This window comes from Macrotis lagotis, chromosome X (assembly GCF_037893015.1).
Source record: "Macrotis lagotis isolate mMagLag1 chromosome X, bilby.v1.9.chrom.fasta, whole genome shotgun sequence".
Classification (NCBI taxonomy): domain Eukaryota; kingdom Metazoa; phylum Chordata; class Mammalia; order Peramelemorphia; family Peramelidae; genus Macrotis; species Macrotis lagotis.
In genome coordinates, this window is record NC_133666.1 from 423,136,131 (window position 1) to 423,208,219 (window position 72,089).

At 37.4% G+C, this 72,089-nt stretch overlaps 1 protein-coding gene and 1 pseudogene across 1 annotated transcript; one reads left to right on the top strand and one right to left on the bottom strand.

Moving 5' to 3' along the window:
* The first annotated feature begins 3,954 nt into the window (after positions 1–3,954).
* On the top strand, positions 3,955–59,158 carry BPNT2 (3'(2'), 5'-bisphosphate nucleotidase 2). The gene is made up of 5 exons (XM_074208002.1): positions 3,955–4,450; positions 38,727–38,889; positions 40,888–40,983; positions 51,621–51,782; positions 54,705–59,158. The coding sequence occupies exons 1-5, from the start codon at positions 4,064–4,066 to the stop codon at positions 54,974–54,976; spliced, it is 1,080 nt and encodes a 359-aa protein (XP_074064103.1). The 5' UTR covers positions 3,955–4,063; the 3' UTR covers positions 54,977–59,158.
* A 7,183-nt stretch (positions 59,159–66,341) lies between these two features.
* LOC141499213 (tubulin alpha-1B chain pseudogene) lies at positions 66,342–70,446 on the bottom strand (annotated as a pseudogene).
* Between the last annotated feature and the right edge of the window lie 1,643 nt (positions 70,447–72,089).

Consider the following 72,089-nt stretch of genomic DNA (forward strand, 5'->3'; position numbering starts at 1 on the left):
TCTTATCTGGCTTTCCCATGAAGATCTGAGTGTCTAATATAGGCACTGTGAGACATAGACAAGGATAAAATAAAGTCTTTGTCTTTCTTGGTTATCTGGTTGAAAAGTTATTCTTTACTGTTCAATTTAGTTCAAATTAATAAAACTAATTGTTTTTCATGTCTTTACTTATGACCCATAATTTTCAAGATTTTAACTATTAATTTATTGTTAAACAAATACTTCAGTAATTATATTTAGATACAGATCATATGAAAATTCCAAATTGTCCCAGATGGTATCAGTTCACTGATGTTTTCTAAGTGTGCATTATTTATGGAAACAGGAAAACAGCACACATTATTAAGTGCTTACTATGTGCCAGAACACAGTAAAAACAATTTTAATTAAAAATATTAAATTTCTCCAGTACAGTACCTTTTGCAAATCTATATTTAGTATTTGTTAGATTGGATTTTAATACATTTTAGTCTTTTATTCTTCAATTCTCCTTTAATAAATTCAGCCACTCTCTGAAGTTGTTTTTAAAATCTTTTATTTTCTTCACACTTATTTCCTCTTAATTTTTAAATTTTTTTCCCATTAGAATACAATAAGTATGTATTATTACCGTTTTAGCTGTGCTGCTTTATTAGCCCTCCTTTCTGTGCTGAAGCTAATATGACTCTATCTCCTTTTTCATTATTGATGGAGTACAGTATTCTGTTTACTTTTATAAAGCCCAGACAGACTTTCCACTAATGGCTTAACATATCTTTTTATGATTACTATTCAACAAGCCTTTTAATCTAGTTTATGCTATATTGTAATTTGGGATGGTTCAGTAGCATAGAATGCTTCATATTTCAAACTGTCTTCATTGTTTTATAGCCTCTTGAATCATGTAACCATCCTTCTTAAATGACCTTTTCATTGAGAGCTCCTTAAAAATCAGTCACGCTTGGTTGCAAAGTTTCTTCCCCACAAGTTGACATGAAGGACAGTGGCAATTTCCAGAGATCTGATGTTGTCAGCACTTAGAGAACTGCTCCCTTGTACCTGATTTCTGTTTGTATTTCACCATCAGTCATATTATTTTGTTGTTTTTTTTTTTAGATTTTTTTTTTTGCAAGGCAAACGGGGTTAAGTGGCTTGCCTAAGGCCACACGGCTAGGTAATTATTAAGTGTCCAAGACCGGATTTGAACCCAGGTACTCCTGACTCCAGGGCCGGTGCTTTATCCACTACTCCACCAAGCCGCCCTCAGTCATATTATTTTGTAGCCAGCCAAAAGAGGTACACTGAGTATCAAGGAAATCAGCAAGTGCATGCATATTATTATCTCCATAATAGTGTGTACATTTTGGAGATGTCTATGGCTCAAGAAGAAAGAGGGGCGGGTCAGTTCAGGCTTGGCTTACACTTTCCAGTCTTGTTTACCATTCAATGTGCCAGTTCCACTTTGTTCCCTATTCTCCAAACAATTTCAGCAAATATTTATTAAGCACTATATGTCCAATATGGTTTTTAACACTGATTCTACTCAGAGTTTTCCAGTACCCTCAGGGGTTTGGGGAGTCTCTACTATCAGCTCAAGCCCCCTCCAATTGTTTGGTAACCTCTCAATATATCTAGAAGAGGTTCAGTATCCTTTCAATATATCTAGAAATTTACTGATTAGAATTCTTTCATAAGGACTATGCCTTAAACCCAAATTATGTAACACTCATTGATTGGCCAATAATAGGAATCAGTCCAAGTCTCACTTGGTCATTTTTGAGTCAGCTGGTCAGATTCAGTGTAAATTGTAATTGATTTGATTGGAAACTTTGAGGGTCTCCCCCTCCTACATTGATTTTTTTTTCTTATTAGATAAAAGACTTCATTTATTACTTAGCCTTAATCACTGAGGTTTTGCCTCAGTCAAACTGAGACTTGATAAAGACCTTAGTTTTAAAAAAAGTTTAAAGTCAAGGTCTCCCACTGCATCAGGGGCCATTCCCAGTCATCCTGATCTATATTTTGCCACTGGTCCCAGATGGCTCCAAAGAAGAGATTGAGGCTGATTTCACAGCCCTGTCTCATTTAAATCCAATTCACTTTCAATTCATGGTACCACCATCCTAAAGTTATGGTCCTCTTCAAGAACTTAACACAAACAACAAAAACAACAAAAGCAAAGAGAGTTGAGGCCATGCACCTTTTTCCATTTAGCCAACAGTTTAACCTTGATGACTAAGATGTCTGCTTTAAAGATAATAGCAATAACAAACATACAAATTTCCCCCTCAACAGTCTAGAATACAATCCTCTTCCCCCCAACAAACATACACAGACACACACACACACACACACACACACACACACACACACACACACACACACACACATCACATATACTACTTTAGAGTATGGGGAGGGGATTAAATTCACAGTTCAGTTCCTGCATATCATTTTCTTCATAAGTACAAGTTCAAAACCCAACCCAGACTTTCAGTTTCCCAAGGAAGGAAAGGTGATCCTCAGGCCATCCACCCTTTATCACATGGTTTTAGTAGAGTTTACCCTCAGACAAGATGCAAGAAAAATCTCTTGAGTTGCTGAGTCATGCCATTTAAAAATGCTATTTTTTTTCTGATTCTTCATCCAATGGAAAAGTTTGGTCCCAACCAAATGGGTTGGTACAGAATTTGTGCAAGCATGATCCAGTTTTCCAGTCTTCCAAAAGCAGGACCTCTGAGTCTTCTATGGGGATGACTTTTCAGTTATCCTGGGCATGGGTCAAACCTTTTTTGTTGACTGACCTCTATAATTTGACTTTAGGCAAATCTTTTAACATATCAGAACCTTAAAGGGACAAAAACAAAGAGTTTCTCAGGATGGGCAGGGAGAAATCCCCTTTTAATTTGTAATATTGGCTATGTCTCCCAAATCAATGAAACCAGAGCCATTTGAGCTTTGTGGCATATGGAAAAGTACTAACAATCTAGTGTTTATAATCAAGTGTTTATAATCTGAAAGTGAAAGAATTGAGTAACCATCCGAGGATGAAAAAGGTAAAGTTTACCTATAAACAGTACCCTTGACTCATTAAAGATAAAGTCAGATAAATTTTGCAGTCTGTGTTATGGGAATGTTCAGATTTTTAAAAAGTGATATTCTGTGTGTAATCATGAATAGAACTTGCCTCCTATGGCTAATAGGATTAGTCTAATGCAACTGGAGATTTACTGTATTCTTTTGTTGCCTTTGAAAGGTTTATATAGGATTTGAAATAATTGGTTGTATTTCCTAGCCTGTCTGACCCATCCCAGAAGCTAATACATGAGATTCATGACAAGTAAGTCAGATTTCAATCAGATTCGAGGCCAGAAAAATTTCTCTCCAGACCTTTTTAAACTAATGAGGGCGGGGGGTGGGGTGGGGTGCAAATGCAGACTTCTCCCTCGACCTCCGGGCTCCACAAGAGGAGCTCGGCGACCCTTATTTATTTATTCCAATTTCCCCTTTCTCAAACGTGTTCTAACAGGAACATCGCAATTTGGGTCACGAATCAATTACGGAGGGGGCGCAGGGGGTGCATTTGTGCAAAACTACAGCATGACGGCTGCAAAAACCCTGGGACTCCTTGGGTCAACGCCGGCGCCCCCAGCCGGGCTCCAGCCCCCCTCCCCCGCTGCAGCGCCCCCTCGCGGCCCCCGGGCCGGAGTGGCCACGCCCCCTCCGAGCCCCAGCGCGGCCCCGCCCGCCGCGCCCCGCCCGCGCGTAACCCGGATACACACCCCCCTCCCCTTTCACCTCTCCCTGCCGTGGGCCGGCGTGGACGGGCAGAGCCCGCGGGCGCGGGCGGCGGGCCCCGAGCCGGCTGCAGCCCCTCCCCCTCCCGGCGTGCCCGCGCCTGGGATGGGCCCCGGAGGCCGCGGAGGCCGCAGAGGCGTCGGCCGCGGGTGACTCTGCGTCCGGCTCGCAGCCGCGTCCGCCGAGCTCCGGTCCGCTCCGGCCCCGGGGGGCAGCGCCGCGGGCGCGATGGAGCGGCGCTGAGCCGGGCGCGCCCCGAGCCTCGCGGGCCGGCTCCCCGCCAGCCATGGCCCCCATGGGCATCCGCCTCTCCCCGCTCGGCGTGGCCGTGTTCTGCCTGCTGGGGCTGGGCGTGCTCTACCACCTCTACTCCGGCTTCCTGGCCGGCCGCTTCGCCCTCTTCGTCCTGGGCGGCGAGCGGGGAGGCGGCCCCGGCGCGCCGGGCGCGGCGGCCGGCGGGGCCACGGTGGACCTGCGCGAGCTCCTGGCCGTGTCGGTGCTGGCCGCCGCGCGGGGCGGGGAGGAGGTGAAGAGGGTCCGCGAGAGCAACGCGCGCAACGAGAAGGCCAAGGGCAAGACCCGGGAGGGGGCCGAGGAGAAGATGAGCAGCGGGGACGTGCTGTCCAACCGCAAAATGTTCTACCTGCTGAAAACCGCCTTCCCCAACGTGCAGGTGAGCCCGGGGCGGGGGCCGGGGCCGGGGCCGGGGCCGGGGCCGGGGCCGGGGCCGGGCCGGGCGGGGGTCGGGGTCGGGGTCGGGGCCGGGGCCGGGCGGGGGTCGGGGCCGGGGCCGGGGCCGGGGCCGGGGCCGGGGCCGGGGCCGGGGCCGCGCCGGCCTGCCTTGCATTGGTTTCAAAGGTGAGTCCGGAATCCATCGGCTCGCTTGCGTCGTGCCCGGAGCCGGGCAGGATACCGGGGGACGCACAGCAGCCCCGCCGGAGGAGCCCTGGCATTGGGAGAGGCCGCTGAGCTTCCTGGCAGCCTGAGCCTGGCACCCTTTGCTGAATAGTTTTAGCCTCCCCCGAGACCTATCGGCCAGTGCTTGGACCCCTCACCCTGTTTGTGGTAGAACGCAGTACAAAGTTTGTGGAGTGGAGTCAGTGCCCTCGGGCTCATGCGTGAGCCCGGTTCTGATCTCATGGTTCTTCATCTCCTCCTCCCCTCACCCTTGCGGCACTTGATAGTGTTCCCTTATTGACTCTCCACTTGATTCTTAGGAGACTTTGAGAGGAGCTGTACTATTGATCCAGAATGCAGATATCACCCCTCCCCCGTCCCCAGATTAATTGGGAGAAGGGGTGGAGACCCAGATAGGTAGATTGTCATGAACTCCATTTATGGAATGCTTTAGAATGACAAAGTCATTTACTTGCATGGTATCATTTGAGGATGGTGCAAGTTTTATGATCCTCATTTTATATATGAGGACCACCAGCCTCAGAACATTGGGAGGAGGAATCCAAAACATTCTTCTTCCCTCCTCTAATGCTGTTTTCAGTCGTTAAATTTAACCTCTTAGTGCTGTAGGACCAATCGTGTTTAGTAAATGTTGCCACTTTACACAAACTTTGTTTTTACTTTTCCTTAGCCCGGACTCGAGGTAATTGTAGCACTTTTCTTTTGGAGGTTGATGACCTGAACTTTACTGTAGCACTTTCTTTTAGAGGGTGATGACCTGAACTTTATTAGCAACCGTTCACATTTACATAATATTTTGAGAATTACTGTTTTGCACACCACAGCCTAATGAGGCTAAAGTTGTGCAGATGTTTTGCCCATTTTACAGATGAGCTTAGGCCTCTGAGAGGTTATATGACTTTTACTCACCCAGCTCTAATTGCCTGAGACAAAATTTACATTATGTTCTGCCAAGTATGCAGAACTAAACTAGGTTTAGAACCAATGAAAATTATTTACATTAGAATTTAATAACTGGATGGAAAATGGACTGTAAATGAAACCTCAGATTGTTAAATGTCTCGTCCAAGAGCCCTGGATTTGGAGAAAGAAGGTTTGGATTAAAATTCAAGGCTTGGTGATTTGGAGGCAAAAATCACTTAACTGGGACTCATTTTTGTCATTTGTAAAGTGGTCAATTAGAATGATCTCAAAAGTGACTTCCACTCCTAGTCCCTGTGGCTTAGAATCCAAAAATCTCGGTTCAGTGGTTTATTCTTAGATGCTCACCATGAGCAAATAATTTAAACTCTCAGACTTCAGTTTTCTTATCTGTAAAATGAAAATGATTTTAAATAGGAATCATACTTGTCCTACCCACTTTGTGGGGACCATTGTGAACTACTTTGGAGCTCATGTTCCTCCTTCCCCTGCAAAAAAAGTATATATCACTAGCTATTATTACCATGTTTATCACCAATGTCTAAGAGCTATAGAAGGCAGATAGCTCAGAGGATAATTAATGGCACTATAATAAATTCTATGAGATGGAAAAGGTTTATGTTAGCATAATTTTGCAGATAGATACATGATTAGAGAGATTATGTGATTCATCCAAAGTCACAAAATTATTAGGCACAAAACAAGGATTTATACTAAGGAATTCTTGAAGCCTTCTCCTTAGTTTTTTTTTTTAAACAATGAATTTTTTCTTCCCTTGACTTTCCGCTGTGGCACTTTACCTCACAGGATGATGACAACACAAGTGATGAAGCATCTAGGTGGTACAGGGGATAGAATATTGGGTCTGGAGAGAGGAAGACCCAAGCTCAATCTTGACCTCAGGTACTTTCTACTGTGTGACCCTGAGCAAGTCATTTAACCTCTGTTTTCCTTAGTTTTCTCAACTGTAAATGTCAGTTTAAAAAGCATATTCTTTCCAATGTTGTTCTGAAGGTTAAATGAGAAAATAATTCTGAAGTGCTTAGCACTGTGTCTAGCATAAAGTAACCACTATATAAACACTACTGATTTTTGATATTGTATAAAAGCCCAAAAAGCATTCTCCAGACTTTAAACTATGTGACTGGCAGCTATTTTAGTCATCTGTGACTTGAACCAAGTATTGCCAGCATTATAAATGTCTTCCTTAAAGGAACTTCGTTAAATTAACAAAAAGAAAAATCTCTATTTTAGTCAAGTTTGTGGTTAGCAAGATCACTAATTTTGTGTTTAGATAAAGTGTTTTTTTATAAGACCAAAGTGTTGGTAATGTGTTTTTCCCTTTTCTTTTTTATGTACCAACATCAAAACACTCCTTTAAAACTGCTGTTCTGCAGTTTTTGTTTGTAATGCATTTGGAATTTTTGTAAAATTTACAAAGGCCAAAGTAATGGGCCAGTCTCCTTCAGCATGTCCATATTTTCATATCTTAAAGTAGAGCCGAGCAGCATGGTAGTTAGACTCCAGACCTGGAGTCAAATAGACTTGAAGGTCTTTGACCTTGAATAATAATAATTAATAATAGTAATAATAATAATAATAGCAGCTAAACAAATCACATAATCGCTAGCTGCCTCAGTTTCCTCAATTCTAAAAATGGAAAAATATGTAGTAGCCATCTCTCAGCATTGGTGTGAGGATCAAAGGAGATAATATTTGTAAAGTGCTTGGCATAGTGCCTGGAATATGTTAGGTCCTTAATCTTCCTTCCCCTCCTTTTTTTCAAAGGATACTAATGAAAATAAGTACAATTCTAAAATTGAGAAAAATATAAAAATTTTAGAAACTTAAAAATGACTGAATTTCAAGAATAACAGAAGTGATTTTTAAGGTAATGGGACTGTTACAAAAATATTTTAAAAAAGAATAAGATTTTTTAAAAAATATTACTTTACTTCCATCACCATTTTGTTCTTTGGGTGATTTCCACAGGCTGCTACATTTGTTTCTCCCTTACTAGGGAATGCTAAGGAGGGACTAGTTGCCAAGGATAATGATCTGCATTTATTCAAGCACAAACACTGAGCTTTTAAAATTGTAGAAATTGGACTCTCCCAGTTTGAGCACAAAATAACTTTTTTGTTCTCTTATGAATATGTGAATGTGTGCAACTAAAATGTTTACATTGGATGGGGGTTGGAACACTAGAGAAGGTAATGTTCTTTTACACAGTTATAATAGTGTTTGTGTCTTGTTGAGATATCTCCCTTCTTTTCTGCATTTTTTAGAATAGAGGCCAAATGTTTCAGCCCTCAAAGAAGAAATAGAAATTCTCCTTCTCTTTCCCCTCCCACCTCCCCAACAAAATCTCAGCCTTAGGGTTTGTGGCACTCTACTTAGAACTTTGTGGAATGCCCCCCACCCCCATCCCCATCTCCCCTGAAGGAAATCAGGACTGGGAGGTTTCACATTCTTTCCTTTGATCCTTTTCCTTCCTGATGTAGGAATTTGTCACTGCAACATTCCCTACTCCCACCCCAAAGGACCCCTCACCCCCAATACCTCATTAGAGATTGAGACTTAGTTTAAGCCATCTGAACTTCATTCCTCCCACTCCAGAAAATTTCCTTCACAACTTATCAGTCCTGTTTTAGCTCCCAGTACCTGGAGACAGGGTACAACCAGAGCTAGGCTATGGTCAGGAGACTTAGTTTCAAATGATACCACAGACATTTACTGATGTGATCTTCTCAGCATCACTGGTAAAATTGAGGTTTAAATAATAAGATTCCTTATTTAAAAATGAACTTTGCAAACCTTAAAGGATCATGCAAATACCTATTATTATTATTGTTGTTGTCATTTCTTATCAGAAAATGATTTATTTACAAACATGTATTAAACATAAATGCTCCAGGCACTAGGGAGCGCACGCCTGCACACGTGCGCACGCGCGCGCACACACACACACACACACACACACACACACACACTTAGTGTTACAAAGTGTACAAAGATGAATAAATACAAAATCTATACAAAGGACTTAGCAACTTATAATACTTGGTGACCGGGGTAGGAGAAAATCAGATAGACTTCTTATAGAGAGATGGCACTGTAATTGCATCTTGAAGGAATTTGGAATTTCTAACAGGTGGCTATGAGGAGGCAGCATGTTCCCTAGCATTAGGACTAACCTGTCCAAAATATGACAAAGTAGGTCAGTGATGGAGATAGAATCAACCAATGAGGGCCTTGGGTCTTAGCTCCTTTTTCTCCTTTTCTTCTTTTCTGACTTTCTACCTTTTTTCCTGCCTCTTGACTAGTGGTGTCAAACTCCAAAACAAACAGAGGCTACAAAACTGCTAAAGATTTCTGTGGGTCTCATATGTACTTAGAAAACCCTACATTAATATCATCTTTGTTTAATTATATTTTTTATTTATTTTACTAAATGCTTCCTGGTTATATTTTAGTCAGGTTTGTGTTGCACTTAAGTGTTATAGGCCCTCATGCATCCTGCTGGCCATGCCTCTGATAGCTCTGCTCTAGATCAAAAATACTTTTTTTATCTTAATAGTATTTTAATTTTTTTATTTCAAATATATGTAAAGATAGTTTTCAACGTCATTTTTGTGAAATTTTGAGCTCTAAATTTTTCTCCCTTTTCAAGATAGCAAAAAAGTGTGATATAGATTATACATGTATAATCATGTAAAAATATTTCCATATTAGCCATGTTGAGAAAGAAGAATCAGAATAAAAAGAAAAAAATTAAAAACAAAAGTAAAATAGATTATTTTGATTTGCGTTTAGACCCCATAGTTCTTTCTCTTGGTGTGTATGATATTTTCCATCACAATAGGCCAAAGATTTTTTTTTATTTGTTGATAACTGCATTACAATAATTTGATTTTTTCTTTGTTATCCTATATATTTTGTGGATTTAAAAACTTCTGAGATGGAATTTATAGGTTTTATCTGATTGCCAAAGGGGGGACCATGACATAAAAACAGTTAAGAATCTTTGCTCTAGATCATCATCAGGGAAACTACAGAGCTCCATGGTCCTCTGCTAATAGTAGTCATGTAGTTGGAGTCTTCAAGTAAAGTTTGAAACTTTGGAACCATACTTAAAACTTGAACAGAGCCTTTTCCCTCAGCTTTCTCTGGGTATGATATCAGTACCTTGGATGGGCCATAATAACTTATTTTGAGGTTCATGCCACCTATTTTTAACTAGTGTCTTTCTGCTTTTCATAACTCTTTAAGCTTGACATGGTTCTTTAATAACCTTGCAAGGGAGATAGTATATGTGTTTTAGAAGTGAGGAAACTATGGCACTAAGAGGGCTAAATGACTTTCTCATGAACACATTAGTGAGTGTCTTGAGTTATCATTAGAAATCAGGTGTCCTAGGGGCAGCTAGGTGGCGTAGTGGATAAAGCACTGGCCCTGGAGTCAGGAGTACCTGGGTTCAAATCTGGTCTCAGACACTTAATAATTACCTAGCTGTGTGGCCTTGGGCAAGCCACTTAACCCCATTTGCCTTGCAAAAAAAAGGCCAAAAAAAAAAAAAAAGAAATCAGGTGTCCTGACTCCCAAGTCTAGAACTAGAGTTTACTTTACTACTGTTCTGTCCCTGTTATGGATTTCAGGGGTTTCAGAGTAGATTTCTGCTCTCCTGCTTTACTCTTTTCTCTTCTTGTCTCTGAATCTAGAAATGTTTTGTTTTTATAAGGGAAAGAATTAGCATTTCAAATCCTTTCTTTGTCAGTTTTCCCTGATTCTTTCTAGGTAGGATGGTAAATTGTGAACTGAATGATAATATTGTTAGATACCTCTGTAAGAGCCAAGGCTAATGACTTGACAGCCTGGAGCAAAGTGTCTGTTGGAAAATTGCAGGATTCTGTTCATAGACCTGCCCCATTCAATTATTTGTTTGTATTTTTTTAAATCAATGACCTTAGAAACATTCTAGGCATGTTCTAAAATTTATAGATAAGACAGTGCTCAGAGGGATCACAGCTCAATAAATGACTTGATTCAGAATGGTCTTAGTGGACAGAAATGGAATGAATATCAAATTTTGCTCTTAGGTTGGAAAAAAAAATTGAATGAGCACCAGATGAATGGAACTTCTTGTTGAAATGGGAAAAAAGCTATGGGGTACTCCAAGCTTGCTATTTACCAACAGTGTGATGGAGCTAGTAAAAATAATAGTAATTTGAATGCAATGTTAAGCTATATTAATAAAAGTTAATATTTCATATGAGAAGAAATAATGTTTTCACACAATATACTCTCTACTAGTTAGACAGTTTCATGGGACCATAGCATTTCAGGGTAAAGCAATTCTAAAGGTCATCTAATCTACCCTCTCATTTTGTAGATGAGAAAATTGAAGCCTAGAGAAGTTTTGACTCAGGGTGCTAAGCCTTTGTGGGGATCCTGGGTACAACCAGTTGAGACAGAACACAGGTGAACCCTTCCCCTCTTCCTCCCCAACAAATGCAGTTTTGTTGGCAGTGGTGTATGCCCTGAACTTTGTGGGGAAAGAAAGTTCCTACATATTAGCAGATATAATAACCATCATTATCTTGATTAGATGATGAATATGGATGGAATAAACCTCAACGAAGACAAATACTGAGTGGTGTAGGTCTCTGTAATGGTAGTTCTATCCTATTTGGACATCAGCTCCTCACCCTGATGTTTGATATCGTCTTCCTGGTGCCTAGGTCCAGGAATCCTTCTGAGTCACCAAAGATATGGAGCAAGCTCAAGAGAAAATCATGAAACCATGTTGACTGGATTCACTACAGATTTATATTATAAATTTTAACTAGGCCTCATTCTACTATGGCCATCCTTTTATACTCTAATTGATTTATTATCCCATTCAGATGTCTCTCCCCATTATTTCCTACTTCATCTCTCCTCAGTCTGGATTTCAACCTCATCATTTTGACTGATACAGCACCTTCCAAAGAAATTCCCAATGATCTCTTAATTGATAAATCTAATGACCTTTTTTCAGTCATCATCCTTCATGACTTCTCTGTAGCCTTTGACACTGTAGATCTTGTCTCTTCTTTCTAGGTTTGCAGTACAGTACTTTCTTTTGATTTTTTTTTTCCCCATCTGACAGCTTACCAGTCTCCTTTAATGCACCCTCTAGTGGTGGATTTCCCCTTGTTTTTTGTTCTGGTCCCTCTTCTCCCTCTATATTATTTCCCTTGTGATCTCAGGTGTCCATAGATTTAATCATCATCTCTATAGTAATGATTCTTAAATCTACCTAAATAGCCCTAATCTCCCTGCTGACCTCCAGTGCCACATCTCCAACTGCTTATTTTAATATCTTGGACTAGATATTCAATAGACATCTTAAACTCATTGTTTCCAAAACAAAATCATTAACTGCACCCTCCTCTCAACCATCCTAACTTACTTATTACTACTGAGGGTACTGTAATCCTTCTAGATATAAACATACCTTGAATGTGTTCTCTTCTTTCCTGTACCAGTGCTACCATCCCATGATACAGGCCACTCATCACCTCACACCTTCTGCTTGGTCTTACCTTAAATCTGTCCCTACCTGAATTCAGCCTCCATGGAGCTGTGAAATTGATCTGATCATGTTCGTTCCCTTCCTTCCTAATTCTCAATACATTGCTAGTGCTCCTATGTCTTCTCAGATTAAATACAAAATCCTGTTTGCATTTTAAAACCCTTCACAGTAATAGGGAAATTAGGAAGACAACAAAAACATTATTTTTGTTAGAAGATTGGATACCAACCTTCATCCATTATCCTAGGAAAGCCTTTTTGACCTTAACATATCAGCTGTGGCAAAGGACTTTTCAGCTTTTGCAAAAGGAATTTTGGAATGGGTTTTCTCTTTTCTCTCTCTCTTTTTTAAGGCTTTTTGAAAGGCAAATGGGGTTAAGTGGCTTGCCCAATACCACACAGCTAGGTAATTATTAAGTGTCTGAGGCTGGATTTGAATTCAGGTACTCCTGACTCCAGCACTGGTGCTCTATACACTGCACCACCTAGCCGCCCCATGGAATAGGTTTTGAGAACAAAGAAATATTACTCCTTAATAAATCTAGAGAAACTAAGGAGATTTTTAATTTATTTCCTCATCCCATAAATATGGATGTCACCCAAGGCTCTACCTTTTTTTTTTTTTACTGAATTCTTTTCTTTTGTCAGTCTCATATTTTCCTAATTACCTTGGTGTAGATTATTTCTTACATCAAAATTTCCCACTCTGACTTGTATTCTGAGTTCTCATCCTACATTTTCAATTGCCTGCCTGAAGCCACTCCCAAACAACAGGGCTAAATTGAAATCATCTTCCCACAAACATCTGCCTCCCTTTTTTAACTTCCTTGTTTTTCCTGTGGCACCATTATTCTCCTTGCATGTCATCTTGGGGTCATCCTTAACTCTTCATTTTCCCATTTGCAATCAGTGTCCAAATCTTTTTGATTCTGCTCTCAAGCATTTCTTACATTATCTCTCTTTTCTTTCCCCTTGCACTGCTACCACTCTGGTTCAGGCCCTCATTTTCTCTTGACTGGATTATCTAATAATCAACTAATTTGTCTCCCTGTTTCTACTTGTTCCTCTTCCAAATTCATCCTTCTCATTGCTACCAGAATTGTAGCCCTAAAGTAAAGGTCTGGTCATGTCACTTTTTTTTTTTTTTAGGTTTTTTGCAAGGCAAATGGGGTTAGGTGGCTTGCCCAAGGCCACACAGCTAGGCAATTAAGTGTCTGAGGCTGGATTTGAACTCATGTCACTTGGTATTTTACAATGTAATTTCAAATCATCTTCTAGCTTTGTTGAATATGTGGATGCTTAATGTACTCTTTATTAGATTGCTTGGTTCTTCATTCTAAGCTGCTGTTTTCCATCTCTGTCTTTGCCTGTCTCTTAAATATAGTGTAATGATCTACCCATATTTATGCCTATTAAAATCCTTACCTTTTAAATGCCCCAATTCAGGTGCTTTGTCCTTCAGAATTTTCCTCCTATCTTTTATGTTGTGATAGATAGGTGGCACAGTTGATCATGCCAGCCCTGGAGTCAATAAAATTCATCTTCCTGAGTTCAAATTTGACCTCAGACACTTACTCACTAACTCAGGGCAAGTCACTTAACCCTGTTTGCCTCACTTTACTCATCTGTAAAATGAACTGGAGAAGGAAATGACAAACCACTTCATTGCCAAGAAACCCCCAATGTGATCACAAAGATTTGGACATGACTGAATAACAACAATAAACAAATGTTTCTTTTACAGTGAGTAAGCATTTCCTTTTTGAATTCCTCACATTCTAGTTTTACTACTTTTGTTTTGAGTGATATAGTGAATAATGTACAGCATTGAAGTAACATGGTATTAATGAATAGGGTGCTGACTTGGAGTCAGGAAGGTCTGAGTTTAAGTCTCGGCTCATACACTAGAGAATAGGGTTGTGAATTCCTGATTAATGAGAATGCAAGACAGGATGGTCAATAGTATAAAATGGTATAGTGAGATCAGGAAGACTGAGGGTTGAGAAAAGGCCTGTGAATTGGCCTTTTGTGGTCGCTATATAGAGGTTTTCATTTTGTGTGATGAGGCAAGAAATTAGATTGTAAGAGACTGAGACATCAGTAAGAGGAAAGGAAATAAAACTTTTTTCTACCAGTTTGATTAGGAGAGGGGGAAGATAGACATAGGATGATGCCCGAAAGGTCAGTTGACTTTTTGTTTTGTTTTTAAGGATAGGGAAGATCTGGGCATGGTGGTGGACAACAAGGAAGGAGCAAATAGCTAGGATCATTGGACCAGATTATGATATTTATGGGGTCAGTGTGCTGTAGGACATGGAAAGGGATGAGGACAAAGTTAAGGAAAAGGGACTGGTTTTAGTAAGATTTGACCCCCCCCCCCTCCACAGGAGTAAAAGAGAGAATAGGAGAATAGAGATTTAGAACGGGGTGGGGGGTGAGCTTAGGGTGGATATAGTCTTAGTTTCTCAGTAAATGTAAGAGGATAGGGAAGATGGTGTATGTGAGATTTAAAGAGAGAAGAAAAGACTTGGACTTGGTCTCTTTGGGAAATTCAACAGGGAATTAGTTCCCAAGGAATAAAAGAATTGCCATGATGCCATATGAGTGACTCTTTAGGTACTATCAATTTGTAGGGATCCAATAACCAGATTGAGTAATTTTATCTATCTTTGTTCATCAGTACATAACTAAGAGTGGAGAAGGTAGATTATGGGAGTAATCCAAGGCTGGGGTTTGGAAAGGCATGAGCCTCAATACTAATGAAAAGGAGCCATGATCTTGAGACGCTGTAATATTGAACTGGGTAATTAATAGGGTCAAGACTGGAAAGGACTTGATTGATTGGAAGAGTAAGAGTGGCAAGATAGGAAGTCTTGGTGAGGTTAAATAAGAACTTTTACAAGTATTGAAGCAAAGGGAAAGGTATAAAAATAATAATGGTTAATAATAATTATTATAATATTTATATATTGCTTATTATAATCCAGGCAATGTACTAAGTACTTTATCATTATTATCTCATTTGATCCTCAAAACAACCTTGTGAGGTAGATATTATTATCATCATCCCCACTTTACTGATGAAGAAACTGAGGCAAACAGTGGTTAAATGACTTGCCCAAGGTCATACAGCTAATAAGATCTGAGACTAGATTTGAATTCAGGTTTTCCTGATCTGATCTCTTTTCTTTTGCCACCTAGAATAATAGGTTATGGTCAGATGGAGAGATTTAAGAATATCAATAAATAAATATTGAAACTTAGCAATATGAATCTGAAGGTAGGGAAGTATAGGGGGAAAATATCTAGTATTATCTATCTTGAGATGGTCCTTTTTGAGAATGATAGATGAACTACAACAATATCTTGAGAGAAAGAAAGTTTATCCTTTTTTTTTGATAAAAGAATATTGATTTTTAAAAAATTTTCCCAACATATGGCAAGGTTAAACACAAACTAGCAGACAGGTTAACTTGGTTAGATGCTATGAAGATGTCTGGTTCTCCATCACCTTACCTTTCTCTTATTCTGTTTCTCATCCTAATTGATGAATTGGGGAGCAAGGGGATACGCAGTAATGGGTAAGGTCAATATTCTCCAGAAGGACCTGATTAAGGGATGGATGGCTAAAGAAGTGCGTAGTATTTTTGGCTGTACTAAAATGCATCCTGGAGCCTGGAACAGGAAGAAAAAGCTTATGGAACAAAGCCTGGGAAGCAGGTTGAGGTTATTATTACCCTTTTTCAAAAGAGGCAGCCAAAATCATACAAGGCAATTCTCCTAAGGCAGAAGTTGGGTTTGAACTTGGGGTTTGTATTTCTTGCCTTTCAGCTCATCTCCCAAGAGGCAGATTTTGTTCCAAAAGATTTTTTTAAAAAGGCTTCTCTTTTTGCTGCTGACCTTGTATCCAAACTTACTCCAGCTGTCCAATTATGGAATGTCCTCAATATACATTCTAAAATTCATCAAGTTTTTCCACATTCTTTTTAATTTCATCATAACCACTTTTGCTCCTTTAAAAATCTGGTTTTCTTTGCTCTCTGGTCATTACTCTTAAGAATATGTAGTTTCCCAAGTGTCCTGATAGAGTTTGCATTGTTTTCAGTGACACTTGGGTAACCATCTTTATGGTTTCAAGGATGGTGTTCGATGGCTGAGAAAGTAACTGGTGGGAGACAGTACCATTTTCAACATGCTGCATACTGTGTCATTTTCAACATGATGAATACAGGACCGTGCTTTTGGCGAACATCAGCTGAATCTTCTGTTGGGAGAAGATGATGATAATGTAAAAACAAGGATGTATGACACGTGAGCAGTTAACATTACCCAAATGGGATTTTGTCCTCTTCTCTGACGAAATCTGCTGACACAATTTATGTCCTAGGAGAGTTGTCAAGAGAAAAAAACAAATGAATAAAGTCCAAAAGCAGAAGAATCACTCTAAGCTATCCCTGTGGGGGTCAGCATTGCTAACCCAACCAATTCAATATTAGTAGAGAATCGTACTGTAGATAGAGAGTAATGTATGCCAAAAAATTTAAATTTATAGTAATTAAGGTTATTGCAAACTAGGCACCTTTTTAGTGAGTGATTCAGTATAATTTGAAAATAATGACCATGAGTTTAATCACTTTTCTCTATGCTTATGTGGGACTGAAGAATTCTTGCCATGTGGCATGAACTTGTTCTTTGATTTGTAATTATAACTGATTGCATATGCTGATGCTGGTCATGGTTTCCTCTATGGGTCATGGGCCTCTGGGAGGCCTTTGTTTGATAAGAGTTTAAATCTCATTCCTGAGATCATATAGGTTGACCAGGCTGAAGATTTTTTTTTCCATCCCCAGCTGTGCTGCCCTGTTGGAGGTTTTGTTTCTGACCATTCATAAAGTGTTTTTGTCCTTTCTGGTCCTTTAATCCCATTTGGACTCTACATTCAAAAGCTGAGGTATTCTGTAGTCTGTGGTGTTGATACACACTCTGATCTTTTCATGGTAGGAATCATTAGTCGGGATGAGCATCATTTTGCTGCTGGTACCTTGACTGTTTAGAACCTCCTTGCTGAGAATTCTGTTTCCCTTAATATATTTGGGGTATCCCTACCCAAGATAAGGCTGATAGAAATAGTTTAGAAACCAGACTGGCTGGCTGTCCTTTTAGCCAAACCAAAGTTTATGGACTAAAAAAGACTTTTATGCACCTTGTCATGAGTTTCAGTTCCATTCAGTGATCATTTATTGAGTACTTTATGCTTGCTACTATGCTAACTGGTAGGGATATGGTGATACAAATGAAATAGTCTGACTTCAGAGAGTTTATAGAAAATGAGAAGGGACAATAAAAATGTCAAGTAATGCAAAATACATGCAGAACAGATACAAAGTAATTTTGATTGGAGAAGACATTTAATAACTATCAGGCTCATGTAGGACATGGCACTGAAGGAAACTCACAATTTGAAGTGAATTTTCAGAAAATACACTGGAGTATTTCATATTATATGGGTCAGCTAGGTGGCACAGTAAATCAGGAAGAAGTAAGTTTAAATCTGGTCTCAGATATTTAATAACTGTGTGACCCTGAACAAATCACTTATCCTTCATTTCCCTTAGATCTGTAAAATGGCAATTAATCAGCAGCAAATGAGATAATAATAGTATAGTGCTTGGTAAGTATCAAGCACTGTATAAATCTTCATTCTATATCACACATACATCTTGTATACTGGTATACATTGGAAATATTACAGGTTTGGTTTCAGACCATCATGTGGATATTTTAGTTTGCCATTTTATGTTTACCCAATACTGTAGTCTATTATGTACCAAAGTATTAGGTCTAAAAAGTAGACATAACTGAATTGAAAAAATACTTTATTATTGCTTTTTTCTGAGCCTTCACTGAATGTTAAACTTTTTGCTGGTTAGAGCATCTTGCCTCTATGTTAATGAATGCTGACTGAGCAGGGTGGTGCCTTACTTTTGGCCCATTTCACCTTTTGATTTGCCTTCCTCACTCAGCCTAATCATTTCTAGCTTTTGATTTAAAATGAGAGATATGCAATTCTTCCTTTCTCTTGAACAATTAGAGGCCATTGTAGAGTTACTAACTGGCCTGATTCCAATATTGTTGTGTCTCAGGGATTAGGGAGGCCCAAGGAGAGGGAGAGAGATAGGAACAGCTGGTCGGTGAGCATTCAAAACTTTTTTATGTAAACTTTATCCATTAAATTTGTTGTCTTATATGGGGAACAAAACAATTACAGCAGTAACATCAAAGATCACTGATCCCACGATAACAGATATAATAATATTGGAAAAAATTTGAAATAAAGTGAGTTACCAAACTGTGACATAAGAAAAAAATGTCATTGATAGACTCATTTGATTCAGGGTTGCCAAAACCTTCAATTTTTAATAAATAACAATATCTGCTAAGTGTAATTGTATTTATAATAATTATTTATATTTATTTATTTATAATAATTAACTGGAGAAAAAACTACATCAGTATCTTTGCCAAGAAAACCCAAAGAGTTATACTCAACTGAAATGACTGAACAACAAGACTTCCTATTTAAATGTACTGCTGATCAATATTATTGACTAAAGGGATCCAATGCTCTCTTGAAAAGCCACTTTCTGTCTCTCTACTCTAAAATGCTACAGTTTCTATGAATGACCCTATCTGGCATCTGGCTAAGTCACAGTTGAGGTTTAGCAAGGATTTTGCATGCCAGTCGATAGGCCCATGGACTACCTCTGTTTCTGCCAAGGACTTCTGTAACTAGGTTACATAAGGAAAACAGACAGTGAAAATGGGGTGGTATATCTTTTGGAGAACTGTTTTTGATATTCTTTGTTGAAGAGAGTTTGTGTGGGAAGAAGGAAGATTTAGGCAAGTTTTGTGAGTATGTTGGTTAACTGAGACTCCTCAGTTGCTACCCAAATCACTTTTTCATGTTTGTATGTTTCTTTGTATTGTTATTTAGCAGTGGTACTTGGGAAGTGGTAGTATTTATGTCCTAGGACTGTGGTATGTTTTTGTGCCCATGCCATTTGCCCAGAAGCTGAGACCCCCCAATCCTTTTGGGAAAGGAGTTGAATAAAGAAATAATCAGAATAAATAGGTGCTGTGCTCCTGAGAATACCATTGATCCTTCCAGCTATCATAGATTAGCTTGATATTAATGGAAAGAATACTGGACTTGGAAATGGAATTAAAGGAAAGAGTATGCAGAATATCTATAGAACACTGGGCTTTTCCACTTAAGCTCTCTGAGCCTTTACTTCCTCATAATTAGCATGAGGATTATAATATTCCTAGTACCTATTTCACAGAATTTTTAATATTGACAATACCTTGTAACTCATGGCCTGACCTTTTTTCTCCCTACCCCAGATCTAGAGTTACCTTAGTTTGATTTTGGGGGCTAAATTGCAAGATCATTTTCTCAACTTAGCTTATTCTCATGGAAATCTCAAATAGCTTATATGTAGGTTCCCCAAATATCAATAATAGAACACCATATTAAGGTGACAGATTCATAGTAATTATAGGGCAGTCCTTTTTTCTCTCCTTAGAAAATGTAGACCAGGGACAGCTAGGTGATGCAGTAGATAGAGCACCGGCCAGCCCTAGAGTCAGGAGTACCTGAGTACCTGGCCTTGGGCAAGCCACTTAACCCCATTTGCCTTGCAAAAACCTTAAAAAAAAAAAAAAGAAAAGAAAATGTAGACCACATAAAGGAATCACATCTCCAAAACATGTAAAAATGCATAAAGTGTTCATTCCATCAATTCTCCCTGGAAGGTAATAGAATTTGGGGTGATTGAATTGAGTCACCCTTCTTAAATTTAAATGTTTTTCTTTCCCACTGAGTCTTGCAGAGTTCTTTTAAGAGTACAAGTCCACCTTGTGGCTTAGGCTTTCTCCCTTTACATCCACCCCAAGGTAAACATACTTTGGGGATTGCTGAGCAAGTGTACCCTTCCCATATGAACCTATGCTAGCCAAATAACCCAAAAATTGCAAAAGGAGGTAAAAAGACCCAGATTTCTTCTCTCTCTCTCTCTCTCTCTCTCTCTCTCTCTCTCACACACACACACACACACACACAAAACCTCTCCCCCTGCCAAAAATAAATAAATAATTTCAGAGACCCTGTTGGGCTTCCTTCAAGCACTTAATATTGAGGAATTTGCCATTAGAAGGCCAACTCTTGAATTTCTCTTGAGACATTGCCCCCAGAAATCTTAGTTTTCTGGATGGACTTTATTCAGAAGCTGGTTTCTTCTAGGGACTTTCAAAAATTCTCCCTATTCTTTGGACAACTGATTGTGAGCACTGGTCCTGGAATCAGGAGGTCATGAGCTCAGATATGACATCAGACATCTGGCCAAACTACTTAACCCTAATTGCCTTAAAAAATTTCTCCCTCTTCTACAAAGGAAATTTGGAATTTGGGAATATAGTACTGCTATGGTCTCAGTGATGAGAACTATCCATCCACAAGTAGAAACTACTTGTTTCTGCTACAAGTTACTATGAAATGTTCCTAGAAAGTAAGATTAATGCATTGGGTAGCCATGTGTTTGTTCCCTTCTTCCTTCAGTTTCTGATCTGTTATCTGAAGACAAAAAAAATTCAAGAATGAGAAAGCTAATCTGTCTGCTCTTTTTTTCTTCTTTTTTTTTTTGTTTTTTTGCTAGGCAAATGGAGTTAAGTGGCTTGCCCAAGGCCACACAGCTAGGTAAAGATTCCAGGGCCAGTGCTTTATTCACTGTGCCACCTAGCTGCCCCCCCCTTTTTTTTCTTCTTACAGAGCATTGGAGAGGGACAAGCTTCTGTGATAAAGTTCAGTCCTCTTGAACATGCTTTATCTTTTATGAAATCTGCCTGTGTATACTCTCTCTGTAAGTCAGAGGTGTCAGACCCACAGGGTTCAACACTTCTAAGTACTCTCAAGTAATTAAAATGTAACTGGGAAATATTTATCAAAATAAATAAAAATACAATAGAACATTACACTGTTAAAATGTATTTTTCTAAGTTAATATGTGTCCATCATCTGTGGTTTAGTGGCACCCATTTCCATTTAAGTCTGACACCACTGCTCTAAGGTATCAGATGTCTCCAAACAGAGCTCCATACCTTGTCATCAGGTTAATCTAAGAGTCACCAGATCAAATCTTTATTTCATTTTTAGAAATGTTACTTTTTAATCATGAGATACCCTGACAAAACACATACATAATAGCCTGGATATATAAAGTTATGAGACCCAGAATCTGCAACTTACTGATCCAAGACCCTGAACTTAATCAACAATTCTAACAGTTTTGACTGTATTACTCTAGCCTTGCCCTGGCCTCTTGGAGGAAAGGGCTCTACTGTACATGTTGGCAGTCATTGAAAGCCTTGAGAGAATTCAGTATGTATTTCTCTTTAGTAGCTTCCTGCCAGATTTCCCCCACTATCCCTGCTGCCTTTGCCTGTCCCTGAGCTCCTGCCCTGAACTGATGGATGGTACTTACTGCACCTCTCAACCATATTAGCACAGTTTTTGTTTCTCCCTCAGGGTTACTACTTGGTGTTTATAAAGATACACAGATGTGAGCCTCTAAAATTTAGTTCTAAAATTACCTAAAGTAAGGGAGGGGAAAATATTTCTTTAGAAAGCAATAAAAATAGGTCATTAGAATAGACTCTCTGAAAGTACTTTGCAGATTCTGAAGGAAGATTTAGACCAGGAAAAGACATTGGAAATCATCTTTTTCAACTGTCTCATTTGACAAGTAAAGAAACTGAGGCCTAGAGAGGTTTAAATATTTTACCTAAGATCACACAGGATAATAAGTAATAAAACTAGTTCTAAAGGTAGATCTGACTAAATCTAATGCCTGCAAAATCCTGCCATATTTTGTTACCCTGGTCCTCAGTTTTCCCACATGGATGCACAATTGCTAGATGTCTGAGGTTTAATCTGAATTCAGATCTTGCTGATTCCAGGCCTGGCACTCTCCACGGTACCTATTATTCATTTAGCAGAATCTGTGACATCCAGGTTCTTTTAGGAGCCCATTTTCTATGGGTACTATAGGCCAGTTTGTGCAGAAACATTTATGGAAGTGTGCTCTAGAGCTCTCAAGGTGCTGGTGGGTAAGGAAGAGTCATATGGAAAGAATATCATGAATGTAGTAGCTAAGTTAGAGAGAAAACAGTGACCAAGACATAGTATTTCCAGTCATCCCTGAATTGGTCAGGATACAGGACCAGTCAGAGCAAGAAAATATTCATTGAACATATACTGTGTGCAAAACCCTCTTTTTTTCATAGAGTTTAAAATAGAAAAAAGATGTTGGAGGAGATGTGGGAAAACTGTGGGAGTTGTGATCTGATCCAGCCATTCTGCATAGCAATTTAAAACTATGCTCAAAGGGTTATAAAACTGTGCATATCCTTTGATCCAGCAAAACCATTGCTAGGCCCATATCCCAGTTAGCCAAAAAATGGAAAAGGACTTATTTGTACAAAAATATTTACAGCAATTCTTTTTGTGGTTGTTAAGAACTGGAAACCAAAATGATATCTACTAATTGGAGAATGGTGAAACAAAGTAATGGTATATGATTATAATGCTTATAATTATAATGATTATAATAAGCATAGAAAACCTGGAAAGACTTACATGAACTGATGCATAGAGAATTGAATGGAACCAGGAGAACGTTGTACACAATTCCAGTAATATTGTTCTGTGAAGAATTGTGTGTGACTTAGCTATTTTCTGCAATACAATGATGCAAGACAATCTCAAGAGACTAATGATGGAGCGTACTATCCATACCCAAAGAAAGAACTGATTTTCACTGAATACAGATTGAAGCATTTTATTTTTCACTTTCATTTTTTTCTTTTGAGTCTTTGTACAGAATGACTAATATGGAAATGTTTTACATTATTGCAAAAAATAGAATATAAGTTTATTAAGGAAAGGTACTATCTCATGTTTTTTTCCCCATTAAATTGCAAATACTAGACACCTTGGCTATCCTTAAAGAATGACTAGAGGGGCGACTAGGTGGTGCAGTGGATAAAGCACCGGCCCTGGAGTCAGGAGTACCTGGGTTCAAATCCAGTCTCAGACACTTAATAATTACCTAGCTGTGTGGCCTTGGGCAAGCCACTTAACCCCATTTGCCTTGCAAAAACAAACAAAAAAAAAAGAATGACTAGAAAAAGTGGATGAGAGAAATGAGGTACTAATTAAATGGGTCATTTGGAATAAGTTAGAGATTTTTTAAGATGGGAAAACAAATGTGCTTAACAACTGGAAGGAGTCAGTGGAGAGGAAGAGATTAAAGATAGTTGGAAGTGGTGAGGAGGAAAGTAGGATTTTTTTTCCCTTCAAAGGAAATTGACAAAGAACCTTAGATGAAAAATTAACTTGGGTTTCTTTTCTTTAATGGAGAATGTTCATCTTCCTTGTTTTTAACTTAATCATGAAAAATAGGATTCTTTATTCCCTAAATACAACCAAAAGACAATGGATTTAAAATCAGAGCACTCTGGACAAGGGAAGAATTAATGTCTAAACAAGAGAGAGAGAATATTGTGACATAAAACAGATGATTTTGTTATTAAATTAAAAAGTTTATGCACAACTAAAGCCAATATAACCAAGATCAGAAGAAAGCAGAAGCTTGAGGAAAAAAAATTTACAACATGTGTCTCTGATAAGAGTCTCAAATATATAGAGAACTAAATCAAATTTATAAGAATAAGCATCATTCCCCAATTTATAAATAGGCAAAGAATGTGAACAAGCAGTTTTCAGACAAAGAAATCAAAGCTCTTTATAGTCATAGAATCAAAATCCTGAAATTTTACTACTTGCAAAACCTTGAGAAAGTGATTTCATTTATCTAGACCTCTATTTTTCTGACTGACTCTGATCTTTTTAATTCCTTCAAATTCTAAATCTATTATCCAACTTAAAAACATAAATCTTGTGTTTTGTATTATGGCCAGTTAAAGTGAGAAATAGAGAGAAGGAAGAGCATAGAGGAAGGAAGAAATAGAAGAGGGAAAATAGTAGTAGAAAGATTTAGATTGGAAACATTGAAATATTCTACTGAAATAAAATGCTAACTAAATGAATGTTACAACAAAAATATATAATGTAGTTCAAATATAGCTTATATTTCCCCACTTTCTGTGACACCTTTCTTTTGCCCCCCACCTCTCCTCCCACCACAGAATAAAAGAAAATGTTGATTTTTGTAAGGCTTGAACATGAAACTTCAATTGACTTTTGTCTTTACCATCCCTAACTTTCTGTCATTAAAGTGGCAAGGATCAAGTGCAAGAATATTCCAATAGATCTTTAAACTCATCGATTTGAATACTCCCTCCTACAACACATATCATAATCCATATATGCTATCTAGTTATTTAACATCCTAAGTTAACCTTGGGGAATCCTCCCCAGGTGCTACAGGCCTTCCTTGCTTTCCCTTTACCCAATAAATATCATTGGAGGACATAGGCTTAACACTGGATATCCCCTTGTTCTTGCCTTTTAAAATAATATTAACAGCTAACTTTTTTTTGGTAATTTTTTGCAAGACAATGGGGTTGACTTGCCCAAGGCCACACAGCTAGGTAATTATTAAGTGGCGGATTTGAACTCAGCTACTCCTGACTCCAGGGCCCGTGTTCTATCCACTGCGCCACCTAGCTGCCCTAACAACTAACATTTTTAAAGCATTTTCTATCTGCCCTGTACTGTGAAGACACATTGCAAATATGTCATTTAATCCTTGCACAACCCACATTTTATAGTTGAGGAAACTGAGGTAGACCGAGATGAAATAACTTATCCCAGGGCCCACAAGTAGGAGAGGAGTCTGAGGTTGGATTTGAACTGGTCTTCCTAAATCATGGCCAGGCCTCTATCCTTTGTACCACCTAGCTACAAGCAGCCATCTTTTTTCTTCTTTTTTTTTTATTAATTCCATTTTTCAGTGACATCCTTTGTGTTGCTTTGCCTTCATAATTAATTACTTTTCTGTAGTCTGCTAACTCCATCTTTTGCCTCTTAGTTGTTTTTTTGTTGATTCCCAATAGCAGTTTTTCTGTAAACTTAACATTCCATGACTAGAAGCCATATACCATTATTGCTGGAAGAATAATATTAGTATTAGAGGAGAGAGAGAGAGAGAGAGAGAGAGAGAGAGAGAGAGAGAGAGAGAGAGAAAGGAAGGGCAAGAGCGAGCTTGGGGGTTATTAAAATAACTTTGCTCATTTCCCAGAGGCAAGCCAGCACACTGTTCTCCTTCTAGTCAGTTCTGTATTCAACTCCTTATGTATTTGTTGATTGAGATAGCATTAGCATTAGTGATCAGAATAAGGGATCCTTGTAGCTGGGACTGAGAACTTAGAACCCTGGGCTCAATATGTTCTAGGGAAGGAAAGGAAGGAATGTGGTGGTTTAGCAAGGGATTGGCAGAACACAAATGGAATGTATTTAAGATTAGTGAAATTATAATTAATACATAATGTTTTAAGTTTTCAAATGAATGGACATTTATTAAGTGCTTTTCCATGTTTCAGGCAGTATACCAAATATTTAAGGTATAAATATAGGCAAAAACAAATACTACTTTCTATCTCACTCAACCTGTTTCCCTAAAGCTTGCTCTTTTATGGTAACTTGTTTGTTCCTTATCCCTACCGCTCACATGTAGGTGTGTGTGTGTATATATATGTTAGTCATGGGCTGAGTTAACTGAGGGAACTCAGGCCTTGGACTCTTGACAGCTGAAGATATTCATATTCTTTTTTAATATTTTGATGACTTTAGATCAAAATTTTTTCCTCAAAATAATGTCTAGCATTTAAAAACTACATACTTAAAACATGAACTTTTGCTTTTAATGTTTTGCTTTTTTTTTCAAATTTAAGGACATTTCTTTTTTTCAAATTGTTTTTGTGAAAGTAGGCTTTAAAAAAAGAGAGACTTTGTTCTTTTCTTAATTTCTGAACCTAAAAATTACTGGTTTGTTTTGGGCATAAAGCAATACCATAGTACTAGAGAATTAGATATACAATACTATAATCAGTTTAGAAATATAAAATTAACATATCCACTGACATTTGAACATTTTTAAAACTTGTTCTTGATTATATTGATAATTATTATACTTAGGTTTGTTGGGCTTTGCATAATCAGGTAACTCACTCAATTTCTATTTTTTTTTATCTACTCACTATCAATTTTTGCCCATCATCTACTGTTACAAAAGGTCCTTGCCTAACTCTCAGTGGATTGCTGAATCCTGTATGGGAAATATAAGTTCAGGAAGTTATGAAGTTATTATTTCTTGTTTTGTTTTTGCAAGGCAATGGGGTTAAGTGGCTTGCCGAAGGTCACACAGCTAGGTAATTATTAAGTGTCTGGATTTGAACTCAGGTACTCCTGACTCCAGTTAGTGCTTTATCCACTATGCCATCCAACCACCCCAAAATTAATTTTTAATGAAATTTAATTATCATTTTTCATTTTTCCAAGTATTATATTAAAGTTTTGACAGCTTTTTAATGGAAAAGAAAACAACTTTTCATTAGAAAATCATTTTCAGTTACTTGTGTGTTTATAAGAAATTTGTCTCCCCCCGAACTGGATGTCTAGAAATTTTATGCCCTAGTTATTGTCCCTAATAACATTTACCAAAGATGGATTGATTTCAGTTCCTCTGTCTGTCTTTTCTGCTTATTTGAAATAAATGTCAGTGAAATACCTTTTAACTTCTAAGTGGTGAGCCCTGGGCAGTAAAGATAATTTCTCTTTATAGGACTTTCTAGTGTGATCATCTGATAGCTTTTGCATCGATCTTTTACTGTGATCATTTTTAACCAAAGTAAACTGAAAAAGCAGATATTGATTTTTTTTTAGCTGTCTACTTTCTTCTCTTGCCACATGGAGATATCCATCCATATGTTCCCTAAAGGAATTTATCAGATTTTTGTATTCTTTCCTACTTCTTGCATTTTGAATGACTTTAGACTGTAAGTACTGAATATTCATAGGGTGAATGAACAGCAGATTATTAGACCATCTTAGTGTACATATTTAAAAACAAGCATATCCTGCCCTTGCTGAATTGGAAATATGCTTATCCTCACTACTTCCTTATTAATCTCTTTGTTATTTTTTTTTGTTTTGTTTTGGGGTGGATATTTTTTTGATCAAAGCAGATTGTTACTTTTCTAATAGATGGTCTTCTGGTGCCAGAGGTGGAGTCACAAATATTATCAGGTACTCTACCTTTTTATAATTAACCTTCTCAGAAATACTCAGGCAGGCCCTGAAAAAACAGTTTTTTGCCAGATCCTTACTCCCCTAGCAAAACTTTGAGAACCCAGTATTATCTCATACCATGACATCCAGGATATTAATCTAGTGTTGTTTATAGTGTATTAAGGCAAGCAAAATGAACACATCTTTAATTGATAGAAATGTAAGATAGTATTCCCAAAGTTCACTTGTTGGTAATTTTGTTTGATGCTTGAGACATCGTTTGTTCCAGGAGCATTGTTTTGTAGTTAGTGACATTCCCTGGCTATTTCCAGACAGTGCTACTTGCACCCTGGACATCATCCTTATCTTCTAGCACAGAACCTCTGCTCTACTCTTAAAATCGTGGACTCTGGAAGATGAGTTTTACCTTTTTTTGCCTGGAACCAGGTCACTTGCCAGCCTTTGCCAAAGCATGCTTTTTCTTGAATGCCTCTTTTTTTTTTTTGTAAGGCAAACGGGGTTAAGTGGCTTCCCAAGGCCACACAGCTAGGTAAGTATTAAGTGTCTGAGACCAGATTTGAACCCAGGTACTCCTGACTCCAGGGCCATTGCTTTATCCACCTAGCCACCCCTAGCATGCTTTTTCTTGAGTGTCTTCCTCTTCCTAGTTTCCCTTCCATTCCATTGGGATATAGCCTTAACATAGATGTTGGTTTTTCTTGCCTGTATTTGTATCCCCAACACTTTAGTATAGTAGTTGATACTTTGTTGTTCACTTGTTCAATCATTTTAAGTCCTGTTCTTCATGATCCCATTTTGGAGTTTTCTTGGTAAACCTACTGAAGTGGTTTGCCATTTTCTTTTCCATCTCATTTTACAGATAAGAAAACTGAGGCAAACAGGGTTAAGGGACTTACCCAGGCTCACATAGTTAAGTTTCTGTGACTGGATTTGAATTTAGATCTTCCTAACTCTAGTCCTGGTGACATATGTGGCACTTAGACACCCCAATGGCACCTAGCAAGTGTTTAATAGTCCCCCCCCCCATTCATCTGCTAGTCAACCATAGGTTTGACATGATGGGAGATTCAAAAGAATCATATAATATATAATTCCTTCCCTTTGGAAACTTTCATTCTAGTTGGAGAAAAAAAATTAATGTATTAAAAAATCAGAAGATTTAATCCATAAACTCTGTGTTATTGATGACAATTTCGGTGAGCACTTCCATGATAAATTGATTAGATGTTCCAGAGTGCTTATTTAAATCAGAGTCTTAGAGATCCAAGGGATCTCAGTTATCTCACTGACTCCGAATAAATGGTTTGTATATTAGTGACAGGGCATCTACTACTTAAGATAATTCATTCCAAGAATTACATGAACTGATGCCAAGCAGAACCAAGAGAACATTGTACTCATTAACAACAATATTGTGAGTTGACCAACTATGATGGATGCAGCTCTTCTCAGCAGTTCAGAGATCTAGGACAACACTGGGAGATCTATTATGGACAGCACTATCCACATCCTGAGGAAAACCAAACCAAACTAAAAAAAAACCCCACATAATCTGAATGGATACTATGTTCACTTTTTTTTTTTTTTTAGGTTTTTGCTAGGCAATGGGGTTAAGTGGCTTGCCTAAGGCCACATAGCTAGGTCCTATGTTCACTTTTTAAAAACTTCTCTTATGTTTTTCTTTCACATCCCATGGTTTTTCTTTACCCTTAGTCCTAATTCCTTATACAAAATGACAAATATGTAAACTTGTTAAACACAAATGAACATGTACAATTTTTACTAGACTACCACCCTCCCCTTCTACCCCTTAGCAGCAGAAAAATGTGTAACATGAATATGCATGTAGATGAATGTTAAAAAATTGGAAAAATTGGATTTAATTGGAAAAAATAAAACATCAATAAAAAAAGATAGTTCGTTCCATTTTAGTCAGCTTTTAATTGTTCAAAAATTCTAGTCTCTATCCCTTTACATTGAGCCAAAATTTGCCTTTCAGCAACCTCTGCCCATTTTTTAACCTTGTGCTTGAGTTTCCAAATATCGGGAGTCCCATAGTCAAAGAAGATAGAATGAATTTTATTCGTCTTTAATCTTAGCTTCCTTTGATTCTTTGACCTTTGATTCTCATCCTTGGTTGCTCTTTTTTTTTTAAGGTTTTTTTTTGTTTTTTTTTCAAGGCAGTGGGGTTAAGTGGCTTGCCCAAGGCCACACAGCTAGGTAATTAAGTGTCTGAGGCTGGATTTGAACTCAGGTACTCGTGACTCCAGAGCTGGTGCTCTATCCACTGAGCCACCTAGCTGCCCCCTTGGTTTCTTTATGTATAAAACTAAACTATTGGCATGGTAGCCTAAATGCTCAGGACTTGAAAGAATGAATTAGCTTTTGAAAAGGTTATTTAATGGAGTATGGGAATTAGGGGTACTAATGATGTATTTCCATATGACTTTCATCCAGAGGTCTAATAATTTTGACCACCTTCACAGCAACTGTAAAGAGCTGAGCAAGAAGACATGTTTACTATAGTCATTTTTGCATATACAAGCTGTGATTCCTATCTTTAGTCTGATGTGACTCAGCAGTGACACTGCTCAGAAAGGATATGTTGAGCTTAGTATCAAATGAGAAGAGTTGTGGATTCAGAATCATAGGAACTAGATTCACATCTTGGTCTACTAGTTATTTCCCTTGTGAGTTGTCAAGTCAAATTCCTTCTCTGCTCTGGAATTCAGTTTCCTCATATTTGAAATGAGAGTGTTCAATCAAATGATCTATAAGGTCCTTTCTCTTTATAAGTTCTGTTTTTTCCTTTTTTCCCTGATTGTTAGGTTACAATAGGTTACTTCTTTCTGCAACTTTCATACTTGGTAGAAGAATGCAATGTTTTATAGTATTGAAAAGCGGAGGGACTTCCCTGAATGTGAATACTTTAAAAAAGATGAATCAAAGTAGTTGTAGATGACTCGAGAATTTATTCATCATTGCACTGTAGGTCAAAATAAATGGGAGTCCCTTTAGCAACCAAATATTTGGTTGGTTTAATAAAACATCTTTGAACTTTGTGTCATACCCCTTCCACCAGTGCAGCACCCTCATTGATGAGGGCACACCATGCTGGGTGGTCTTGTACCAGTGTCTCCCAAGTTGTACAATCAATTCTAAAGTTCTTCAATGAAACCTTCAGGGTGTCTTGGTATTGCTTCTTCTGACCCCCTTGTGAGCACTTGCCCTATGTGAATTCTTCATAAAATAGTTTTTTTTGGCAAGCACATGTCCAGCCAATCATAGTTGGACTCTCTATAGTAATGTTGTAAGGCTAGGTAGTTTAACTGGGGAAAGGGACTTGGTGTCTGGTATCTTCTCCTGCCAGGTGATCTTCAGAATCTTCCTAAGAAGATTCAGTTTCCTGACATGGCAGTGGTAGACTGTCCAGTTTTCACAGGCTTATAAGCAAATAAGGTCAGCACAATGGGCTCTAAAGACTCTCAGTTTGGCAGTTAGTCTAAGGTCTCTTCTCTCCCATACTTTCTTTCAGAGCCTACCAGAATTAGCCATCACTAACTCTACCCAGACCTTCCATGCATCTTTGGGAAGGTTTTTGAGTAAGTGCCCTATTGTTCTCCCTCCCTCCCCCTTGCACACTTCTTACTATCAAATGAGAACACTAAGGCAGACAAGTGACTTGCCCCACGTCACACACTAGTAAGTATCTGAGGTAGAAGTTGAACTTGTTTTCCTGACTCCCAAGTCCAGTTCTTATCCTCTTGGTCACCTAGCTGCTGGTCATTTAAACAACCTATGCTAACTTCTGGAGATAACAAGAAAATTGGGGGAAAAACATCTCTCCCTAAGAATATAAGCTTCTTATTTTTTATTCCCATCACCTACAGCTGTGTCTAGCACAGAGCTACTTTATAGCCTTCTAAGGGAATAACCTGCCACTTCCACTCTTATGATACAGTAGATTTATTAGATATTGATAGGGCTACATCTTCCAATTTGTAGCTGATAACCTTGTCCCACTCCTCTAAAATACCTACTGTGATAATAGATCAGACACACTAAAAAGAGGACTTAAACATAAATGTGTGTCATCAGCATTCCTGACCACAATTATATTCAATCTATGGCTGATTTCTAGGAATTTTATATTCTTAACCGTCATTTCCCTTTTTTTAAATGGATGTGTTGTTTTATGTAATTTTTAAAGTATTGAAACACTGACATCTTTACAATCTTTCTGTTCAAAGCCCTTATTCATCAATAGCTTGTCTTTGATCTTTTTCATGGAAAGTATAACATCCTTCATTACTTTTTCACAATAATAACAAAAGATTATCTAGATTTTTTCCCTCTATGATTATAGCATTTGATCTTATTTTGTTTTTTCTAAAGATAATTTGGGAAAGGATTGTGAAATTCACCATTGTTTCAATTGCCAAGTAAAGAGTGACCAAAAAGAAGAATTAGCATTTAGTAGTGTTATATTTTTGATTTTGAAGTCTTGATTTAGGGAGATCCTTCAGCATATTATTACAGTAGTCTAGACTTGAGGTGATGAAGGCCTGCCCCAGGTTGTAGCAGTATCTGGAGAGTTGAAGGGACCATATTTAAGGTGGTGGTAGGGAAGGGAGAAGTAAATAAGTATATTTATTATGTATGAATTTATGCTGAGTCTATACTACACACATATGCTAAGTACTTTACAAATATGTCATTTGATTCTCAAAACAACCCTATGACAAAAGGAGCTACTAAAACTACTTTATAGTTGAAGAAACTGAGGCAAACCAAGGTTAAGAGATATTATGGTAGAAATGACAGAACTTGGGAAGAGACTGGATATGGGGCATAAGAGTGTAAGGAATGGAGAAAGAAAGCTAAGTTGGGAGTCTGGGTGATGTCATTGATAGCTGGCAGAAAGAGGGAAGGGCATTGGGACATTCAGTTGTTTTTTTTTTTTTGACAGAAGGAGCCATCTTTATTTAGGGTGCCCAGCGCCCCTTACCGCCCGGCCAGGGCTGCTCCTTCAGTCGTGCTATAGATACTCTCCCAGCCCGGCCTGGGGGTCGGCCTCCACGTGGCGCAGGGTGGTCAGGTGGTCGCCCAGGCGCTTGAGCAGCTTCACCTCCTCGTCCAGGTAGTGGCTCTCCAGGTCCCCTTGGTCGGAGCCTAGGGCGAGCAGCTTCAGGAGGGCCTGGTTCAGGCCCTTCTCCAGGTCCAGGCCGTTCTCCGTGGCCCCCAGGCTGCGGCCCCACTCATCGCGGGCAGGCTTCTGCACGGCGCTGGTTCTGGAGCCGCATGAGGCGTTTGTCCTCCGCGGCCTCCCGGAACAAATGTGACAGCGGGGCAGGGCGACGAGAAAGCCAGGGACAGGTAGCAGTCGGCAGGTGCAGGTTTTGGCAGATCTGGGAGGTGGAGCTCATGGTGGCTGGTCCCGCGCGGGGAGGGGGGGGGGGGGGGGGCTCAGAGGCAAGGGGAGCTGGGACCCCGTTCCGTCCAAACACTGTTGAAGCAAGAACCAGAGCAGGGCGAAGCTCAATTTTTATGATGTCTGTGGAAGACCCTATTTGGAATGTGGCTGGAAGCAGAGAGACTCCAACTGAAGAAATAGATCTGAGAATCTTTTTTTTTTTTTTTTTTTTTTTGCAAGGCAAACGGGGCTAAGTGGCTTGCCCAAGGCCACACAGCCAGGTAATTATTAAGTGTCTGAGACCGGATTTGAACCCAGGTACTCCTGACTCCAGGGCCGGTGCTTATCCACTGTGCCACCTCGCCGCCCCTTAGATCTGAGAATCTTAAGCCCAGTGTTGGGTTCTTGGTAACTGATGAGATCATCAAGTGAAATGGTATAGCTGGAGATAACAGCCTCACTATTTGTTTGGTTTTTGTGAGGCCATGGGATTATGTGACTTGCCCAAGGTCACATAGCTAACTAACAATATTAAGTGTCTGAGGCCAAATTTGAACTCAAGTCCTTCTTACCTTTATCTACCATGCCACTTAGATGCCCCAAGCCTCACTTTAAAATGGACACAGGTCAAACCCATCTCTGATGGTCTCATTTTTCTTGCTCTGGTTCCATCATTTACTCTGTCATTTAGCTTCTTTGCCACTCAGTTTCCTCATTTGTTAAATGGACTGACTACATGGTGCTTGAGTTCCCTTCCATGTCTATATTTGTGATCCTGATAATTATTATAACAGATGGATTTAAAGAGTTTTAGATGCCTTATCTCATTTGACATGAACAGTCCTATAAGGTAATTACTATTTTACAGATACCAAGTCTATGAAGTTATATAGCTTTCTTAGGGTAACTAATATAGTGGGAAGAACCAGGACTAGACCTTGTCTCTCAGCTAGTTATTTTTCTGGAATTACAAATTACCTCAGTTTTAAGATTTCTGTAAAGATTCAACATTTAAAAGTTTTCAATGGAAAAGCATTGAAAATTTAGTTTCTTGTTAAATTTCTTTTTTGGTGGAATACTGGATAGAGCACTAGTCTTAGTTCATACCCCTTTTTGATCCTTCCATTCTTAGAAATGAAACAGATGCTTTTAGAATCTATGATTTCTAATTAAACCATCTAATAACATGTCTTGTATTATAAGATAAACTCCATCAATAAAGGACTGCTTTTTTTCTTGTTTATTAATTTGTTTTGTCTTCAGGTTAAGGGAATTGTCTTGCCTGTAGTAGACTCTTAATAGATGTGTCTTGAATCTAATTGTAATCATAAAAATTATAAATTATAAATTGACAATGGCATTTTAACTTCATTAACTCCAATATGTCAAAGAAAAAAAGTTTTAACTCTGTGCTCTGCATTGTAAGCACTCAATCTAATAACCCAAACATTTCTAACTTGGAATGAGTGTTATGATTAAACTGGTACAGTTCCCCATGCCCTCAATTATGACTTTTAACAAAAGGAATTGAGATAATACTTATGGGGATACTGAACAAAGAAAAGATCATAGTATGTCAAAATTTGGGTTAGTATTCCAAAACACTTGTGACTACTCAGTTCTTTCCCTGACTGTTCTCTTCAAAGATTGCTGGGAGTCCTCCCAGCTATCAATTCTGGAATGGAGAAGTGTTGATGGTAACCCTCTTTTCTGGATTTGTAGAGGAGACTATCCTTAGATAATTTAATAATGCAGTCTCTTCAAGGGGTGAATGAAAGCCGTAGACATAACCAGACTGAAGTGAGCTTTATTCTATGTTTGGGTAACGTTTGGTTACAATTTCAGGGTCTGTTGAAATGAAATAATGGAAACTATTATCCAAATGGAAGAATGCAAGAGGATAAAGGGAAAAGGGCATTTTGCTGGTGATTGGGGTTTGGTTTGGTGAAGATTTCAATGGTGAGGATTTCAGTGATGAAAGTGGATCAGACAGAGGGAACTTGTGTGGCAGGGGGAAGGATATATTGAAGAAGGGAAATTCTGTGACAATTGAAAACAACTGAAATAGGTGATCCAGCCTTGGGAAAGGTTAGCTGGCCCCTTTTGCTTCTGCTAAATCTGTTGTTATCTGAAGATCTGAAAAGAACTCTGAAGATCTTGAGATATGTAGTTTTGGAATACTGGTAGCACATGCTGTTTTGGTGATTTTTATTATGGAGGCAACAATTTGGGACTGGCTGACTTAGCAGAGTGAGGTTCATCAAATATGTGCCAGCCCTGGCCTAGGCACTGAGGATACAGCAAAAATGAAAGTCTGTGCTCTCACTCAAGGAATTTAGATTATATTGGAGGAGACAACTTAACATAAGTACTATCTACAAAATAAATATAAAAAATGTTGGGGAGTGCTTGGGGATGAGTGGACAGGGAGACAGTAGGGACTGGAATAGATGAGGAAAAGCAACATACTTTGCTATGATAAAGGTTTTCACCTCAACTTTTGTAAACTAGTGATGATGATGATGATAATGAACCCCCCCCCCCAATCAGTAACAGTCTTTCTCCTTAGACTTCATTTAACAGTTTATTTCTCTAATGTATTTATTGCAAACAGCCAGTCTAGTAAATAAGTAAATAGAAGGTCAGCTTTGAGTTAGGAGGCCCTGGGTTTAGTTGACTCAGAGGCACAACTTGCTGTGTGATCTTAGGCAAGTCACTTAATCCTTTATTGCCTCCAGGCAGCTACTATCCAAGGCCAGGACCTATGATTCCTGAATTTGTATCAAACAAAAAAAATACTTAAGCCATTGATATGTAATGGTTATCTGCATCTTTATGATACACTTTTTTTTTCTGAGCAAAAAGAAAAGTTTATTTTGACTTTTCTTGAGAAAAGGGCATACTCTAAGTTTCACAAAGGTGTTGAAGATCAAGCTGCTGCCCCAAATTGACAGTCAAGCAAGATTATTATGATCTATTTTGATTCCCTCCTCCTCCCTATCATCCCTCTCTGTCAACTCATTGGTTAGTCTTCAGAGTTACATTCTACTTGTGAAAATCTACCCCAGCAACAAAGAAAAGAATGAAAGGTTTTCATAAAATATTACCTAACCATCCAGATGGTGAGGATAACCTTCAGGATTATAACCATCTTATTGAAGTAATGCAACTTGTCTTGGAATGCAAGGTCTAGGAACAGTCTACTTATCATCAAACAAGAGGAGTCTTATGAGCATCTTTGGAATGCAAGATTTTTCTCATGGGAATAGTCTACATCCTAGTAGTCAGTAAAAGTAGTCTTATCAAAAAGTTAGAGTGAGCTACCTGTTTGGAAGGCAAAGGGCTTTCTTCTAGAAATAGTTTAAGAATAATAGTTTGGGGATGGCTAGGTAACACAGTGGATAGAGCACTGCCCTGGAATCAGGAGTTCCTGAGTTCAAATCCAGCCTCAGACACTTAATTACCTAGCCGTGTGGCCTTGGGCAAGCCACTTAGCCCCATTGCCTTGCAAAAACTTAAAAAAAAAAAAAGAATAGTTTGTTCTGTCTTAAATATGCCTTAACTCTGAGAGGACTTCACTAGGAATATTAACCCTGAAATGGTTTTATTTGGAATATTACACAAACACACACACACAGACATAGACACACATGATCAAATATGTATATGTATGTCTATACATATGAATGTATATGGATATATGTAAGTGCATATGCATTTATGATATACTTTTAAGAGATTAAGCTTCTTGTGGAGAAGGGACTGTGATTCTGTTTGCTCTGGTGGGGCAGCAGGGTGTCAGAGAGCTGGGCCCTATTCCTGGGCTCATATTCCTGAGTTCAAATCCAGCCTGAGATATTTATTAACTGTGGGACCCTGATCAACTCTCTTAACTCTGTTTCCCTTGATTTCCTCATCTGTAAAATGAACTGGAGAAGGAAATAGAAAACTATTCTAGGAACTTTGCCAAGAAAATCCCAAATTAGGTCACTTAAAGTCAGAAACTACCAAAAAGACTGAACAACACAAGTTTGTTCCAGTGCCTTCTCTGCACATAGCAAATTCTTAACAAATATGTAATGAATGACCTATTATTATAGACCTTTTTTCTTTCTTTTTCTTTTTTTTTTAAAGTATTCCTTCCCTTGTTTTTCAGTCATTCCAATCCTACAGTTTATTTAGTGGGATACCAAATGTTTACTGAATTCCTCCTAGGTGCCAAACAACTGGTTTAGGTGATCAGTTTGCTGCTCTACTATTGACTACTATAAGTTACTGTCTCCAAGCTTAGGGATATATTTTAATGTTTTCCCTCTCCCCAGCTCTTTTGTATGATATCATCACTTCTGTAAGAGAATATTTTTTGAAACTGTTAAAATGTAGCTGTGACCTCTGTCTCATTTCTGCCATGTTGGTCAGTGGCGACTAGTCTCAGGTGGGTCCCCTAACTCTGCCCCGATTTCTGTTTTTACAGGGGCATGCATGACATTTGGCCATAGAACCAAAAACTGTGAGCCTGCTCTCGACTAACTCTAAAAGGTCATTGTTAGAAATGAGAGGACAAACAGGCCTGTCATATTCAGAATACTGGTCTCTTACTGAGGGTGACTCATGCCCTTTTCTACCGCCTTTCTCTTTTCGTTTTTTTTTTTTTTAATATTTTTCAAGGCAATGGGGTTAAGTGGCTTGCCCAAGGCCACATGGCTAGGTAATTATTAAGTGTCTGAGGTTGGATTTGAACCCAGGTACTTCTGACTCCAAGGCCGGTGCTGTGTATTCACTGCACCACCTAACTACCCCTGCCTTTCTTTTTTTGCAAGGAAATGCTTTGATAGAATAAGTGACTAGATTAACTGTATAGCTTTACCTCATTTCTATGCAGAGAGGTATAGTATGAGTACACTCTATTAGATGTAACAAACGTGTCTTATGTAAATCTGTTCTGTATAAATTAATTCATATTTTAAATATAAGGAAACTTGCTGTTGAAGGAATTTTTTAGGAAAAAAGATTATTATCCAAATTTTATAGATGGGAAGACAGAGAGAGATTCATGGAAGGTTGAATGACTTACCTGAAGGCAACTTAGTGATTTATTTCAAGTGGCTTTTGAACTTGGGTATCTGTGAATTCTCAAACAGCACTGTCCACTGGTTCCATATTTCCTCTCTTATCAGAGATATATTTCTCACATTTTACTCTTAATTCCTTCCAAGATACGGTAACTTAATGTCTTTTTCAGACATTAGTATTTATCTTCCAATTTACTTTTCTCATTTTTCATTTCTAATGTACAAAAGTGTTCATTTTTGTTCATTTAGCCAAAAGTCAAATATTTTCTCAAACTTTTGATCAGTTCCTTTGTATCAGCTTTGCCTTAATCTGGCAAGTCAATTTTCTGGATCATAAAGTTTTCTCTTTTACTTAGGTGACACTTTGATGTTCTGTGGAGATTGTCTTTGTAAAAAGTCATACGAAGTTGAAATTCGATGGTCTTTTTCCATTTTGTAGTAAGACAAGTAGACTTGAACATATCCTATTCCACATAGCTCTTTTTCACTTTGGGCAAGTGGTATAACCTTAATGAACCTGGTTCCACCCCTTTAAAATAATGTCTATTCCTGCCCCATTTCATAAGATTGTTATATTCATGTATCTCGAAGTGCTTTAAAAAACCATGAAACACCCCACACAAATTTATATTATTTTCTTAATGCAAATTATGATGCCTGAAATGTTTCTCCCCATTTTGTTCTTGATTGTATTTCTTAAGTTTTTTGTTTTTTACCCCAGATTAATACTGAGGAACATGTGGATGCAGCTGACCAGGAAGTTATCTTGTGGGATCACAATATCCCTGAAGATATCTTGAGGGAGATAACCAAACCTAAAGAGGTCCCAGCAGAAAGTGTTACTGTTTGGATTGATCCACTTGATGCTACACAAGAATATACAGGTAATTTTGAATTATCTAATGATTACAGAATGGAGAGTTAAAAACATAACTCACATTTGGTGATCTAGTCTAAGAGGAAACTTTTTTTGCAATGAAATTCACAGAATGACTTACTGAATCAGTATAACAAGAGGGAATTATAATAGATAACTCAAAATTTTGTGATCTTCACGCCTTATATCTGCAGTTTTTAAGAATAATACTGGTTGCAAGAAAAAGATAACTTTAATTTTCTCTGATTAAGTTATATTGATATTTATTTTATCTAATTATACTATGGTACAGAAAGGGAGCAGCCAAATGGTTTAGTGGATAGAGTGTTGGGCCTAGAGTCAGGAAAAATCCAAGGTCAGATTTGGCCTGTTGGCCTCAGTTGCCTTATTTTTTAAATAAGCTGGAGAGAGGCAGTCTAGTCCAGTGTTTTTTTGAAGAAAGTCCTTAAATGGTTCATGAAGAGTCTACAACAAGAAGGAGCAGGAGTAAATTTCAAATGAAACCATTTTAAAGTGAGAATTGCCCTTAGGATAAACTAATTCATCCACTTTACTTTATAGATAAAGAAATGGCAGCTCTAATTGAATAAGTCTGTGCTCACATATGTAATTAGTGAGAGTCAAGACTGGAATCTAGCCAACATCTTGCTAGAATCTTCTCACTCCTGCTTCCCTTTTCTTTCTTTTTGGAGCCAATCCGAATTAAGTGACCTGCCCAGGGTCACATAGTTAAATGAATGTCTGAGGCTGGATTTGAACTCATGTCCTCCTTTATTCTGCTTTATCCACTGAACCACCTAGCTGCCCCTACTTCCTTTTTCAAAATTACATTGCCTTCTGAGGTGGTTTAATCTTTAAATAGTTTTAGATTTATAAATTTCAGTAAATAAATAAAAGGATTTTACTCTAAACTTTCAGGGTGAAAGTCCATTAATGTTATTGCTAGGATTTCTAATACAATATTGAATAATTTAATAAATTGTACTTTTTTTAATAAAATATACTCCCTAATAGCTATATTCCCTTTGTTGGGCACATTCTATGCTGTTGTCATAATATTTACTAAGTAATTTTTGTTTCTTTGTAGGATAATCTTAATTACAGAACAAAACTAATTAAATCTTCAGATGACCAGGATAATTTTTTTTTGTACTCTGAATTTTCAGAGGAAAGAGGCAAATATGAGGAAAGCAAATTATTAGGGATTGACCTAAAATTGGATTCATTCTAGTCTCATGGAACTTTTATAAGTCCAGTATAGCAAAGGCAATACGATCTGAGATTCAAAATGATGACCCTGATGCCCCAGCTCTGCTTCTATTTGGGTGAGCTTGGGTGCAAATCATATCTCTTCTTCTGGCCTCAGGTTCCTCATCTGTAAAATGAAAGGTTTGATCTCTTAGAGGGCACAACATTCTGAGTTATGAAAAAGATAAAATTATTTTTTAACATGTTTATTTAGTGCTATATTTATTGATAGCTATTGTTTTAATATATCTTGGGCCAAAAATATACTGATTATGTACATCTTAAGATTCTAAACAAATTGTTTTTTGGTTTGACAAGAAAATTCAATTCCATTCCCTTACATATCCTATGAATCCCAAAATTATTTCATATACATCTATGACCTTGGAGATTCACAGAATTATTCATGTAGAATCTTTGAAAAACTTGACCTTCCAGTTGCTTTGAAAAGTAAGGTAGTTGAATTACAAAAAGAACATATTCATTTGGATAAAGTACATTGGAAGTAGACATTATGTAACAAAAAAATCTTCCACAGGAGTGAATTAATGAAAAAATAGAATTTACAGTATATTTGCAAAGAGCTTATCCTGAGCTAAAGCTGTATCTATTTTGGAGCAGACTTACCCCATGGAACCATTTCATATCACTTTAAAAAAATAACACAAATAGGAATCTTTTGTTATAAAAGCTGACCTGGATTCTGGCTTTTTATTTTGTGACTTTAACCCTGGCATTTTTTTTTCTATTCCCATAGAGGATCTTCGGAAATATGTCACAACAATGGTGTGTGTGGCTGTCAATGGTAAACCAGTACTGGGAGTAATACATAAGCCATTCTCTGCATATACAGGTATTCTTTTGTCTTGCTGCATTTTCTTATTCTCTTATATCAATGAAGCTGCTAATTGTAATGGTAAGTTCATACCAAACTGTCACCAAGGGCTCTGTAAATATTGATCATCCAACTTGGTTTATTGCTTGAAAGATCTTGTTTTCCAGATTGGACTGAGGCTACTGAGAGACATGAGTAAAAGCAGGAGCCTGGGCAGGGATGTATATTAAATCCAATGTAGAACTTGTTAATTTAAAGCCAAATCAGACTTGCATTTTGCTTGTTTCTGTGCCTCTTCTTTCTTCCTTTCTTCCAAATAATTTAAAATTACCCATAATTGCTAATGAGTTAGATATAATGTACAAACAGAATGCTACACCTTGAGTTTCATCACACTATGCCCTACACTATGTATTTTCCCCTTTTCTCTTCTTTTCATTATTTTAAGCTGTACAGGTAATGTCATTGGTATAGAGGGTACTACCAGTAAAGAAAAAGGCCCTTTATCAATGCAGATTTTACCTATTTAAATCACAGATTCTTCTAGTTTTTATACAGCCTTATTAAGGTACCAGGGCTTAATTTTGCCCAGACTCACACAGCCTATAATACGTACCAAAGTCAAGACTAAATCTAGAATTTCCAAACTAGAAGGCTACTGTATTATGCTGCCTTTCTTGCATATTATTATATTTATACTTTTCTTTATCTAGATCAAGATAGATATAAAGAGATAGATTTTTGTTGTTGTTCCCCCATTTCAGTCATGATCAATTCTTTATTGAAGATTCCGGAGTGGTTTGCCATTTTATAGATGAGGAACTAAAACAATAGGATAAAGTGTTTTGGCCAGGGTCACACAGCCACTAGGTGTCTGAGACTGGATTTGATCACAGTAAGATTAGTCTTCCTGATTTTGTTTATCCATTGTGTCCTAGAGTGATAGAAAGATATAAATATTTCTGTATATTACAGACCTGTAGGAACCTAGCTATATTCTTCCATCAGAATATCAGCCTTCCTTTTAGGTGGTAATACAAGTATTTTTTTCAGCATCTTCTACCAGTAATGCTTTTTTTTTTGGAATGAAATAAACATTTATAAAGCTCTTACTATATGCAAGTCACTGTGTTATAATATTCTTTCATTTGCACTCTTTTAAAAAATATTTATTCTGATTTTGCACAAATAATGTTTTTTTACATTAATAAAATATTCTTGTTTAAGAGTAAATAAAATACCCCCTACCCCCATAAATATAGACTTGCTTGAGTGATAAAGTAAAGGGGAGAGAAAAAATTAAAATTAAAAAAAAATAATAGTAATAATTGTAGGTATGGCCAGGTGTTGCAATGGACGGAGCACCAGCTTTGGAGCCATGAACACCCAAGCCCACATCCGGCCCCGTAGACCCAACAATCACCCAGCCATGTGACATGCAAGCCACCCAAACCCCACTGCCCTGCAAAAACCAAAAAAAGAAAAAAGAAAAAAAATCCAAAATAAAATAAAATAGTAATAATAGTAGGGGTGGCTGGGTGGTAGACAGGGCATTGGCCCTTGAGCCAGGAGCACCTGGGTCCAAATCTGGCCTCAGACAACCAACGATCACCCTGCTATGCGTCTCCAGGCGGGCCACCCAGCCCCATTTGACCCTGTACCCCCCCCCCCCTGCCAAATAATAATAGTAAAAATAATAATAATAATAAATGTGCTTCAACACCAACAACTCTGTCACGGGTGGATCACATTCTTTATGGTAAGTCCATTGCAAAAGTTACTTCCATATTTTTCCACTGTTGTCATTGCTGATCGCAACTCCCTCCTTTCATATTAATCCACTAGCATTGTACTATATTTTCTCTCTCCTTTCACTGACTCTGCTGTAGGGTATCTTGAGTGGCGCAGCAGACATTTCCCTGGTCCTGGGGCCAAGAGGCCCTGAGCCCCCACACCACCCCTTAGGCCCAGCATCCACCTGGCCCTATGGTCCAGGACAGGCTATCCAATCCCAGTCCCTTGCAAGAAGTAAAAAAGAAAATGTGGTATATCTAACCACTCTCCCCACCATGATCCATCCTCTCCTCCATCACTCACATCCCCCCCTTCCCCCATCCCCCTTCTCTCTTTCTTACTGCAGATGTCTATACCCCATTGCGTATATGTGCTATTTCCTCTCCTAGCCACTTCTGATGAGAGCAAAGATTCCCTCATTCCCCCTTGCCTCCCCCTTCCATATCATTGCAATATCTCATTGTAATAAAGAAAAATCTTATTATATGAAATATCTTGGCCTATTCCCCCTTTCCTTTTGCTTTCTCCCATTACATTTCCCTTTTTTTCTTTTGACTCCATTTTTACACCATATTTTATCTTTGAATTCAGCTTTCTCCTGTGCTTCAACTATAAAAGCTCCCTCTCCCTGCTCTATTAACTGAGAAGGTTCATATGAGTATTATCAGTGTCATTTTTCTATGCAGGAATACATGCAGTTCATCATCATTAAGTCCCTCGTATTTCCCCCCTCTTCTCCAATCACCATGCTTCACCTGAGTCCTGTATCTGAAGATCAAACCTTCTGTTCAGCTCTGGCCATTCCAGAAGGAACATTTGAAATTCCCCTGGTTCATTGGTCCATCTTTTTCCCTGGAAGAGGACATTCAGCCTCGCTGGGTAATTCATTCTTGGCTGCATTCTAAGCTCTTTTGCCTTCCGGTATATTGTATTCCAAGCCCTAGGAGCTTCCAATGTAGTTGCTGCTAAGTCCTGTGTGATCCTGACTGCAGCTCCACGATATTTGAACTGTGTCCTTCTGGCTGCTTGTAATACTTTCTCTTTGACTTGGGAGTTCTGGAACTTGGCTATAATATTCCTAGGGGTTGGTTTTTTTGGATCTTTCTCAGGGGGATCAGTGGATGCTTCTAGAATATCAGGGCAATTTTCCTGTAGTAATTCTTTGAAAATGATGTCAAGGCTCTTTTCCTGATCATGACTTTCAGGTATTCCAATAATTTTTAAATTATCTTTCCTAAATTTGTTTTCCATATCAGTTGTTTTTTCAATGAGATATTTCACATTTTCTTCTAATTTTTCATTTTTTTGGTTTTGAAGTATTGATTCCTGATTTCTGTTAAATTCATCAATCTTCCTGAATTCTGTTCTTTGGCTGAAGGATTTGTTCTCCTCAGAGAGTTTTCTTATTTCTTTTTCCATCTGGCCAATTTTGCTTTTTAGGCATTCTTCCCCTCAATAACTTTTTGAACTGTTTTATCCATTTGACCTAAGCTGGTTTTTAGCATGCTATTTTCTTCAGCCTTTTTTTGGATTTCCTTGACTAAGCTGCTGACTTAATTTTCATGTTTTTCCTGCATCTCTCTCATTTCTTTTTCCAGTTTTTCTTCTAACTCCCTCATTTGATTTTCAAAGTCTTTTTTGAGCTCTGTCATAGCCTGAGCCCAATTTCTGTTTTTCTTGGAGTCTTTAGATGCAGGAGCTTGTGCTTCCTCATCTTCAGACTGAGTATTTTGATCCTTCTTGGTCTCATTTGCAAAATATTTTTCAATGGTGTTCCTCTTTTTTCTCTGCTTGCTCATTTTCCCAGCCTAAACCTGGTTTTGGGGTGCTTCCTGGGCTTTTGGGACACTCCCACAAGGGTCTCTGTGTGAGGCTCTGTCCTTCCTCCTGGTCTTTGAATGACCATAAGTGCCCCCCTTTGCCATGGGGCTGAGGTGGGGGGCCCCTGCTGTTTTATGGGGGGGCCTAGTTTGTGATCAGGATCTGAATGTGGTCAGAGCCCCAGAGTCCTGTTCCAGGGGCAGAGGACAGAGCTCTGCAGTCTCTCCACTCCCCTCCCTAGGTTTCAATGAGCTCATGCCCTTGGGGCTCCTGCTTACTGGCTCCGCCTGCTTCTGTCTCCTGGATCTGGGCTGCCCAAAGACCACATTGCTAGCTGTGTGCCCTGAGGGCTGGGCTCCATGTGCTGCTCTGGCAGAGGTCCTCCCCGCTGTTCCCCCACTTTGTGCCCGGTGCTCTCTGGGGTGTAGCTCAGAAGACTCCCCTGCTTCTGTGAGCTGCGGCTCCCAGTGCCCTAGGGCTTTCTCCGGGAGGCTGAAGTTCTTTGGCTCTGGTGGGGCTACTGCTCTGGTGGCCACCCCTCTGACCCTGGGGAGCAGAGCCGTTCTGCTCTTTTCCAGGTTACCTTGAGTAAGAGAATAGCCTCACTGGATCCCTCTGTGGGTTCTGTCTCTCGAAAATTTAGTTAGAGTCCTTAGCTTATGAGTTTTATGAGAGAGTGCCTAAGACAGGATCCTTTCTTATCACCATCTTGGCTCTGCCCCCCCCCCCCAGTAATACTACTTCATAGCTTCAGTTTGTATGGAATGTTTACATCTTTAATATTCCTCTTAAGAACCCTAGAGAGGAACAAGTTTGAGCAGAGATAGCTTAAATAATTTATCCAAAACCATAGAATATTCTAGTCTGTTGGTATAATCTTCTATTGTACTTTTTTTTATTTCTTCTGTTAAAAGAGACTGTGGCTTCTTCTTTGGGTTTGTATTTCCTGTGCTTATTACTTAGCACTATACTAGAATATAATAAGTGCTTAATAAACATTAATATTTAGACTCCAAAGCTAGGGTGCTTTTACTTCCCTATACTGTATCTCTATATATTATTCTTAAGGTTCCTTAGGGCTCTGAAAAGTTTCATGATTCTAATTTTTACATAAAAGGAAACTGAGACAGTGAGGACATAGATATGTGTATACTTTCCCTACGTTATAATATCCTCTTCATAATGATTGAATATTGGATATTTATATTACAGCATAGTTATAGTCATCATCATCAGGAAAAATTGTTTGAAATTCAGGAATCATGATTCATTAGTAAGAGCTATTCTGAGTTATGCTCAGGACAAAGTCTTTCAAAAAAGAGTTTCATGACTTTGAAATCCAGTTAGTTATCCTTCCCTTCATGAAATATTTTTAAGTAAATCTTGATAAAACAAATGTCATTTACTCACATTTTTATTGTCTTCTAAAATCATATAGTTTTTATTGGGAGAAAATGACTTTTGGATTTAATCATATACTTAATATACTAATATTATAATATAATCTTTCATTCTGACTCAACAGATACTTAATTCCTGCTAAATGTAAAGCTATGTGTCAGTGTCAAATGTGGTTACAAAAGGAACCCAATATCTTGCCAATTCTACATTTGAAACATCTCTTTGATTGTGTCTCTCTCCACTCATATAACCACTCCTTGAGTTTGAACCTTTATCACTCCCTCTCAGACCTGACCCTTCCTAAAAGTTGGTCTCCATGCCTCCCTTTTTTAATCCATCCACCTCACAGCTACCAGAGTAACTCATCTAAAGCACACATCTAATTATGTCATGTCTCCTCTTATAAATTCCAGTGGCTCCCCACTAGCTGTAAGATACACTACAGAATTCTTGGTGATATTGTGCTCTCTGTGTGGCATTCTACCCCATAGGGGTCTTTTGTATCCTCTTTGCTTGCCGTCTTCACTTTTGCCTTAGAAGATCACTATGATCTTCAAAATTCCCCTGGAATCCTGAGCTGATCCTATAAGGCTACTCCTACAGTAAGCTCATTCTGATCTCCTTGATTATAAGTACCTTATTTTCAGAAATGACTCTACTTACTGTACATCTACATTTTATTATAAATTCTTTTAAGATGAAGATTCTTTCTTTTTTATTCCCTGGCACCAAATATAGTATCTGACACATAAAAAGCACTTAATAAAAACTTGTTGATTGAATAAATTGCTTGAAGGAATTGCCAGAATTGTTTAACATGAAGAGAACACTTAAGGGGAATATGAAAGCTGTCTTCAAGTATGTGAAAGGCTATCAATATGAGAGATAATAGGGCCAAATGAACTGGAAACAAAGGGTAGAAGTTGTCACGGGACTAATTGAGACTATATAAGCAAGACTTTGCTAACAGTTAGAGTTGGAACAAGATTCCTGAGATGGCAGTGGGTCACTGTACTGTCCATCTTCCACTAGTGGCCAACTGAACCCTTGTTGCTAATGATGGAGAAATTTTCCATTCCATCCTGGACACATCATCTCTCAGTGACCTAGGCAACCCTAGAGGACACAAATTGCCATATATGTGCTGATATACTTCTGTCTAAGGAGAATTTGTTCACCAAAAATCCCCCTCCCCCCCAAAAAAAACTAAACACACAAACTAACAAAGTAAATATGCAGGGAAAAATAACCTTGAAAAATCAAAATGGTCTTTGAGGTTCCATATGCTGAGAAATTGTGATTGTGAATTGTTTCAGATCCTAATTCTTTTCTTCAATATGAGCTATCCTTTCCACTTTTCTATCATCCTTATATTTGACAAGCATGCCATCTTTGCCTTGATTCACATCATTGATAAAAGTGTTTAGCAGGAGAGGGTTAAGCATGTATTCCACTGGGGATCTCATTTCAAACTGACATGAATTTCTATGATCCCTTTCTGGGCTGGGTCAGTCAACCACTTCTGAAGTCACCTAATTGAACTATAATTTGAATAAGAAATTGACAACCTTTTTGGTCTCAGGACCCCCTTTACAATGTTAAAAATTATTGAAGACCCCATCCCCTGCAAAAAAATTTTTGTTCCAGTGGGTTTTATCTGTCAATATATAGCATAAGTAAAAATTAAGATGTCTTAGTATTGCTATGAAAATAGTTTTGATTTCACAGGCCCTCTATTAGACTCTTGGGGATCCCTAGATCTTTGGTTTGCAAATTTCTTTAGGCAGAGGCACCAAACTTTTTGGTGGTTTCATAGCACCAAGTCAATGCTATGGAGGGGATAGAGCTCTATTCCTGAAGTCAGGAGGATCTGTATTTAAAGCTGGCTTCAGATAATTTACTAGTTACTTCTGCCAGCCTCAGTTTTCTCACCAGTAAAATGGGATTAATGATAGCATCTATCATGCTTCAATTTCTTCATTTATAAAATGGGGATCATAGCAACATCTATCTCCCAAGTTTGTTTTGAGTATCAAATCAGGTGATATTTGTAAAATGCTTTGTAGGCCTTAAAAGTGTTATGTAAATGCTAGTTATCGTTTTTACTGTTAAATCTCTGTAATTGTGACAAAACATACAGATAGTGGGAAGTAATGAATCTGCTAGGTTCTGTTTTCAGGTAGTCTTGGTGACCTATGTGTGTTATTCTTGATTATAGGAACATGTATTTAAAGTTAGAAGGGACCTTTGAGCTTTTCTTGTTCAAAGTTAAGGGTGGGGGTGGGGGATTTAAGGCCATGGAAAATAGGAATAATAAAAATTAAAAATGATCTTGAAAATTATTTAAAATTTTAAAATTAAAAAAATTAAGTCTATCATCACTTGTGTCTTATATATCCTTCTGTAAAATTGTAACAATTATTTAAATGTGAATTATGTACACAATATATGTATATATTTCTATCACACTTGAATAAGTAGCAGTATCAATAAAAGATGACCTTAAATATTCACAAGAAAAGACTTTGCAAGTCCTAGGTGATCACAAGCCTAAATATCACAGAAAGTCGATTGATATGGAAAGATTAGAAGATAGTTGTTATCCTGATGCATAAAATCAGTTGCCATGGGACTTGTTTGCTTATTTCATCCTCATTTATTTCTCCAGTGTCCTTCTTATATGTGCCAGCCTTGTAGCCATGGGGAAGTTACATAATCTGTCAGTGAGTGTCCTGTAGACATTTCTCCCAGGTAGTAAGTTATGGACCAAGGCTACTCTTCACAGAGCTTGTTTGGGAGCGGAGGATGAGTCATGGTTCCTTATACTCCCATCATAAAGTCAAGACCTTTATGAAGTCCATTACACCTGAGTACCTTACCTAATATAGGAATCTAAAGGCTCTTCATCCAGATCTATCCATTCTTTTCTTCCAAAGGCAAAGACTATAAAATATTCTCATTTCAGCACTTAACTGGTTGAGTTATACTCTTAAACCAAACCAAAAAGTAATAATCTATCCTGTTTTAATTGAAGCTCTTTCCCTGTGGTTCAAGTCTCTTCAATTTCCATTAACTCATTTATTCATGAAGTATTCAAAGCTATTTTTCCCTTTTAAGATAACTATATGGCAGTAAAGCCTCAGTGAATTAAGACTCAACCAATAAGGAGTTTGTGGTCATTTGAACTTGTTCTACTTTTATAACCACTCTGAAAAAAGGAATTTGCTGAGAACTTACACTAAATAGGAGGTAGAGGAAATGTAGGACACATAAGTTAATTAAGGTGTTTTGAAAATCTTAAAGTATTACATAAATTGTAGTTATTATGATTAATATCACTGTTATTAGGCCATTTGTGCTATACCACAGAGTTTGGGCTGTTCAACATTTATCTCACATAGCCTTAATATATTTAAAGATAGCTCCTTTTACAGCTCTCTCCTCTCCAGGTCTGGGTACTTTTTCTTTTGGTTTATTTTTTTTTGGTTTTTTTAGATTTTTGCAAGGCAAATGGAGTTAAGTGGCTTGCCCAAGGCCACACAGCTAGGTAATTATTAAGTGTCTGAGACCGGATTTGAACCCAGGTACTCCTGACTCCAAGGCCAGTGCTTTATCCACTACGCCACCTAGCCACTCCTAGGTCTGGGTACTTTTAACTTTTGCTTCTGAGTTCCATTTTCTGACCCCTTTGGTCATTTTTGGCCTCCCTCAGAATCTTGTCTCTGTAGCCTTATTAAATCAGGAGGAGCAAATCAGTTAGATTACAGAATTGTAATAAAAGTCTGAAAATTCTGTCTTAAGCCTAAGAATAGATCAATTTTTCCATGGTGCTTAAATAGATATACAAATGCAAGACAATTCCATATAATACCAAATTCTGTGCCTGGTGAGTTGTATTGAGATTCAAATTACATAACAAAGTGACTTCCCCCATTTTCCCCAGCAAAGACTTTTTCAAGAATCTGTAAAGCAAAAAGTATATTTTATAGCTATTGTTTTCATCACTATTATACCAAAATTAATTTTTATTAAGTGACCACTGGGTGGTGGTCATACTGTACCTTTTAAAATTTTGAATAATTCTGCTTGTGTAAGTTATAAAATTGATTTTTTAAAAAACATCTATGCACATATATTTCTTTAAACATGCAATTTTCAAAAAATGAAAGTAAAAGACTTATTATTTTTAAATATTCTTGTATAGACTATTTAATACCAAAATAGATAAACATTTCCTTTCCCTTACACAATACTGACCTCTAGAGAGAATATATTGCAATTCTTTTCTTAGTCGATAAAGTATACTACTGCTGAAGCATACATCTGGAGGTTTTTTGTTTTTATTGTTATTATTATTTTTCCCCAAGACATATTTACTATAGGGAAAAAATGTTTACTGTAAGGTTTTTGTTTTAAATTGCTTTGTGTTTTCAATGTTTCTACTTAATCCATTTAATGTCTCTAAGTTAGGGAATTTGTTGCACAATCTCCATTTTTTCATCTAGGAATAACATGGGAAATGGATTCTTCTTTCCATGGCTGTAATTGTCACTTGATTGAGCTATTGGAGAACAATTTAATTAACATACTTAGTTGTAGGGTTTTTTTTTAAATGCAGTTATAGAGCTAGAGAGGGCAAGCTTGACTCAAGCCTTCAAATTTGATATTGGGACAAAATGAGTCACTTACTTAACTTTAGCATAGAAAGTATATTTAACAAGGATACATTAGGATTTAACTGCCCCCAGACACACACTTACCTCCTTATGGAAAGGTGTGTGGTTGGCAAAGCATGTTGTGGTAGTGAGTTAAATATTGGGACATTTGCAAGTATGAAGGTAGTGGACCCTTTTTATTCCCTTACATAAACAGCAAACTATGTCAGTATGGCCATAGGAACTCCAGGGGGTGCAATTAGCATCCTGTGACAACTTTGTTGCCTTTTAAGAAAAACTAGCATAACACCATGTTTAGGGTAGTTAGTGAGTGAGGCTCCGGTGAGTATTGGTTATATCACCGCCCCCAAACAAGGATTCTTGTAGAGATCCCTGATTAAAGATCTAGGTTTATATGATTTTTTTATGTTCTGAAAAGGAGAAACAAAAAACAGAATCTCATCCTTTGATTATATTGATATATTTAAGGCCAAGTAGAGAATTGTGGTGCTCCAATTAGATATATTTCAGAAAGTACCATAGATGCACAGACAAATAAACATACATGCATGTACATATAAGCTATGTACATGTATATATGTAAAGATGTATGATTTGATTTATTAAGGAGGGAAATAATTTTGTGGCTTTTAAAATTTACCTTTTGACAGTCCTTGTCAAGACTGTCAAAAATAGAGAACATTTTTCTGAAATTAGGAATTTAGGTGCATATTTTGAAATCATAGTATAATTTAGCTATGGTAGAAAAATATAAATCAAGAATAGAGTGAATAGCAGTTTTGTAAATTAATCATGTATAGTTGTTTTTGCTTATTTTAATTGTGTCATTATAGAAGTTTCTTTTCTGGGAGGGGATGGTTTTTTCATCATTTAAAGATATCTGTGAAACTAAAGAATAACTTTGAATTTCCAAGACCAGGATATCTTCCAAAGTTGCTAATGGATGATAAATTTCATTTATAGCTTGGGCAATGGTGGATGGTGGTTCCAATGTGAAAGCTCGTACTTCCTACAATGACAAGACCCCAAGGATCATCGTGTCTCGCTCCCATTCAGGAACAGTTAAACAAGTGGCTCTTCAGACATTTGGTAACCAGACCACAATCATACCTGCAGGTGGTGCAGGTATGTTACTATTGTGTGCCTTAGCTATGATCTGACTCAGTTTTACATGCTTAAAAGATTTATCTCAGCCAGAAGAATCCTTACAGGCCATTTAGTTCAATATACATCTGAACAGGAATCCTCTCTTCAGTATGATCTTCCAGTCTTGAAGATGTAGGCTACTTTCTGTCACTTTGAAGTGTTTCTAATTGTTAAGATGTTTTTCCTTTCACTGAACTAAAATCTTATACTTTGCTAATTTGAAATATGGAAGTGAGTTTACGTGTGGATCTTGTTTTCTCATTTCAACTGGAGTTCCTAGGGGCCAAATATTTCATCTATAGTAGATTGTTCAAGAATATTTTTAGCTACATTCTATCATCCTATGGGCAGTTATGGTCCTGGAACAGCTTTGTTGCCTTTTAAGAAAACCTAGCACAATCCATGTTTGGGGTAGTTAGTGAGTGAGGTTCCGGTGAATATTAGTTCTAGCACCACCCCCAAATGAGAACTTCTTGTAGAGATCCCTGATTAAAGATCTAGGTTTGTATGATTTTTTTTATGTTTATTTCCAAAAAGGTGAAACAAAAACTGAATCTCATCCTTTGAATATGTTATATATTTAAGGCCAAATAGAGAATTGTGGTGCTTAGCTATAAATTTTGCTCCAATTAGATGTATTTCAGAAGGATAGAACCATAGATGCACAAATAAACACACATACGTCCATATATACATATATACATATACGTCCATATATATACATGTACTTATAAGCTATGTACATGTATATATGTAAAGATGTGTGATTTGATTTATCACTTGGGAGGGGAAACAATTTCATGTGTGACTTTTAAAATTTATTCAAGGAACAGTGATTTTTATTCATAAAATAAAAGAAGTTGGATTAAATATTCTATGATTTATAACTTGAAACCATTTATGAAATTTGCTTTTAACATATTAATATGTAGTAGTGTTAATGAAGAAAAATCATTGCAAATGTAGTCAAATCTTATACTTTTTTTGTATCTAGGAAGTGGGGAGAGTATTAAAAGGTGAATGCTCTCCTTTTTAAGCTGATCAGTGCAACAATATTCCAATTAATGTAAAGAATTAATCCCTTGAAGTGATTGAAACTTATTCAGATTTATACTTCATATTTCCTTTGGGTTTGAACCATTTATCATATTGTAAATATGACTGAGTAGTGTGAATTTGAATACCACTTAGCTGTGGTTTTTTTGGTTTTTTTTTAGGTTTTTGCAAGGCAAATAGGGTTAAGTGGCCAAGGCCACACAGCTAGGTAATTATTAAGTGTCTGAGGCTGTATTTGAACTCAGGTCCTGCTGAATCCAGGGCTGGTGCTGTATCTACTGCGCCACCTAACCGCCCCCCACCCCTAGCTGTGCTTTTAAAAAAATATTTCCTGTATCCTTTAGTGAGTTAGAGAAGAGGATATAGAAAGTGTGATTTAATTCTTGAATCATGTATACACTTATTTTTCTACTTTAGCATGATTTCTTAAAAACACACACACACACACACACACACACACACACAGTAATGCTTGTTTGGAAGTTAGACTTCAGATATATTGGTATAGTGCTAACAATCTAAAATAAGTCTTTTAGCAGTGGCTAAATCAATGATTCAGCTTGGTTTATTGGAAAGAAAATGACATTTTGAGAGTCAGGGGACCTGAATTTTGATTGGCTTTGATATGACCCCTAAGAGTAGTTGGTTAAAAATTCTGCTTCTCCTGTCCTATCAGTTTCTTCATCTATAAAATGAAATGAAGATTTAAAATTTTCAGCTGTTCATTTATTTTTCAGTCATATCCAACTTTGTAACTCTGGGGTTTTTCTTTACAGAACTACCCAAGTGCTTTGCCATTTCCTTCGCTAACTCATTTTACAGATTTTAGAGACAAGGAAACAGACCAGCAGAATTAAGTGACTTGTCTATGGTCACACAGCTAATTAAGGTCTGAGGCTAAAAATGAATTTAGGTAGATGAGTCTTCCTAACTCTAGACTCAGCACACCATCTACTGCCCCACATTGAGAGATTTTAAATAGAGTATCACTAATGTTCTTATATAGCTCTAAATCTGGGATTTATATTTTCAAAGTACTTTATAGAATCTCTTTTGATCATTATATCAGTTTTGTAAGGTTATCTTTTTTAGGATGGGAGAACTAAAGTTGCAGACATAGTATGTAGCGGAGCTCTGATTCTCTGACAAGGCCTAAGGGGAGAAAGAAATGGGATAGATAGAGTGGAGTGTAGGAAAGTCAGTCAATGATAAATAAAAGAACTACTTGTGGGCAATAAAAACTAACTGGGGTTCATTACAAAGCGTACCACTAATTGAGAGGCTTTTATGATTTTCAGGAGAAGAGAAGGTAAATTCCCAACAATGGGCAATAGCAAGAACAAGAGGAAAGATAGGAAAGTGATGGATTCTTGAAAGTTAATGAGTGAATTATTTCAACAGCTGACCTTCATTAGAGTCCAAGCTGAGTAAGGAATAGTAGGAATAAAAACAGGAATTATGGATTAGGAGAATCAGATAGGTCATGAGGTGGATTAGAAAAGTAACTTTTCAACTTTAACTTTCAAGTAAAATTTTTCAGAATTTTTGAATTTGAACTGTGGGTAATAATTTATTTAGTCCTTGTGTCCATATGAATCTACTATTCCATTAAAAGTAACTGCAAGAAAAAAATTTAAAACAGCTATAAGAATCTAGTCATAATTTAGACTTTTTAAGTATCACGGTGCATTTTGTGATTAAATCAGTATTTAATGTGATATTGATAATTAATATTAATAATATAAAAGTAATCTTATCATTATTTAGTAGCTGAGTATGCACTTTCAGAGTATAAGTCACTTATAACAAACAATATGCTAAACTCTTATGTATTTTATTCTTTAGGTTACAAAGTTTTATCCCTCTTGGATGTTCCTGATGAGAACCAAGAAAAAGCTGATATCTATATCCACGTGACATATATAAAAAAATGGGATATTTGTGCTGGCAATGCCCTCCTCAAAGCTCTTGGGGGCCATATGACCACCTTGAGTGGTGAAGAGATAAGTTACACTGGCTCTGATGGCAATGAAGGGGGACTCCTAGCCAGCATCAACTTGAATCATCAAGCACTGGTCAAAAAACTACCAGAACTTGAGAAGACATCCCACAAATGAACATAAGGTCTGCAAAGGATACATTTCTCCTTCCTAGAGCTGAGAAGAGTCAAGCCTGAAGACCCCGGGCTTCAGACAATCTGTGGAAGACTATGCATGATCAAGGCCATCCAGTCTTCTTGCGATGATAGAAAGCAGCAGGGACTCTACCCACTCCCAATCCCTTCCCTTTAAGATGCAAGCTTGAGGAGGATGGGTTGCTTTTTATCTCACTCACCATCTTTATTTTGGAGACTGTTTTCATACAGTCATCATACTCAAGGTGCATATATGTAGATAAAGTATGGGTTGAAATCTAGATCTCAACGGACCATATTTGAGGGATTTGTCATAACTGCATTATTAAACGTATGGTACTTTTCACAAAGAATCAGGAAGAACCAAGGATTAATTTTGAAAGCTCATTTGGTATTACTTTATAATATACCTTGCTGCAAATGAGGTCCCATCAAGAATTTCTCCCCAGTTCCTTTTGGATGGAAAGCACAAGGAGCCAAACACCCTCTATATGCAAGAAATAAATAACTTTGTCTATGACAGAAGAACTTTTCTGAGTGATTAAAAATAACAGTTTGATTTTGCTTTTTCCAGAACTTTTAGAAGTTGGTCATCCAAGTGGTAGAAAATATTGAATTTTTGATGATTTGTAAATCATGGTAACCATTATTTCTGTATATTTTAAAAGAAAATTGTGTTTCTTGACATAGCTTTAATGTCTTGCTGTTAATTTTCCTGTGAAAGATGCATGACTCACTGGATGCTCCTCCAACCCCTTTCCCAATCCTAATTATTGATTCTTCTACTTGTAAGTTGTTATTCTGGAGTTTCAGAATTGGCCCTATGGATTTTACTACACATTTTCATGCTCTATTTTTAATGAAAAGATGTTGGGAGAATTAGGTACAGAAAGAGTGATCACAAAAATGTAAATTAATTGTTTTTAATTGGAAAGTGATCTCTGGTAGTATCAGAATTGAACTAACTCCCTCCAAAAAATACTCAAAAACTGGTTAAAAATTTTTTTTATCTAGTTTTCATTTAAGAGATCTGATTTTCATAGTAAGTTCATCCAGAAAGAGTTATTGCTGTTCTCACTGGTCTGTTCAAAAACTTTGCCCCAGACTCCAAAGTGGTTTGGGGGTAAAAAAAAAAATGAGTCTTGGAATTCATTCTGATGAAATTTTCTTCTGATTACACTTCAGAATCTAGTTCAGATAGCAAGGATGGGAAATTTGCCTTTTGCCCTGTTTTGTTTTGGCTATAACTGGGGCCTGTCTTTGAGCTCTCATCCAGAAGTCTATTTTCTCTCTGGGTGATTCTATTGATTACATGCCTGAATACTTCAAGGACCCTAGGCATTGCTATTCTTTTTTATCTCTTTTATGTTCCATTGTCCTCTGGAACAATGTAAAGAAGAGATTCGATTGAGAAAGAGGTTAGACTATGCTTAATTTTCTGTTTTTCTCCAATAACATGAATGTTCTTAATGTTTCTGTACCATGAATATTAGCATTTAGCTTAACTGTGGAAATACAGCCTTCTAGACTTCATAAGCCAGTGAGGGCGACTTATTTCAAGTGATACTGATCATGTTGAGGAGATGAGTAACACAGCTATACTAACACCTAGGGCATGGGGCTAAAGACTAAAGACTGATTCTCCTTCAGTGAACAATAACTTCAGTGACTAAGGGAATGTCCTATCCCACCTAAAAATGACTTGCATAAGCTGTGAGGATCTGTGAGAATTTTACAGATAGGAGAAAAACTGAACTCACCATAGTAATGAAAGTTCACACTGTGTCACCCATCCACTTAGTTTAATGCTGTCCTTAACACTGATATTATTACTGGCAAGAAGAAGGTAGGCCTGGACTAAGTGAGAGTATATGGGCATGAACAAAGGTTTCCCTTGACTCATCCTTACAAAATAGACTGTTTCTGTACCCATTACCATTTAATATTCCTTTGTTGAGTGATGTGTGTTTTTGGCCATTCTAATGGTTAGTACATTTGTTATTTATGCAGTTAGCTAGTAATTCTGTATACAGTGTTAAGAGTTTCAAAATTCTTAACTATTTGGTTAGCATTGTGGTTAAAAAGGATCTCTTATTGGCATTGTAAAAATGGCAAGAGGGGTAAATCATTGCTAACAAAACTTGAATCCTCTAGCAGTGTATATGTAAGTGACATTTTTTTGACTTCAGTTTTTATTAAAGGTCTACTTTGTGCCAACCACTATTTTGAGGGTTGAGAGGGATACAAAAATATGTGAGGCAGAGTCCTAACCAGCACATTTTTTAGCTGGTATTCACCAGTAAGTATATACCAGCAAACAATTGATTTGTACCAGCAAAATTGGTGAGTCATATAATTTGCCAGTTTATACTAATACTAAATGTATTTGGAGCTCATAGCCGATTATCCTTACTACATGTGGCAAGCAACTTTACGTTTGAAAATTCTAATTCAACTAGGATAAAGTTCTTTCCTTGAGCTGGTTAAAAACTTTCTCTTTTGCACTTCCTCACAAACACCGAATCCATTCAACAATGAATAGGCTTTATTTGGTAGTCTTTTATGACTTCATTGATCTGACAGTGACTTGTGTCTTTGGTATTTTGAGTTTCAGGTTGGCATTGTGCTTTCCCCCCCATTATTGCATAGTTCATTATGAGCCTTAAAATAATGTTTTTCTCATCTTCTCCTAAGATAATTTAAAATAAATTATTTTGAAATTGTCAAAACTGCTTATTTTTGTTATTTTTTGTTTATTCTTCCTTTAGAGTATTGGCAAATATCTTTTAGGAAAAAAGTACTTTTCTTAACTGTAAATGTCCACATTTTGTGGATATTGGGTGGATACTTGAAGGAGGGGAAGAAACTAAATTTGATTTGTTTTTTATCTGTAGTAGAAATTTTTTTTTATCTAGCACAAAAAACCTTCAAAACATAATTTGCTGTTTGATTTTGTGAGGTATCTGTATGTGTACAAAATTTAAAGTATTGGCAATTAAACTTTTTTTTCTGTAATTTGTTTGGCACAGTTGATTGAGATTTACTTGCTCAGCTGGTTTCTTTTGGAAATGGTTGTGTAGCATATTAATTATTTTTAAAGATTTTCTTTTATCTCCAAAAGCTAGTATGCATTGTTTCCCCAATGTATGACAAATGCTTCTTGTTACTTGATTTGAAACAATATTTTTACTTTAATAAAACCTCATTTTCCTTCCCTTCCTTTCAGTAAGGGAAAACAGTTGTATTATATTAAAGAAGCTTATAATATATAGAAGAACAGAATATAATTTCCCTAGATTACAGAAGTGATGAAATGATTTCAAAAACACATTCATGCCGATTTTCGACAAAAGGAGGAAGTTGGCTAAGTCTTATTTTGGCATACCCTGCCATTATTCTTTTATTATTTTATTTTCAGAGAAATTATTACAAAATATTTGGGGTGGGGGTTCCCTCCAAGATTTTAAGGTATTAGTGACAACTGGTCTATTTCTTTATTTCAAATAGTCACTCTTGAACACATGCATTTCAGTACCACTAGCACAACTGTCTCTTTTCTTTTTGTGTATCTTCTCCCTTAATATTCCCTCCTCTCCTTGCTATTTTTCCCCTTACCCCTCTTGCTGACCCTATGTATTATCTCTTTCTTCAATATTGTTCTTTTTTTACAACTCTTTAATAGGAATGAATGGGACTTTGTTAAATAAACTACAGGAAGAAGCAAAATTGAACCTGTCCTGAAAATTCCCAAATTAAATGTTTTCACCAGATCCCCTTTAAGAAATTAAAAAGAAAGTTAAACCTTTGAATCCCCTAAACTTCATAGCTGTCAGATTTAACCTGATATTTCTGTTCAAAATATTTCTTACTCTTTCAACCACAAGTCAAGTATAAATATAGGTGAACATAAAGCCTGAGAGATAAAGTCTTTGGGAAACTGGCTTTAAAGAGCCATTTCTGTATTGTACTCAGTGTTAGAACACAGTGGGTCATCATCATGTCTGTAGTCTTTATATATATGTATGTACAGTTGTGCCATGAGTGTTTTATTTTTAAAATTAGAATTTGTTGAAAGACTTTAAGTTGTAGTTATCAAAATGATGTGGAGACATTCTCCTGTGTGCGTGCATGTGTACACACACACACACACACACACACACACACACACAAACACACTCTTTAATTTAACTTGTTCCCTTTGTGTTTGAAAAAACTGATGGATAGGGAAGAAGAAAGGGAGCTGTAGCAAAGGGAAGCCTTAGACAAAGGAAGATCCACCATAAAGAGGAAGAGCTTTGTGTGTAGGATGAAGAGTGGGGATATGGGAAGTAATAATAAAAAAAAAAAAACACCTTCCCTTAAAGTGGTTTGCAAGGAGGGTTGAAGATAAATGATCTTCCATCAGAATTTAGTCTCTCTCTTAGAGCCTTCTTATTTCTTTCAATCTAGTAACTATATCATAGGTTAAAGGAATGCTAAGAAAGAAATCTAGTGAGGTGTACCCTATCAGTTTCCATCTTCCTTTCTTACTCTGAGGCCCATTATTTTTATATTGCCCCAAAGAGTAAGTAAAATAGGGAATTTCAAACCAAGTTGAGAGGAAAAAGATGTAATGAAAAATCAGTAGAATAGTATTAGGAAGTAAATATTTTTTGAGTGTCGTTGGATACTTGATAAGTCCCATTTATTTTGAGTTTTGAGACAGACCTGAACTCTGAAAATTACTGATAGTGTATACCTAATAAGTTTTGGGTCTTCCTATTTAATTATTTAGTTTAGCAAATCTGTGCCTTACTGCTACTAGGGCATTGTGTGTTCATGGAGGGGGAAGACTTTCTAGTGGGATGGGGGAGGAAATAGTACTTAATGAAAAAATAAATTATTTCAGCATTTTTGATGTTAATTATGGGAGAGAATTCATTTAGTGAATGAATGACAAATTATTTTTGCATACTTTACTAGTACACTTTTATATGAAATTGGTATCTCAATGTTTAGAGGTCTGAAATGGTATTTCATCTTTTGATTTTTAATTTAGTTTTATTGTAACATTTTAAATCTATGGAAGGTAGGACACATTTTTTAAATTTGACATTTTAAACAGTCAATTTTAAAATGAATTACTTTAGCATGGAGTTAAAACTATTGCTCTAGATCCCTTAGAATCAGTTGTTGCTCTAAATTAGCTATTTTTTCAAAGCTGTTATAAATTAATTACATATGTATGTATCATATCAAACATTAGTGCTAAAAGTTGCTTGCATCCATGGATTTATATAGATAGCTTTGATTATTGTAAATAATTTCACCAAGGGATGGGAAGAATTGAATTGTGTACTTTCAAAAGAAGTGTTTTGGTTTTAGGGAGTGATTGTGTGTGAAGGATTTTCTTTTAAAAAAGAAAAAAAAACTTTTCAAACCTGGCAGGTAATGGCATTTCTAATTTGCCACTGGTAAAGGTTTATAAATATTAAAACAGTTGAAAGGAAAGCTTTTTAGAAGTTGGGTGGTGAATTAATCATGTGTGGGAAAATGAGATTTATAAGTAGTTTTCCATTTGGAATGAAAATCAGAAATGTAAGCCAAGTTGGCTTCATGTCTTGTTAAAAGGAAAAGGTGATGAATTACATTAAAATAACTCATTCTATATTGTGTGCTTAGAAGGGTTCCCTAAAGTATTTGTACCATAAACGTCATCTGTGTAACTTGGCAAAGTAGAAATGGATGTTCATTTAGTAGTGTTTTCCATTAAAGTTCTGTGTGTGGTTTGTATGTATTGCACACACAGTAAATTTTCCATCGGAAGAGAAATGCTCAACATTTGTCTTGATATTAAGGGATTTGGTAGAGAGGGCAGGGATGAAGTCGACTGGCTGTAGTTTCATTGGTTATTAGGATTAGTACCATGCTAGAAAAGGTTACTACACTCAATACCAGTGTCATTTAGTCTTCCCAGTCAGCCTTGAATGAAGGATAGAAAGGATTGGACAGTTTATTTTGTCTACCATTGGCAACAAGGAAGACTAGAGGACTTCAGCATCCAAGTCTCCTACCCTGTCATTACAGGAAATATTTCCTACATCCTCTGGGTATCCTTCCTTAGGTACTGGCCACATACTCAGAAGACTCAGTTCATATAAAATCATTTGTACATCAACATTTTATTTGCAACCTTCTGCTTTAGTTTTCTTCAGTCTCCTTTGCAATCATGTTCATTCCTCAACTGTTTCCAGAAGAGTATTTATATAGTCCAACTGTGGAAGAGGCTACAAAAGATCTCATCTTGCCTACTGGAAAAGATAAACAAATGAAGATAGAAAAATGTGGCAAAAGATGCTAAGATACATTCATTTCAGAAACTAAACATTCAATTTCCTTGGTGACATGCCCATCATGAAGTTTCAAAGCTAGAATTAGTCATTAATATTTCTTACATTTTTCTTTTTGTTTGCTTTGTAGAGATACTTGACCATGTAAAAATTTACAAATAATGTTTCTCTGAAAACTGTGAAATGATGGCTTTTTGTCTTCTACTTAAAACTATTCTCAATTTTTTTCCCCTAAGAAAATTTAAGGGAATTGCCTTTTTTCTCCTTCTACCCCTTCTGAGTATACTCAGTAACAAGTGAGTGCTAGTAATTTGAAACAAGATCTGTTGTCTGGCCCCAGCAATTTGTATGTGACCTGCCTCTCTGACTGATACTTTGCCAAACTAAATTCTCAAAATAAACTACAGTGATTTCTGAATATTAAAGTGTGGCAAGCTGATTTTGTGAAGGAAATTGGGGATGATGGGATGGTGGAAAAGAGTAAAAAAAGCATAAGGGAAATGTGAAATGTTTTGAGTTAGGGAATGGTAGGATAGGAGGGAAAAATGGTATAGGAGAGGAAAAACGATAAATAAAAGTAATGATAATACTATTTAATTACTGGAGAAAGATATTTAACAATTAGACTAAACAAGAATTTCATTTCCCATTAGTTACTGTGCTTTTTTTCAACTTGGTACTGTGTGGTGACTCTCCTTCCCCCTTTCAACTTCTTTTTGTGTTAGCTTTTCCAGTGGAATACTCTAAATTCATTTCCAAAACTTTTGTGAGTTGCCCAGAATGGGAGATTATCAAGTTACCTAAGGAAGGTGCAAACCAGTCCACGTTGGAAATGGGACATAAGGTCCCATGCTGATCACTAGTAGAATGGGACCATAAGTAGTGGTCCCAACACTTCCAGCAAAGATAAGATGGGAACCTTTCTAATAATAATTCTACTAATAAGGGGAGAAAATTTGACCTTCAGAGACCAAATGTGATGAGTCAAAATTTTCAGAAAGATTGATCTTTAAACTTGTTTTATAAATGGAAATTATGAGGGCCTTGAATAATGGGAAATTATTGAGACAAAGAAAGGGGAAGAAATGAGAGAAGAGTCAGAGCAAGTGGTAGAAAGTAAAGGGAAGAGAAAGATGAATGAAATATTGATGCCTATGGAGGATATAAGAAGTAAAATTGAAAGTGAGAAGGGAGAGAATGAAGATGAAAGATTAGGTGAAGGAAGAAAAACTTGACAAAGTGTGGGATGAAGAAAGGAAGGATTGAAAAGGAAAAGATAAATTGGGGGGAAAAAAGTGAAATGAATAGACCAGAAAAGTTTCTATAAGAATGGTCTTAAGAAGTCTGAGGTTAATTACCCTCAAGTTGGAATGATATTTGGGATGAAGTGCTTAGTTTGCACGAGAAAGAATTGCTTATGATTAACTACTGAAACTTGACTGTAAATTCTACCTGCCAAATATGAAATGGCTAGAGGAAATGAAGGATTGAAGGATAAGTGAGGTGATACAGAGTGAGGAATTCAGAATATTAGACATTGGATGGATGGTGCCATTAACAGGAGAGATGCTTGTCTGGGGTGGGGGTGGGGGTCATAGGTCTTCAGGACATGAAAAATCCAATAGATTTGTGATTAGGATAAGAATTTGGTGACTTTGGAGAAGGAAGTTTCTGTTCAGAGATCAGTTCAAAGAGCCAGATTTCAAAGGACTGAGGAGTAAGTGAAAGGAAAGGAAATGGAGGTAACTAACTGTAGACAACATTTTTCACAGAGTTCATGTCTTTTCATTTTGGTCTGGGTGACTGAATTTTTGCCTTAAATCCATCTCTATTTTCTCCAGTAATGAGTGAATATGCCTAAGAGATGTGTATTTAGGAAAGTAACATAGGTGTCTAATTCTTCCCCATTTATGTTACATATATATGGGGTATCTAGTCCTTCAATCTGACTGCCATGGAGTTACAGAATTTTGTAGAGTATTGGCATGAACTCCCCACTCTCAATGTTAATTTATAGCTCAGTTGCAGTTGAAAGTATCTTCAATTCATATATGGCAGAGGTCTACTCTGTCTTCTTTTCAGCTCCAATTAAGAATTTTGTCTCCTGTTCTTTGTCACTGAACTTGATTGTAATAATTTTATAGATTAAAAGTTTTAACACCGATCTCTTCAAAGTTGTAGCTAGCATTCTTGCCCAAGACAAGGTTTCTATTTTGATTTGAAGATACTATTAAGATCCTAGAATCCCACAAACTTTCAGTAAAATAGCTGGAGACTCAACAGAGATCTAGGTAATTTGGGATGAGGCCAGAATGGCTTGGAGGTCCTCACATGAAGTATTTTTACAGTTACCCTGGGAAAGGGTGACCGGTAAGTGAACAGCATTTTCCCCCTCTAATGGTAGCCAGACACTCATATACTGCACCAGTAGAGGGAGGTGCTAGAAAGTTTAGAGGAATTTTGTAGATCAATCCTGGCAGTTTATTGGCCTTATGTTGGCCTTTCTAACATGTGGGAACAGGCTCAGGGGACAAAGGCAAATTCTGACTCAGGGGAGGAAACTTGTCAAGATACCAAGATTTTCAGTTATTTTATTATCTTTTTTTTGCCTAAGACTTCACATAGCACTTTGCTTGCATCTCTCTCTTATGCATTTACAATGTTATTTGGTAATGTAGTTTTAACAGTTTCTTTGAGAAAAATCTTCCTCCTTTCTTTTTTCTCAGTTTATATCCCCAATACTATTCTCAAGTCCAAGATTCAAGATACTCCATGTTGGCTGTATCCCCTTCCCATGGGAAATGTCTTTCTTCTAGATTCAGCTGTTAACAAATCACTAAAGAGATTTTTGTTAGTAAATCATACAGCATTATAGCATCAAGCAGTACAGGCACAGGTAGCAAAATCATTTTCAAAAGCACCTCTTTCATGCCTTGTATTGTAGGATTAGGAAAATAAAGATGGCAGCATGGAAACCTACCACTGACAGCATGGAACTGGAGAATAGTTTTGTGATTACTCCTCAGCACAGCTACTGATCAATGACATTGAGACCTTCACTCTGGCATTTCTTCTGGTTAAAGCCTTTCCTCTTGGTCATCTAACTCTCACTATTCTCCCCTCTCTCCTCATATTCCCCCCCCCCCCAGGATCTCTTCTTGGCTTCCACATAGAATCTTCCTTGTATGTAGTAGAATCAGCATCATAGGGCTACATTAGAGTGCCAAATTTGGTAGAGCAAGAAGAGGGTGTCAATATTTACTTAATGTGCCAGCCAGATGAGAAGGCTCCCAGGTCCTCCCAGGTAAGGTGACCTTTCTTTCTCCATGTCTTCTTCCTAGAACCCCTTTTCAAAATTCCCTTTCAGAAATAGCATATTTCATGCAAAAGTCTTGGAGATGAAGTCTCCCCATTGGATGGATATTTCACATGAATGTGGGAAAATGAACAGTACTTTTAATAATATCAAACCACTTGCTGACATAAAAGCCTAGCTCTTTAACACCAACACATTCCTAGTGATTCTTACATGTATTATATAACTATATAATTATTTCTATATATTATACCCTCTTTAGAATTAATTTCATGAAGACAAAATGAATGACTTTGATAAATTTTTTATCTTCCATCATCTCTGCACCCAGGAGACATTTGAATATTTGTTGAATTAAATAACCTACACCTCTATTAAGTTTGAGTGCTTTGATGAAAGAAAGGGGTAATATAACTAGGTTGAGGAGAAATTCTTTTTCCTCAAAAAGGTTTAGAATATTAATTTGTACTTTAAGGGAAAAGACCAGCAAAATTTTAATTAACAAACCAACTCTTCTATCTCGAAACTAGTCATTGACTGGTGAGTCCAGTAATTTTTTTTTGGGGGGGGGATGTTTTTATTTGTAGAATTAAAAGTGACTTCAAAGATCATCTAGACTAGACCAAGCTGAGAGGGAAACCTCCAAAACATCCCTAATGAATAGTTTCAAGCATTCAATGGAATCCTTTTAGTGATGAGAAGCTCATTACTTCCTAAGTAAACACATTTCATTTTTTTCCTTAGTTCTAATCTTTAGGAAGTTTTTTTCCTTTTATAAAGCACTGCAAAATCTGCTTCTCTGTAACATTTGGAGGAAGTTTTCATTAGAGGATAAGTAAAAATTCTAAAAGTTACATAAAAGTCCTTTGAACACTGTATTTAAAAATAACTCTGTGCCTAAATTAGGTATTTTAAATTCCTCCCCCCCACACACCTATCTTCTCCAGGTTAAATATTTCCAGTTTCTTCAGCATGTGGTAATTATGGGTCACCTCAATATTCTGGTTCCCCCTCTTTGGAATATATTCAAAGAATTCAATTTTCCTTCGTAAAATGAGAAGCCCATAATTGTATAAAATATTCCAATTGTATCTGACAAGTAAACATTGACATGGCCTTTTGAACTCCGTCATTTCTGCATTCTTGCATGTGGAGGTAGATTTTTTTGATTACATCAATGAATTTTTCTATTAGATTAATTTCCCATCATATTTTCTCAAGCTCCATAATTTTTTTTTTTAGTTTTTTGGGGGGTTTTTGCAAGGCAATGAGGTTAAGTGGCTTGCCCAAGGCCACACAGCTAGGTAATTATTAAGTGTCTGAGACCGGATTTGAACTCAGGTACTCCTGACTCCAGGGCCAGTGCTCTATCCACTGCGCCACCTAGCTCTACCCCAAGTCTATAATTCTTGTCCATATTTATTCAAAGATTCTTTTGAAGGAGTCACTCAATGTTCTAGAAATTGTCTTCTGGTTCTCTCTCTTTTTTTTTTTTGCGTTTTTCCTTAGAGCTTTTAATTTCATAGACATGATGGGAAGTTTTTTCAGACACATGGAAAACTTAAGACATGATCACAGTTTTGATAGCATAGACAAACTAACCAGATAGCTAGCTGTACTATCAAGGCTGCCTTCACACCATCATGGTACCTTCTAAACAGTTGCCTAGATTACAGATAAGCTAAGCCTGTTTAAGCTGAGTTTTGGATGAGACATGCTGCAGTTGTATGGAAGAGTTAACTAGTACTCCTCTCCTTCCTCTTCACCCTCTCCTTCAACAGAATCCACACCAACCTCCTCATAATCCTTCTCCAGGGCAGCCATATCCTCCCGTGCCTCAGAGAACTCTCCTTCCTCCATGTCCTCCCCCACATACCAATGGACAAAGGTACACTTGGCATACATCAGATCAAGTTTGTGGTCCAAGGGAGCTCAGGCCTCAGCAATGGCTGTGGTGTTGCTCAGCATGCACACAGCCCTCTGTACCTTGGCCAGGTCACCACCAGGAACCACAGTGGGAGGCTGGTAATTGATGCTAACCTTGAAGCCAGTTGGGCACCAATCCACAAACTGGATGCTACGCTTTGTCTTGATGGTGGCAATAGCAGCATTGACATCTTTGGGAACCACATCACCATGGTAGAGCAGGCAGCAAGCCATGTATTTACCATGGCGAGGGTCACATTTCACCATCTGGTTGGCAGGCTCAAAGCAAGCATTGGTGATCTCTGCCACAGAAAGCTGCTCATGGTAGGCTTTCTCTGCAGAGATGACTGTAGCATATGTGGCCAGAGGGAAATGGATACAGGGATAGGGAACCAGGTTGGTCTGGAATTCTGTCAGATCAACATTCAGAGCACCATCAAATCGGAGAGAGGCAATAATGGAGGACACAATTTGGCTAATAAGGCGATTCAGATTAGCGTAGGTGGGGCATTCGATATCAAGGTTTCTGCAACAGATATCATGGATGGCCTCATTGTCTACCATGAAGGCACAATCAGAGTGCTCCAGGGTGGTGTGAGTGGTCAGATTGAAATTGTAGGGCTCAACTACAGCTGTGGAAACCTGAGGGGATGGGTAAATGGAGAACTCCAGCTTGGACTTCTTGCCATAATTCATGGAAAGCCGTTCCATCAGCAGAGAGGTGAAACCAGAGCCAGTTCCACCACCAAAGCTGTGGAAAACCCAAGAAACCTTGAAGTCCTGTACACTGGTCTGCCAGCTTCCGAATCCTGTCTAGAACCAAGTCGATGATTTCCTTACCAATGGTGTAGTGCCCTCGGGCATAGTTATTGGCAACATCTTCCTTCCTGGTGATCAGCTGCTCAGGGTGGAAAAGCTGGCGGTAGGTTCCAGTCCGAACTTCATCAATGACAGTTGGTTCCAAATCTACAAACACTGCTCTGGGGACATGTTTGCCAGCTCCATTTTCACTGAAGAAGGTGTTGAAGGAGTCATCTCCTCTTTCGATAGTCTTCTCACTTGGCACCTGCCCATCAGGCTGGATACCATTCTCCAGGCAGTACAACTCCCAGCAGGCACTGCCAATCTGGACACTGGCTTTGCAGACATGGATAGAGATGTATTCACACGTGATGGGTAGCGGGTCAAGCAGCAACTGCGACGGCAAAAGCAGGGTACCAGGGCCTTGTTACAGCCCTCAACAAGCTAAGAGTCGAGGTAAGTAACACTGTGACTGGTTCTCTTAATAAATATGAGTTTTTAGGATAAACATGTTAAAAGCATGTTTAACTATATGCTATCTTTCAGTCTTGATGCATGACCAGTCAAACTTCTCCAGGCATAGGTGATCTTGATGATGGCTTTTGCCAATATAAAGGATATTATTAGGAAAGATTCAATTTACTTTATAAACATCATATAGCAGTTAAAGTCCTAATGGATAAAGCACTGAGCCTAAAGTTAGGAAGAGTTTAAATTCAGCCCAAGACACTGTGTACCCCTGGGCAAATTATTTAACCTCTGCCTCATTTTCTTCATCTTCAAAAATGGATAATAATAATATCATCTACCCGGAGATCAAATGAGGTATTTGTAAAACACTTAATTCAGAGGTGAGGTAGGCTCTACCTCACCTTCTGCCCCCTTACTTCACCTTCCTAGTCCCTGAATTTACAATATATATGTTAATTATTATCATGTCTTTCCATTTCTCTTTGGATGAATTGTGATTTTGATTGTTCAGAGAATGTGTTGTTCCCTGATTTACAGCTATGTAAAGATAAACATGTAAACAACACCTAGAAGTATGTTGGCGTTAAAGAGATAGTAGCTTTTTATGTCAGTAAGTGGTTTGATATTAAAAACTCTGTTTAGTTTCCCCAAATTTAATTCATCATGATATCTTCCTCTTAAATTCTTGTAGGTAGGTCAAACTTCTTGTTTGCAGCATGTGTGTGTGTGTATGTGTGTGTGTGTGTGTGTGTTTGTGTGTATGTGTATATGTATGTGTGTGTGTGTCTGCATGTTTGTGTGTGTGTCTGTGTGTAAAGCAATCCAGCCTTTGCATGAAAGTTAACCACTATCTTGCAGGGAAATTCATTTCACTTTGAAGAGCTCTGAATGTTTCCTTTAAGCCTAAATTTTCATCATTGCTACCTCTTGAATTTTTCCTATTTATGTTCCTGTGATCAAGCAAGACAAATTTAATCCTTATGATACATAACAGCTCTTCAAATACTTAATGGTAACAAAGATGTCCCTTCCCCCAGTACTCAAGCCATCTTTTTCCAGGCTAAAAACCCTCACTTTTTTTTTTTTTTAGCTGATACTCATATGGGATAGTTTCAGGTTCTTCACCATCTGTTTTGGAACCTTTCAAACCAAAACCAGGGTGGAGGGGAAGTGAAATTATTTGGTCTGGGGCTCCCAAGGCAACCACAGGTTGTTCAAAATCCAATATATCTAGGAGCTTTTTAGGATGGATTAATTAAATGTTTGACCAAATAGAGCAGAGAAATTTTTTAGTTGATAATTTTGTATTGTTCAGGAATGGTGTTATAAATATCCAAATGATCCTTGGCAGAAAAAAAAGTTCCCTACCCCTGAACTAAACAAATCCTTCCTAAAAGGCACTGACCAGGGCTGAATGCAATATTCCAGATGTGCCCTTTGCAAGCAAAGTGTAGAACAAATATAACCTTCTAATCACTGGAAACTTCATATTCTTTAATGTGTCCAAGGTCACATTCACATGTATGGCTATCTTACTACATTGTTGATGCCTTTTGGACTTGCAGTGGACTGAACTGTCTTTCCCCACCCACCCTGCCTTTTTCCCCCAAATGAACTGTTGACTCATAATGCCTTCGCTGTCTTTGCAAGTAGAACCTGATTTTTAAGAAACCATCTCACCTGCTCTTAGATTGCAATCTGTTTTAGCCTGTCTGGATTTTTAAAAATCCCTTAGACTGTAAACTCCAATGAAGTCAGGGACTGTCTTTATCTTATTTATATTTCCACGGGCTAGGACAGTGTCTAGTATAATTGAATTGAATTTTTTAATCTGAACTATGTCTTGCCGTTTCAATATCTCTCTCAGCTTTGTGTCATCCAATAATAATAATAATAATAATAATAATAATAATAATAATAACTATATTTGTCCTTCATAAGATTTTATTTATTTTGTTTTGTAATTTCCCCCCATTCTTGCATCCCTCCCCCCATTCCCCACAGAAGACATTGTGTTAATCTTTACATTGGTTCCATGTTATACATTGATCTCAGTTGAATGTGATGACAGAGAAATTATATCCTTAAGGGAGAAAAATAAAGTATGAGATAGTAAAATTACATAATAATATAATGATTTTTTTTTTCTAATTTGATGGTAATAGTCTTTGGTCTTTGTTCAAAGTCCATAATTCTTTCTCTGGATACAGATGGTATTCTCCATTGCAGATAGCCCAAAATTGTCCCTGGTTTGTTCTTCATTTTTGAAGAAGACTATGACATCAGGGAGTTGATGTCATGACAATTACATGATTTGGATTTGAGTGAGGGGGTTCTGTACGAAGTCACCAGTCTCACTTTCTCCTCCAGAGCCACCTGGGTCCAATGACCAGATATGGATTAAGACAACTGGAGAGGGCCCTAGATACGAGGCAATTAGTATTAATTGACTTGTCCAAGGTCACGCAGTTAATACAAGTCATATTTGATAAGCATACCATTTAGAGATGAGGAAGCTGATCTCTTTTGGATGGCTACACAATTCTGATCAGTCATTGCAGTGACAGGATTTGTGTTCCCTCTTGGGATCACTATGACTCCAGAGCCCATTTGGCTTCCTGGAAGTTTATTACCAAGTTACTCTTTGAGGAAAAGGGAAGTCAAGTTGACAGTGAATGGCTGAGGTCTTCTCTATTATTAGTAGAGAAAAGTTCTCCAATTTTTTTAATTCTAGAATTATCCATTATTCTCTCATCAGGGAAAGTATTTACCTCCAGAGCAAATTAAATTTTCTGAGGTAGAATTGATAATTGTATGGTTCACTTTTTGATATACTATTGCATTCATGCTTGGTTGTATGGGTTACCATATGCACACACACACACACACATACACACACATATATATTTTATATATTTGTATATATTCCACTGCTCCCTCCTTTGCCTTCTCTCTATGCAAATGGAAGGAAATGAAATGCAAATTTGGTTAAAAATTGCATTATGGTAAAAAAAAATCTGGCACAGTCTCTCTTGGCCATTATAAAGCCTGAAGTAAGAGACAAACTGAGAAAGAAGGGATTCTGGAGTCAATGATGGGGACTCTTTTTGTGTAAGTGCATAGTGAACCTTCAATAAATACTTGTAGAGTTTTGAAACAATTTGAATGTATATGAGCAAAGAGGGAAAAAGAGGAGTCCAAAAAGTATAAGATTATTACTCAAAAAAGGATTATGCTGGTATGACTAGGATACACCGGCAATAAAGATAATACAAAGTTGACTTAAATACCTATTTTCTCTCATTATATGATAGACTGATGGTACTGTATGAAATGAAGGCTCTGAGTCACTATATTTCAAATCATCAGTGCTGGAATAAACAGAAACCAGAACCAATATCAGAAAGTTTAGGAACCAACAAAGGCTTATTAAGTTTTAATTAGGTAGGAGGTAAATTGGGTACTGGGGACTTCTTGATTAAATGGAGTTCCTTCCTGGGATATTGGGCATAAGATTGGGAACATAACAGGAAAGGCTTTTATTTGGGGTAGCTGTTTCTTGTAATCCTGTCCTAATAGGTTTGTTCAAGATATTTGCGCTTTCAGGGGTAAAGAAGGTGGAAGTAGGGAGTACAATACAAAGAGGGTCAAAATAGAGAAATCAGACAAAACTGAGTTGCTTCAGTTTTCTCACCTACCTACACTATCCTTGTCTGAATTCTCATAGACAATTCAGGTCCCTAGAAATTTGGTTACTTCTTACCCTTGGCTTTTTAAGGGATATTATGAGAGGGTCAGGAATGATTCTTTTATGACGTCTCAAGTTTCGACTGCTGTGCTTTGTCCAAAGATGATCAGTTGACAATCATTTAGGCAACCAGTCTCAAGTAGCTGTTAGAAAGGGGTATTTACTAAGGTGACATTTTAAAAACAGTTGTTATAACATATCCTGCAAAACAAATGTAATGCACACTCCCACCAATACATGCCTAGTTTGAGTTAAAATAGACTTCAACTCATAAATATCAGACAAAGGAATAACTCACAGCTCTTAAATTACTAGATGGTTTTTCTTCTGATTGGTGGGGTATTCAAGAAGTTCCCCAAAGCGTGGTAAATTTTCATTCTTATAAATTTGTCCTTTTGCTTTTGTTCTTAGCTCCTAATATAAACACTGCTCTCAATTCTTCCAGGGATGGCATTTAGGATCACAATGAGATCTAAATCTAACACTGAACCCTTCAGAACTGGAA

Coding starts and splice junctions, on each gene's coding strand:
- BPNT2 (XM_074208002.1), top strand. CDS start 4,064: ATGGCCCCCATGGGCATCCGCCTCTCCCCGCTCGGCGTGGCCGTGTTC. Junction 38,890..40,887: donor TGCTACACAAGAATATACAG/GTAATTTTGAAT, acceptor CTATTCCCATAG/AGGATCTTCGGAAATATGTC. Junction 51,783..54,704: donor CATACCTGCAGGTGGTGCAG/GTATGTTACTAT, acceptor TTTATTCTTTAG/GTTACAAAGTTTTATCCCTC.